The sequence below is a fragment of the Pinus tabuliformis genome, chromosome 3_1, assembly GCF_031772625.1.
Source record: "Pinus tabuliformis cultivar Carrire ecotype Pingquan chromosome 3_1, CPIR1, whole genome shotgun sequence".
Lineage (NCBI taxonomy): Eukaryota > Viridiplantae > Streptophyta > Pinopsida > Pinales > Pinaceae > Pinus > Pinus tabuliformis.
Window position 1 is genome coordinate 714549372 of NC_142301.1, and position 72089 is coordinate 714621460.

General features: G+C 32.9%; 1 protein-coding gene across 1 annotated transcript; it reads left to right on the plus strand.

Annotated features, from left to right (window-relative positions):
• Positions 1–19383: 19383 nt before the first annotated feature.
• On the plus strand, positions 19384–32632 carry LOC149189247 (UDP-glycosyltransferase 85A8-like). Its single transcript, XM_089411775.1, has 2 exons — positions 19384–20108; positions 31547–32632. The coding sequence occupies exons 1-2, from the start codon at positions 19571–19573 to the stop codon at positions 32506–32508; spliced, it is 1500 nt and encodes a 499-aa protein (XP_089267901.1). The 5' UTR covers positions 19384–19570; the 3' UTR covers positions 32509–32632.
• Positions 32633–72089: the final 39457 nt, after the last annotated feature.

A 72089-nucleotide genomic window follows, 5' to 3' on the forward strand; every position in this document is an offset into this window, starting at 1 on the left:
AGCTTGGAATACATGTCCCGTGACCTTGGTCTTATTTTGCCTTTATTATCCTTTATTACATTAACTTTTAACCTCACGCTATTACAAACCCCTCCTCCTTGGGGAAACACCATCCTCGGTGTTCAATGACACCTATGACCAGCAAAACAGCTAAAAAACAAATCATACTGCCTTTGGAGATTTATAAAATAACTTGATGTAGTATTTACAATGACATCCTGTTGAAAGAAAAACAAACATATCGCTTATTGCAGCTTTATAACACAACTCATTGTGGTATTTACAATAACAACCATACATGGATATGTACATATACCAAAACTCATTTCCTTGAACCATAAAATAATGAAGGATACATAGCCCACATTTGATCAGTCATCTCCCATGTAGCTTCTTCAGGCCCATAGTGCTTCCACTGCACTTTAACTTGATCAATTACTCTTTTCTGGAGCATGAGTTGTTTCCATTGCAATATGCACTGAGGTTTCAACTAGAATTCTCTTTCTGGATCCACCTACAATACAAACTAGTTAATCGCATGATTAAAATCCTTCACATATCTTTTAAGCAATGAAACATGGAAAACATCATGGAATTTCACTGTTTGTGGCATTGCAAGTATGTAGACCACTGGTCCAATTCTCTCGAGGATCTCAAAAGGCCCACAATACGAAGGTACCAACTTGGCACATGATCCAATCCTCAACGAGTTCCTCTTAGGCTTAATGTGCAAGTACACATTCTCCCCAACTTGAAACTCCTTTAGTACCCTATGTTGATCTGCGTAACTCTTCTACTTGTTTTGTGTTCCCTTTAGAATCTTCTTGATAACCTAGATTTCTTATTCCATCTCTACCAACATGTCTAGTCCAATCAGTACCATGTGCACTGGATCACTCTAGATGATGGGAGTTTTACAACTTTTCCCAGAAAGAGCCTCAAATGGACTCATCCTCAAGGATTCTTGATATCCATTGTTATAAGAAAACTCTACCGGTGGAAGATACTCCCATTTTCTTTGTTGATGCATGACATACATCATCAACATGTCCTCAAGAATCTTGTTGACCCTCTTTGTCTGTCCATATGTCTACGGATGATAAGTTGTATTGAAATCTATCTCTATCCCTAAACCTACAAACAACTCCTTCCAAAACCTGGAAATGGACTTGGCATCTTTATTGGATACAATCTTCCTGGGAACACCCTGCAATCTCACTATCTCCCTGATGAAAACCTGAGCTACCTCACTAGCTAGATTAGTAGACGTCACTTCAATGAAGTAAGCTACCTTGGTCAACCTGTCAACAAAAACCATGATGGAATCATGTTGTTTAGATGTCTTCGGCAAACTTGTAATGAAGTCCATGGAAGTGATCTCCCATTTCCACTCTGGAATCGGAATCGGCTGTATAAACCACCTGGATGCTTACACTCTACCTTCACCTGCTGACAGTCCAAACACCTTGCAAAGAGCTCGACCACCTCTTTCTTTAGATTTGGACAATAGTAGAACTTATTCACAACTGTTAGAGACTTTTGATATCATGGGTGACCTGAATATGTCTTAACATGAAATTCCGTCAATATAATCTTCTTGATCTCACTGTTGTTCGACACATAGATCCTATCCCTAAATCTCACCAAGCCATCTATCGTGAGATGATAATCCACATCTTGTTCACCTATACCCTGCTGCTGTAACATGTAATTACAATGTTGGTAATTGTAATCCTACTACCCCTCATGCAAGATCTGCTCTTGTAAATCTATCCCATATGAGCTCGTAGCTGATATGTTATTCACCTGTGCTCTCCTGCTAAGGGCATCTGCAAGCCTTTTCTCCTTACCCTTAATGTACCTGATTTCGAATTCAAACTCATTGAGAGTAGCCAACCATATAGATTTCCAGGAATTCATATTAGGTTGGTCAAACATGTACCTCATCTCATTGTGATCACTGATCAGAATAAATCCCCTGCCAAGAAGATAATGTCATCACATCTTTAAGGCATGAATAATCGCTGCCAACTCAAGGTTGTGAGTAACATAGTTTTGTTCGTGCTAATTCAACTTCCTTGACTCATAACATACCACTTGTCCTTCATGCATCAAGACTCCACCAAGTCCTCTCTTGCAAGCATTTGTGAAGCAACTTCTTCAACTGCTCAAAACTACCTGCAGTCCATCTAAATTTTTTCCCTTTTCTCTGCGATGATGAAATAAGATAGGTAATCTGTGTGAAGTTTCTTATGAACCTCCTGAACATAGTTACCGATCAAACAAGAAAATTACCGATTACCTATTTTTTTGAGGTAGCAAAAAAATCGTCCGATTTCGAAAAGTGGTTATTTAGAATACACCTTTCTTTTAGAGCATATTTTGGGAACTTTAAATTTTCTTATGTATCAAGTATGAACTTTTTTTTTTTTTTAATGTTATTGATTTTCATGTTGATTTTGAAAAGTGTTGATACAACATAACCCCCTTTTTTTTACGGGGTTTATTTTTGACACTTTAAATTTTTTAATGTATTAAGTGAATAAATTTTTCTTAAATGTTGATTATTTTATCATTTTTCAAGTTGTCTTATTCAACTTCTTGTTTTTCGTCCTAAGATGTTTATTTTTAAAGGGTTTTTAAAACATGTGTTTTTTGTTTTTCTTTGCAATGTTTTTTTATAATGAATTTTTTAATTTGTTTTGCAAAGTTTGAAAAAAATAATAACATTAATATTTTGAGGTTAATATTTTTTATGTATTTATATATCGTTAATTAATACTTCGATACACATAAAGTAATTGTCACTAAAAAATAACAATTTTAAACACTCGACAAAAAAACACACATTTTGCATATAGATATAAATAAAAAAATATGTATTTCAAGACTTTTTTGCTGAAAATGACATGTTAAATAAAAGATTTTTATGAAAAAATTGAATAAAAAAATTCAAAAAATAACAATTTTAATGATTTTTTTCCAAAAAAATGATTCAAATAACATTTAAAGTAAAAGTAACCAAAAATAAATAGAACATACAATTTTAGAAAACCAAAAAATTATATATATATATATATATATATATATATAATAAGCAAAAATTGAAAATTGAAAATAAAAAATAAGAAAAACTAAAAGAAAAAACATCAAAACTAATTTTTTTAAATTAACTCAACAAAAATATTAAAAATAAATAAATCATATATATATATAAACAAATTAAAAATTAAACAAAAAAATAAAAAATAATAATAATTAAAAAAACTTTTAATTTAATTTGATTTTTATTATTTTTTTAACTATTCTTCAATATATATTTGTGTCAAATTATTTTTTAAATGCTTTTTTTGGTTTAATTTGAAAAAATAAAAATTATTTTAATGGTTTTTCTTAAGTTTTTCCTATTCTTTTGTTTTGTTCTTTTTTTGGGGTTAAATTTGACTTTATTTTTATTTTTTAAAAGTTTTTATGTTTCTAATTTTTATTTTTAAGGTTATTTATTAATTTATTTTGTTTTAATTTATTTGTTTCTAAAATTGTATCTTCTATTTTTCTTTGTTAATTTCATTTGAAATTTTATCTGATTAAAAAAGATATATCTATAAAAAATAAAATAAAATATGTCATCATTTTTTAATATAAAAAAATAAAAAAAAATATGTCATCATTTTTTAATATAAAATACATAATTTTTTTTAACCTTTTTATTCAAATTTTTAATAAAAATATTTTATATAACTCGTGTTTTTTTGTGGTTTTTAGCTCTCCACCCGCTAAGGCCCGAAATTTTGATTTTTACTTTATAGTTTTATTTTTAATTTTTTTTTTCCTCTAAAATTTTTCTTTAGATTTTTTTTTTTTTAAATAAAGTTTTTAATTATTATTCATAATTTTTTAAATATTTTTAATTTTTTTTTTAATGTTTTTTATTTCTTTATTTTTATTTTACTGTTTTTCTTTTATTTTTTTTTAATGTTTTTTCTCTAAGTTTAATTTTTAAAATATTTTTTCTTTTTTAATTATTTCTTTTAAAGTTTTTTTTTAATTGGTTTTATTGTGTGTTCTTTTTTTTTTTTTTCCTAATGTTTTTGTTTGTTTGTTTGATTTTTTTAACTCGTCAATATTATTTATTTATTTATTATGTTTCTATTTTTTTTTGTCAAAATTTTAAATTCTTTTCTTAAATTATGTCTTTTTGAAATATTTTCCTTTTCGTAATTTATATTTTTGTATTGTAATTTACTTTTTGGTTTTTTTTTTTTTGTGTTTTTTTTTACACTTATATGTTTGACTTGTTTTTGTCTCTCATATATATATATATATAATGGTTTTTAATTTTTTTTTTTTATTTTAATATATACTTTTTATTTATTATTATTTTTTTAAATGTTTTGTGTTTTTTTCTTGGTTTTGTTTTTATTTTTTCAATGTTTTAACATTCTCAATATATTTGATTGGATATATATGTCAAAATAAAAAGTATGTAGAAGTAATATGTCTAGGAGAACAATTTTTTGTTGATGGTATATTTCTTTTGCGATCGATGGGTTTCTAGAAACGACAATTTTTTATTTTTTGCGTAATCTTCAATACATTTATTGGTTTCATTTTATTAAGTTCAAAAGAAATATAATTTTAATATTAAATTATTATTATATATAAAAATAAAAATAAAAAATATATATTTCTAAATAATGAAATATAGTCTTTTAAAAAACAATTTGCAAGTTTCAAAATCTTAAAATTATTTAAAAATAAAATATTTACACAAATTTCCAAAAAACAAATGTTTTAATGCAGAGAGTATAAAAAACTCCAAAATCACATATAAATTCATTTGTTTTGTAAAGTTGTTCATTCATCATAACTAAGTGTTTCCTATCGAGTGGCTTCAATACATTATATAAAATATACATTATATATAAAGTTTATTATTAATATGATAAACTTAAAATAAAAATAAATTAATATAAATTAAATGGTAATAATTTTTTAAAAGGATATTAACACCATGGTTGAAAATTGTTGGAATTATAAGGCTTTTCCTAGAGGTGATATTTTATCTTTAATGCCATGCCTGAAAATCCTTGGAATTTTAAGGCTTTTCAGAGACATGATATTTTATCTTTAATACCATGCTTGAAAATCGTTGGAATTTTAAGACTTTTTAGAAACGGGATATTTTATCTTTGATGTCGTGCCTATCATTGGAATTTTAAGTTTTTCAGAGTCATGATATTTTATTTTTAACGTCATTATTAAAAGATGTTGACAATTTACCAACAAAAAAAAAGTGTATTTTTCCAACATCAACACTTTTCGTTTTCAGGTTGTTTTTTGTACAAAAAAATGACTTTTACTTCCGTTTTTAAAAAATGTTGAAAATTAACCCTTAAAATATATGTTATTCTAGCATCAACACTTTTCTTTTTCAGGTTGTTTTTTCATGTTTTCTTGGGGCTTTTTTGGTTAGAGTTCTCGTTTTGAAGTAATAGTTCTCGTTTGATCGGTAACTTTGTTCCTGAAATAACCTCCTAGTCTCATGGATGATCTGACCTCATCCACATTAGTAGGAGTTGCCCACTCCATGATAGCTCTGATATTTTTTGGGTCTACTATATTACCTTATTTGGAAACAACATGTCCCAAGTAATGAACTTCAGTCTGAAAGAAAATACACTTGCTAAAATTGGCATACAATTGATGCTCTCTCAACAATCTCAATACTATTACTAGAGGTTTTGCATGCTCTTCCTCATTCTTAGAATATATCAACGTATCATCAATGAACACTATCACAAACTTGTCCAGATAAGAACGTAACACACTATTCATCAAACACATGAAAGTAGCCAGAGAATTAGTCAAACCAAAAGGAACCACAATAAACTCATAATGCCTATACCTGGTATGAAATTTGGTTTTGTAGATTCCCTCTTCTTTGATAGATACCTGATGATATCCTAATCTCAAGTCAATTTCGAGGACATTGTTGCTCCCTTTAACTGATCGAACAAGTTATCAATCCGCAAAAAAGGGTACCTATTCTTGATCGCCACCTTTTTCAACTGCCTATAATAAATGCATAACCTTAGAGTGTCTGCCTTCTTCTTCACAAAAAACACTGGTGCACCCCAAGGTGACACACTTGGTCTTATGTATCCCTTATCAAGCATTTCCTTAAGTTGTAATTTTAGTTCCACAAACTCTGGAGTGCTCATCCTATAAGGTGCATTTGATGTTGGTGTTGCTCCTTGTACTAACTTAATAGAAAAATCCACTTCCCTGTGAGACAATAACTTTGAAAGCTCTACTGGAAATACATCCTGAAACCGATACAAAATTGGATACCTCTTCAATATTTCAACATCCTGAACATCATTCCCTTTTTCACTGGAAACACAAACTCCAAATAATACACACCCTGTCCTACAGTTGTGCTTAGTCTGCATAGATGTAACCATTCTCATCGATGTAGGCTTCTTCTTACCTGCAAGATTCTCTTCTCTCCATCATCATCCAGGCACTCAATAGCCTTCTTGTAGTAGTCTACCTTAGTCCTGTGAATGTACAACCAATCCATATCCAAAATCATATTGTATAATCCCAATGGAAGAACCTTTAGATGTGTTGATGTATGTGTACCATTCAACACAAATGCACAATCCCCCACCTAATGATGAACTATTTTCTTGGTCTTTGTAGCCAACTGCACCAATCAAGACTCTGAATGCAATTATTTAGTCAAGCCACACTTATCCACCAAGTCAGGATTAACATAACTATAATTAAATCCACGATCAATCAAAATGGAAAAAACTCAATTACAGAGGTTACCTTCCATCTCAATAATGGATGTCTAGTGATCCATTGCTTGTTATCAAATGTTTTATAAATCTGAGGAATGCTCTAACCAACATCCCCAAATATCTGCACCTCCTCAACACTGTAGATATGAGGTCTTCCACCATGATACAATGGAAAATCCTTCTTGTGATGATCTTTGCCACAAAATCCAACACTGCAATGGCTCCCTGCCACTCCCTTTATTTTTCTTCTCGCCAATTTGAGATCCATGTCCCTTTTCTGCTACATAGACTTATAAGGAGCAACATTTTATTTCTCACCTTCTTCTGGAGGTATTTCCTGCTTCAGAGGCCATTTTCCTTTAGTCTTGTCATTACCTTTCTAGTCACGCTTAGGCTCAGTCTTCCACTTCAACTGATCATGACAGTTCTTCAATTTCACGATGACTTCCTGCAATGACCGAGGTTAATTATACTCGATTTGATCCTTGAATGCTAATGGAAATCCACTGATAAACCTTTGAACCTTCATCTTATCATCCGTAATGTAAGGCATATACCTCAACAACTCTAGAAATTTAGTTGTATACTCTTCATCTATCATAGACCCCATCTTCAATTCGTATAACTCCTTGGACTTATCATCATAGTATCTCTCTAACAAGTACTTCTTCCTGAAGAGTCTTTTGAAATCACGCCAATTCAACTCATATGTCCTTATGCCTCTAACACGCTTCACATATTCCCACCAGATGTCTTCCTTTCCTTTGAGACTAAAAATAGTTATCATGGCTTTCATGTTCTCTATATAGTCATGCATCTCAAATAACTTCTTCATCCCAAGCAACCATACTTCTTCATCTTCTAGTTTCTTCAACTCTCCATCGAATGTAGAAGGCTTTGCTTTCTTGAACTCATCTAAAAGGTATCCCCTCTCACTCCACCTGTAAGGATGATAACAATGATGATCGTGATGTTTATCCGAACGAAAACTAGAATATAACCCATAACCACTACCTCTCCTATCAGGTGTATCCATCCATCTGCCACCTATGACCGTGTCATCCTTATCTGACTTGTGCCCTGATCGAGGTTTGCTACCATATGCCCCATACGTCTTTTCCTCCTGTCCATAACTGATCTGTGGCTACCCCTATCTCTGCAAATCTAACAAACTTTGAAGAACCATTGCATTGACCAGTGGTTGCTTTTCATGTTCCCTAGAAATTATTTCATGTGATTAAATTATCCTATCATTATCTACCTTGCAACTTTTGATTTATGTCTTCAAACTTCTCAAAGTATCTACTATGTTAGGAGAGTACTCATATCTTGGCTGCTCATCTGATCTATAAGGAGAGTCATGTGAACTGTAATCCACCATTATGTTAGTCATCTTTGATCTTCTTCCTACAAACATACCATGTCAGCTAAAATAAATATAAACATAATCAAACATACCCTAGTGAAGTTTAGGGGAGGTTATCTCGTCTGCAAAATCAAACTAGATTAACACAATATGTGTATATATATATATATATACATACATACATGATCATATCAATATATAGACATCATGCATGATAATACGAACTACATACAATGAACTCATGCATGATAACAATAACCATGACAATGCATGCATAACAATATGCATCTATCCCATCTAGTCCAAGTAATTGAACCATGCTCTGATACCAATCTGTAACACCACCACCCCACATTTAACCGCTTTTGTAAGCCCTCTGGGTAAATGTGAAGTAGAGCGACACAATGACATGACCTGACCTCCAAATTCTAGTGAAGGAACCAGGGCCTTCAAACTGAAAACTTCCTCACCTTCCTCAGGGGATATAGACCACCCAGGAGCTAAACAACCATTCCAGGAGCCTAATCCCTAAGCTAGATTTCTTTTTCACTGGCCTGAGCCCACAACCGCATGCATGACAAGGATATGGTGTGGTTATAGCCCTCCAACTACATGCACATGCCTCTTTCCCTACGGTTATAACCCAAAATCTCTAGTTCAAGGGGTACAGTCTCGAGATCTGAGCCACCTTTCCAAGCTAGCCTCTAGACTACTGCATAGCACTACTTGTAACTTCTCGAAATGATAAATAACATAATGAAAAGGTTATTCATACAAAACTTGAACAAGAACTTGACCTAACCAGACCTAACCATGACATTCATTTCGTCAAACATATGGTGAACATGTGAGTTACAAGTCATGAATGTGTATATGATCATACTAGTCTAGGATTCATCTGAGAAACACCAAGAAGTCTCTATGCCCTCTATGCATAGCCGCAAAAACACTTATTAGTCCATCCATTCATCAACCAATCACTAACTAAATAATTCATGACAAGAGCCATAGATGGTACACATCATAAATCATGCTTATAACCAACATATAACCTGAATATCAACCATGACAGAAAAACTATCAAAGCAACATAACAAGAAGTAAAAGTACTCATGAATCACAATAGAAAAAAAATCTTATTAACTTATGCAAAAGGAAACAAAGTTAGGGACTTCCACGTACCACCTAACCATATATTGGGTTGTACCAAATCTTTCTTCTAGCTAATCACCCTCGTGCCATGCTCCAGGCATGAATGTGGGATCTCATGGGATAAAACAAGACACAAAAAATCAAGGGAATCCATAGGTTGAACCACCACCACCCTCAAATTACCACAATCTTGCTAAAATTGGTCAGAAGATCATAAAGTCAAAACAAGCTTAGATTCCTCAAAATTCCTTCACCATCCCTTAAGGATTTTTCCTATCTCCACCCATCTGTTAAGGGATTCCTAGAGAAAACTATCTCCACCCCCAACCCTTGGGAATTTTCTTGAGACAACCTCACCTGGTTACAAAACCTTCTGGCAATCCAATGCTCAACCAAGAAATAAATCCCATCACACCATGGCTATCCAGGAAATGGCAAGGCAAGGTTGAAACCACTGTCAAACCTGACAAAACCCATGCTAATGACAAAAAATGAACCTGTTGGTTCTAGGATTGTATTGGTAATTGTCAATACCCCAAGAAGACATTCACTGAGGACTCCAAAAATCCTTTCACCACAAGGAGTATCCCCTCGTAGTAATATTAATTAAATAAATGTTTCTTTAAAGAAAAATTATTAGGCCAGATTAATGATAATGAGTGTTTTAGAAATAAAATAAGATTTTTTGGGAAAGATAGGCAGTAGGCATATAACACATGAAACTTATAAAATCAAAATATTATTTATGACAAATATAAGGTTTCAAATTAATACATCATAACTCACACACAACATTAGGGTTAATATTTAAAATAAAAGGAAAAAGAAAGAAATTAAAGTAAACTGGCTTAAATGTATCTAATTGAAATATGAGGTTAAAATAATAAAACATCAAGTATCACTATTAGTTTACCCTGCACAAACAATTAGAAAATTTGAATTAATTATTTCTAATAATAAATATTTGAGAAAATATTAAATCAAATTAATGTGTGAAATATTTGAGAATTTGATCAAGTCTAAGTATTCTCAATCATTCACATATGCGAGTGCAGTAAATAATGAAGAAAAATAATAAAAGAAAAAGAAAAAGGGAATAAATTAAAAGGATTGGTTTTTTATGATATCCAAGTTTACTGTGAAAATAAACCCTAGATAGCATGTATCATTAGAGTTCCATTTTGCAACAAATAAACTCTAATATGATTTAAATAATCCTTAAATATCAAGTATTCAAGTATTTAAATCATTATTTCATGCAATATTACTAAATAATCATGTTATATCAATAACTTGCACAATGAACTAGTGAATAAAACCTCACATAAATAAAACACATAAAAAGAGAATGAAGAAATAAATGAATTATGATATTACTAAATTAAAATCCTCATAGTCACCATGAGAAATACCATTGTAACAAGTACATTATGGTCGCAAAATATGATAAGTCCTCATCTCCAATGCACCACCTTTAATTTGTCCCTATCCAACCCCTCAAATGAGCGTTTGGATCTTCTTTTGTATGGTTGGGAGTTACTTTCCCATTTCATTCTCGTAACTTCCAAACTAAAATTACATTAATAATAATAAATTTATCTAAATGAAATATATATTTCATGGTTTAAATGGACTTTTGCTCAAATCTCTCATATAATGAGTCTTTTTAGTAATTTTCCTGTATTAAAAAAGAAAATACATGAATTAGTTCTCAAATGTAAAATAAATAATAAATAAAATTTAAATATAAACTCACTCTTCTCCCCAAAAAATCATTTCATGTAACTTTATTAAATGAATTTGATTTTTAACTTAATAGAATCTAGTGAAATTTGTTCTAACTATAAAGAAACATTAGGTTAAAACTATATTAAATACATAAATTGACTTTATAAACATTCAATGTGAAAACAATTTCAAATTTCCATTAGTTGCTCCTCTCATGCTGCAAACGAATTTCAACCTACACAATCTCCATCCAACCATTAAAAATAGTTTAAATGAAAAAAACCCGAAATCTATACATATATTTTAATTTTTAATTATAAATTCCAAATTTCTATTTCGTCATACGATTTCAATAATATATATAAATTTAAATTTAAGTTATATATATATAACATTTTTAAACATAGTTAATAGTCCATTCGAGTCTCTTTGAGATAAAAGTATTGGTCATCGGGCCTGATGAGGAATAAGCCATCGGGTCCAAAGTTTGTTGGCAGTCGTTATTTTTAATTGGACCCGATTAGTTATGATTCAAACCCTTTTCGTTATATTAAGCTTCGTGGTAGTAAAAGACACATTAATCCTATAGTGACATTGACAAAGTTAAAATAAACTCCTCTTTATAAATGTGCATTGTTGGAACACTATGAAGAGAGGTGAGGGTTGATTATTTAAATATTTTTTTATTTTTATTTTTATTTAATTTTCTAATATTTGTTTTATTATATTCATTCATATATAATCTTGTATTTATTTTATGAATTTTGTATTTTTATGAATTTTATTTTAATTATTAGTCAATTTTATTTTTAATTTATTAAATATTATTTAATTTTAATTTTAAAATTTAATTTATTATAATAATAATTGTAATTATCAATTTAAAATTAAGATTTTAATTTTGTATTATTATAATAGTGATTTTCTTATTAATTACCATGATTATTTTTTATTTTTTATTTTATTTTATTTTATTTTTATTTTTATTTTTTTTTATTTTTTTATTATTTATTTATTTATTTTATTTTTTTCTGCGTAAAGGCTACTTCTATTAAAAAAAGAGAAAAAATATATGTACAAAGAGGTCAAGACCTCAGAGGGGGCTGAAGCCTGCCCTCAACCAGATATCCTGATACACATAAACCCCTTTGACAACCATTCCGGGATTGAGAAACCTTAAGACATATTTTTCAAATCCCTTACAGACAAAAGTGTGAACCAGAGCTGTGATTATCACTACAGTACTATCGACGACTATGGCTTTACTGATAAACATTCTGCCTTGATAGCCATATGCAAAATTAGACAAAAACAATAGCTTGTTGAGCCATGATCTGATACAATTCATAGGACTACAATGGCGAGTATCATTACTAAACCAAGAGCTGAAGCAAAACAGAGTTACCATTATCCAGAGAAGCATAACAGAAAGATGAAAAAGACCAAAAGAGAGACTGCCATCAGTGGGCATTGTACCAAATTCATCAAACATGTTTCTGAGAGTCTAGAGCATCCCTTTCCACCTGGCTAGGAGAGCCCATCCACGTGACGACCGCGTTGTCTGCATCTCCCATGTCGTCGCCACCTAGAGGAGTTTCCAAATTCAGAATGCCACCGGGAGGATGCTCCGACTCACCTGCATGCAAATTGCGCTGTGTAGAGTCCACTGGAGGCGGAGGAGCTTCAGGCGCATTACCCTCTTCCTGCATATTGTCACCATTGAACACGATGCCAGCCACCTCTCCCTGAAGAACGCTATCATCCTGAGACTGAGACGTAGTGGTATGGACAGAACTGCTAGGCTTATCCTCCTCCTCAGCAAGGATCACTGTAATACTGGCTGATAGAATGGGTTTATTGAGCCTACTGTGGAATTTGAAGTGGGTTGTTTGGAAGGAATTGTGCGGGAGGGGCCTGCTATGACCAGAAGGCGGAGAGGACGGGGAGGTTGAGGCCAGTGGAACTATATTCTGGGGAGCAGATTGAGAAGCATGGCCTCGATTGCCAGTGGTGCCTCCACGGCGAGAAACTCCACGACGTCGGACCATTTTCGAATTAACAGAGAGACCTGGGAAGGGAATTAAGCAGGACCAGATGGGATAGGGCCGAGAGTAGGCGGACCAGGCCAAAACCATATACCAAATGAGCTCCCAAGCGGCCAGAACGAAGCAGGGGTGCGGGAAAAAGAGCAGACGGATATAGAAGGAGCCGAGGAGGGCGATGGAATAAACCAGAAGCCGAGCCATGGATAAATCAACCTGCGCGGGCTCTCGAGCTGAGCACACATTTAATGTTGAATGCCTGACCATAATTTTGTACTCCATAAACTTCATTTAAATTGTTGTGGGTTTGTGGGATTTGCGCCCTAGTGCCAGGTGCAGGGACAGCTGCCGGCGGGGAGTAACTCTGACATTAATGGACCGCAATGACACCCGCATCCGGGTAATTACAATGATTATTATAACAATATACTTTATGCAAGATAAATTTGAACATTTTGTTAATAAGATTCAAGCATACATTCCTTCTTGTAGAACATAAAAGGAAGTCATATGGTGAGGGATGTACAAGGTGAAACCGATGGACATGGATAGTTTTTAAAATAGGGCTAAATCAAGAACCAATAGAACCAAATAAACAAATGCGTGTACCATGCATTTACACTTCATCTATGGAATCACACATGCAACCTGTTACCTACAAAATCCTCTTGTTGAAGCTACTTTAAACAAACCTTCCTTGTGTGTCCTTCTCCTTTCTTTCTTTCCTTGTACTTCATTTTCCTTCCTTTCTCCTATGTGAGAGTGTTGTAAGAATGCTCTAAGTGTGCAATAATGAATAAGAATTGAAACTAGAACTGACAAAAATTGTGGACTGATCCTGATAAGCCTTTCTATCATTGAGGCCTCTATTTTCTTCATTTTTCATTCAATTTCCCTCCTCATGCAAATTTGTAACCCTTCATCTCTCTTTTCTCATATTTTCCTTTATTTTCATAAATAAATGCCAATTAATGCCCTTGCCTTTGTCAATTTCCTTAACCATAATCACCAAGGGATGCCCATTATAGTGCTTGCCTAACATTCAGTTTGGAATACGTGTCTCATCGCCTTGGTCTTATTTTTCCTATATTATCCTTTATTGCATGAACTTTTAACCTGAGATTGTTATACTATTCAACAAGTATATTTTTACACCAATAAATAACGCTACAATACTTGATAGCCAAAATCAAACCCTTTCATTAAAACATTTTTGCAACACAAGTATTGTCATTAAATCAACAACTTTGGCTTCCTCACAATACTAAGTTGTGAACTCAGCAGTGTATTGAATCTCAATATTAATATCAAACTCTGTCAAGTAAATAGCTCATCAAGAAAAGAAACAGAAACCTTAGATTCCTTGGTCTTCTAGGAAATATATTACCAATCTATTTTTAATTGAAAAAACTCTAAACACATCCTCAGGAAGCCCTGTCAAACTAATTACAACCCTCAAATTAAATCACAAACCCTAATTTCATTATGAATGTAACAACAAACAAGCTTGGCAATCTTGTATCAGTAGTGCAAATTCAGATAACAAAATATATAGATATCTCACTTAGCAATAGAAATATTATCATCAACATAACCTAATCACTCTTTATCTTGACCCTTTTGTCATTAGCCACATAATCAATCATCATAGCACATATTGCTTAACATACCCTGCATCATCAATATTGATGCATCCCTTGGAAACAAATTTTTCATCCTTGTGTATACTAGCTCCACACACTCCATCCTTGTGTATTCATCATAGCACATATCGCTTAACATACATTAAATCATCAATATTCATGTAGCCCTTGGAAACAAATTTTTCATCCTTGCATATACTAGCTCCACAAACTCCATCTTTAAACCATCAACCCTATTATGAAATTAGTATACTTGAAAACAAAATTAATAAACCACTCTATCATGATTAGTAGCATAGCAGTTAAATCAAGCAGTAGTTAGAAACCTATGTTGTAATTTTGCTCAATTGTTAATCAACTTTTCCTTTCACCCAACCACACTAATCTCAACACAAATACATCAAGCTCTGCTCTAAATGAGAATCGACCCTACAATAAAGGCAGTTAGTAATTTGTGTGAAAATCTTCAACCCTGCCACCAATGGCTACGTTCTCTCATTTTAGTTTTCTGTGTTACAACAACTCTGGCACTTAAGTCATTAGTGAGAATCTTCAAGTTATGGAAATCAATCATCCATACAGTGAACAAAATACAATGATCATTTTAAGAAATATTTAGGCCTAAAAATATTCTCCAACCCTTTAATGGTCTTCTAAATACTTACCATATTAAACTATTCTAATTGCCATTCTTAGACCATCACATTTACCAAGTCAATTGCATTTCATTGTATTGGAAACATGCCCACATCGCACTGTGCTATCTGATCGATCAACAAGTTCAAAAAATTATTTTAACATTCCAAAGGAGAGTCAACACGCAAGGTCACACAAACTGATAATTACTCGTTGTATGATTGATTGATCATAGGATCGATCAATTCATGATCTCTCCTCGGAGCACATGGTCTTACCCACAGAATGCAATTTACCTTGATTGCAGATTCGTTCTCTAAGTCACACACTGACGCTAATAATAATCACATATGAGAACATAACTTTGTTACTTTGGGTTAACCCTACACTAGATAACATTGTACTAGAGTCAAATCATATCATTAGTATGCTCGACATACAATGGAAAAATCAACACCTGAATAACCAATCAATTTAGTGCATACTAGTCAGACCATCGCAAACATGATTACACAGATCCTTTCTCGTGATCGAAAGAGTAGATAATTCCAAGACTAGATCATATAATAAAACTCTTTACTTTGATCGAACAATACAATAAGAACTCATGCGATCATACTCTAGTAATTGTTATACCCCCATATCAAAATGAAAGCAGACTCATCGCCCCACATATGTACCAAAACAAGAGTACAAAAAGAAGAAAAAGGAAAAAGATCTACCTAGATCGCTCCATCGATTCACTCCATTGCACCAGATCGGAACATTGGTCACCAACAATACACTCTGCTCACTAGATCATCTATACCATATGCTAGAACACACCTTTGCTAAAAAATACAACGATGTGATCACTTCAAAACAGAGGAAAGGAATTAATTACACCAGATAAGTGATTAAACCATTATAAGCGACCAAGTTAATAATCTAATTTCCCTTAGAATTGAGTGCCCTTCAATGCCAGAATAGAAATACACTCAGATATGTGTTCATCGCACTAGAGATACACAACTACCATTAGATTTAGTCTTGCTACCATATACCTTATGACTTTCTAACTAGCACAATTGACCATTACAACTTTTAGATCCACACCATTAAACAATGTACTTAGTAGCCTCCATCGCTCCTCATCGCATTTCCACACAAGATCATAAATCACACTAATTGGAAGCTTCACACATATAGATCAATCATAGTCATGAGTTGCGTCCATGAGTGATGATAATAGGCAAATTTGGCATTTCTATTTATAGGATTTAAGCCTTAGACAAACTTAAGGCTGACCCAAAATACAATGACCATTTACAATCGAGAAGTTCAATGGTATTTGAAAGCCCATAGGGTCAACAAAGAGTTACCATGGGTAACTCCATAGAATTCAAAACCAACACAAAAACCATGAAAAACAACTAGCCAACTGACCATTAGACTTACCCTTGGTCATCACTGCACATGATTGAGTGATTAGACCAAAAATACTTCATAGGAGCACATACACGTATCACAAATATACAATCTGAGTTGTGGACGTGGATTGCAAACATGCAGTATGTGTTGCAAGTGCTATGGTTAATAGTCTGTTGCCTAACTTCAAAACTTTCGTCAAAAAATAAAAACTAAGATATGCCAATGTAGATCCATGTTGACATCAATGCCAACATAAAGAGGGAAACAGCTATGCCTGGAGAGGAGGCAGGATTGGAAATCTCCAACGAAATATACCTGGAATAAACACCACCTAGAATTGGTAATTACTATTATTGAATTTAGCATCTTTGTGTTGTGTTTATTTACTGGTCATTTCCCCTCAAATCAACCCGAGAAACCTGCTCTCTCCTCGTAGAATTTTCGGGGAAGGTTGGTAATTTCCTTATAATTGTATCTCCTCTTTTAATCTATGAGTGGGGATGGGTTTGGAGAATGAAGGAAATTTAGTCTTATTTTCTTTGGGCAAGATATTTATGCTTTGTGGTCCGTATATGTAATTGTTTTGTTGTAGCTCTTTTTTCTGAAACTAGTCTTAGATTTGAGTGTGATCTATCTGGTGAGTACATACATGATGAGATTTGGTAGATGCAGGTCTGGTTTGTACATCTGTTAAACGAGATACATAGTGCATTTCCATGAGACTCTCACGGTTGTGTTTGGTGTTTTAAACACCATCCTTTGACATGTGTTGAAAGAAGCCTCGGTCCTTTCCTTTTTAGTTCTTGGTGGACAAGGCGAGAGCTCTATGTTCTTACCCTGGGTAGATGTTAGGATTGAGGAGGGCATAACTAGTGTCTAAAGGAATTTAAAGTTAATTGGGGTTTGAATGCTGGAAAAGGCCATATTTGGGAAGTTGAGTCAGTCGATGGTTGTTATATTGAACAAGATGCCCCACTAGTGAAGTTATGAGCCATGTCTCAAGCAAGGTTTAGCCACTAGAAGGGTAGGTGGAAGTGGAGGAGAAAATATTTGTATGCATAGAACAACACATATTATAAAATCCAAAGGCTAGAGGTTGTATTCATAATGTCGAGGGAGAGAGGTCGAGTGAGAATATGGGTAGCCTACTATGAGAAGTGTGCCTACATAGGGAACTCTCATTTACATAACGTAGTAGTGGGATTTGCTGCAATATACGAAGACCGGATCCCTATGAATGTGTAGGAAGAATTGTTCATGCGTGAGGGGAAATCCTCCTCTCAATGAACTTCCCTCTAAGATTCCAAGGTGTTGGTGGAGTGGAAAGGATGAATTCCTGACACATGACATACACATGGAAAATTTATTCAGTATCTCGAGATGGTAATGCTATACTGGCAAATGAAGTTCATTTTGGGACACACGCTACTAGACAGTCAAGAGTTTAGGAGGGACTTTCTATAATCATTGGACCATATACATGGAGAAATGAAACACTATGATTGCAGATTGGAAATGATAGATCAAAGGATGACAAGGATTGAACAACACCTCACTATCCCTCCAACAATAACTAGACCCAAAGTTCACCCAATAGCCCCTATACCAGTTGCAAGATTTGACTCTTAACTACTTCATTGCGTATATGATGGGATGGACTTTATGGTTTTCTTTTTATATCTGATGAGGTATCTACCTAGGTATGTCAATATTCTACATAACCTTGTTTGAGTTTACTTATGTAAATATATGTTTGTCTCTTATGTCCCTTCGAAGGGTACAATTTTGGCTATGGTCCAGTCTCCCCTGCGAGAGACCGATATGGACTATGATAAGCTCTAATGTAATCTCTCATTTTTAAAGTCATAGAATAAATTTCATTCCACAAATAATAATAATAAAGTTATAATTTAGTTTTGTTTTGTTTGTTAGGTATGTGAGTCTTGAGATGATTAGCACACTTAACCTATGGCTTGAATATTCTACGACCTAGCAGCATCTAAACCATCGAAATCACCTAGGGATCAAACTCGGCTTGTGCTACACCAACCCTTAGCGTAATTAGGATTTTTCCCACAGAGTTTTAAATGAGTGACCTTTACATCATGAAGTGACTTAACATAACAACCCGTCATTATATTAATGTATGTTCTACATCCATAAACAAATTAATAATTTTAATATTTTCTTTTAAATATTAACCATGTAATATTTACTATAAAATAAATATATTGATATCTATCGAGTTGTAATTAACCTTCAAATGCAACCCATATAAGGAAATTTTGTTTTTAACGACGTACGGACGATTTTTTCTTTATTTGAAAAATTGCTGGCTCGAATCCGGAGCATGAGATCTCCTTCCGAATAATACAAAACTTTTCACCGCATTATTGAAAGTTTAGGAGATGACGACAAATAACAAGTGGAAGTTGAGTAGGATCCCATAACCTTCCCACCCATATTATGAATAAAGTTTTACAGATGGCGACAAAATATAAAAAGTGGAAAGCCACGAGGATCCCCATAACCCTGCAGTTAGGCACGACTCTAGTAGATTCATTGTATTTAAATGCTTCAAAATTCAAGCAATTTAATCCATACAAATCAATCTTCATGTGATGACTTAGGTAAGTGATGTGATGATGGAAGCTTAGGTAAGCGCTATAAATTTAAACCTCCTTGTGGTAGGTGCATACTTCGCAGCCCAAGTTCAGAGGAGTAAAGTGTTACAGAGGAAGAGAAAACAAAAGGAGAAACTCTGCCGATATTAATTTGAATATGATGAATGAAAACGAGCAACATGCCCCTCATGCAGTGATTGTGCCATTTCCTGCGCAGGGTCATGTTAATGCTCTCATGAATTTGGCCCAACTGCTGGCAATTCGGGGATTTTTTATCACTTTCGTTAATACCGAGTGGATACAGAAACGCACGGTGGAAGCTTCGAGAAACGCTAAATCTATTGTCTGCGGGGATGATCCGGAGTCGGAACAGCGACGAAGTAGGGTTCGAGTTCTGTGTATGCCTGACGGTTTACCGCCCGACCATGGTCGCACATCCAACATGGGCGAGTTATTTGTTGCCCTGCAAAAGTTAGGCCCCGCTTTGGAGGACCTCCTTAGAAGCGCTGAAGAGAACTCACCATCATTTCCACCCATCACGTTTATCATCACAGACCCGACCATGTCTTGCACGGAGCATGTTGCAACCAGTATCAAAGTGCCCAGGGTTATCTTCTGGCCAGTGTGCGCTGCTATCTCGATTTCTCAATGCTACGCCAACTTGCTTATGTCAGAGGGATATATTCCAGTAAATGGTATTTTTCTTCACTCCTATATCAGATCTCTTCATTTTCAGATCTCTTTCATTTCGATAGTTTCATTCAATTAATAACAGTTTTATTGGAAAACTCTATTTTCCATTTCAGTTTCGTTATGAATTTTTTATTATTATTAGTTTAGATTTATCTGAATTTAAGATTTGTTTTGAAATTTTTATTGGTTTTTAGTAGATTTGGAATTAACATGAATTTATTTTCATTTTGGCTTTTAATTTTTTAATCAGTCTTTGATAAATGTGGAGTTAAGATAGATCTAGCCTGATTTAATTATTAACTTTTAAATAAATTATATTAAAAAAAATACCATGAAAAAATAAGTTATATCAAAAATATTATAGCAAAAACTATAGATTAAAAATACCATCTCTATCCCATTTGATTTATCAATTTTATTTATTTATTTATAAATTTATTTTATTATAAAATTACAAAGGGAAATATTTTTAATATTTTTTTTCCTTTATAAAAAAATAAAATAAATAATTGCACAATTTCTTAAAACAAATAAAATAAATATTTGCACAATTTCTTAAAAACAGATCCAAACCATTTTTATTATTTTAAAATTATATGATTATTAATAATAAGTTATTTTTTATTAAACTGAAACTAACAAACTATTTATTAAATTTTTATTAAATAAGTTATATAATAATATAAAATCGATCATAAAACACATATTAAACTAAATAATTTAAATATTTTTTATTAAATGTAAAAAAAATAAAAAAATTATTAATATTTGAAGAATCCGTAACTCACTAATCTTATGTCATGACACTACATCAATTCCAATCACTATCATCAATTCCAATCACTATCACTATAATATTTAGAGATATGTATATAAACTCCTTCAACACTCCTAAACAAATCTAAATTTGGAACACTGAACGTTCCATTGAACTGCCACTCAGATCTAACAGAATAGATGTACTTTACCTGAGAATAAAAATTGAACCATCTTTCGCCTTTCCCATCGTTTTTCCCTGCTGTAATTCTCTGAAGAGGCAGTGGCTAGCCGCGACGGATAAGGGAGGCCGGACAAGGTGGGTCAGACGAGCTTGGTGAATCCCGCCATTCCACGCCATCCGGGCCCAACTGGAAATGAGGCAGTGGATAAGGGAGGCTCGACAAGGTGGGTCAGACGAGCTTCGTGAATTCCGCCATTCCACGCCATCCAGGGCCCAACGGGAAGTGGCACGCCACTATCTTCCATTCCAAACGAGACATATTTGGTACGTGCCACGATTTTACGATTGCAGTAACATTTTATGTTATCAGAACCCAATTCTCATTCACAATTACTTTATCGCCAAAGAAAATTACTGAATTCATAATTTTCTGATAAATACACAGTGATATCAAGTTTTGTCACAAGTGATTGATAACTTTTAACTAATTGCAATTAGTCTCGGAATGGATATTCAGCTATCTCTATACTTGTTTCACTGGATATTTCTATTTCCTTCCCAAAAAAGCCGTAACAATTTTGATAATTTATGATCTCCATTGGATGCTTCATTTTATATTTTTATTTTTTTTGAAAATACAATTAAAGTGCCTTTAGATATTTGTGTTGTTTTTGGGTGTTTTACTTGTCTGTTAGTTTAAAAAAAATTTGTTAGGGTGAAAATAAATTCAATACTAACAAGAATCTTTGTATAACCAAAACTTTAAAACTTAGACACCTATAACTGATAACTATAACTTCAATTTCCAAAAAAATATTAAAATTTTATCGAAATCACACTAAATTTTTTATTATTTTCTAAACAAATAATTATCTCTTCAAAATTCTTTATCAAAAATCATAAAAAATTATCCAACTAATCAAAGGCTTAGGATTAAAATCCAAATGTCCAGAAAGATTTTAAAGGCAAGTCAACACTTACATTGAAGTTGATCACATCTAGGGAATCCCAAGGGGAAAATTCCCTCGATGCTTTATAAAAAATTTCATAAGGGTTTATAGCAAAAATTAACTATAAAAATGCAATAATAAAAACTACTCTGTATAATGAAAATAAAGAACCAAGTAAAAATATACAATGAAAATTGAAACAAATGAAAAATATGAGAGGGCAAGGTTGCTCTTTATATATATGGGGTAATTTCACTTATTCCACACATAATTATATGTTTTAGTTAATTATTGCATATAAAACATGAGCTACAATATAATTACAATAGTTCTATAATATAATTAATAATTGTCCAAATAAAATTTAAGAATCATTTAGAAGTTATTTTTTAAGTTGTGTTTTTAGAATAAGTATGATATTTTTCATATGAAGTTTTATATAGTTGTGTAATAATTCTTGTATGTGAAATGTTAATTTTATTTTGAGTGTTTTAATAGTGAGAATTAAAAATGATAATGAGAAAATATTATATATGAATTATTGTTATTTATTTTTTATTTTTTATTAATCCACTATTTAAGAAGAGATAAATGTCATTATTGCTTCTCATGGCTATCACATATCATCTTCTTGTTTTGTGAAGTTTCAGTTACTTTTTATACACTAATAAGAGACCATGCATTACTTAACAATCAATAAAAACCACCCAAGCATCCATATAAGCTCTTTTTAAGCATTTTGAGGACATACTAATAGAAACCACTCAACAAACCATACAATCATTCTCTAAGCATTTTGGGGACATACACTTATAATGCTAAAGTAGGTCAATTCCTCCATGGGATCACTCTTCCTATACTATCATGTGAGTATTGGAGTTTGTTGTTTGTCTTTAGTGGAGGATTCATAATTATGCTACCAACCTAGTGGTTGAATTATTAAAACATTTCTTTAATGGATGTCTTAATAAAGCATTCACTACAACATTGAATAACTTGGATTATAAGCATGGTTGTATAATTTGGACTATAAGCATGGTTATGTTGAGGGTTTTACACTTCGTTTCATATGCTAATAATGTTCAAATAGTGTTATATTGAATAATGACCAACTCATTCATACATTAATAAATAGAGTTTAATGATATTGGAGCTTTATTTGACATGACAGAGTTTGGTTTATTGATTGAAGTTGTGTTGTCCCTTGCACTTGTTTGAGTAAATGATATCACCAACTATGCTATTTTTTTCCAATCATAAATAAGTGAATTGGTACCATGAGTCCAAATCTACAAAATATTTTCCAATTCTAAACAAAGGTAGAAATGTTGGTTTACATATTTGAAGAGAAAAGTTTAGATTAAAAGTTGCATTGTAATAGAAATGGTATTGTTATGATAGAGTGATTTGCAGAGAGCTCTGAAAATAGTTTTTTTAATCTATTTTGGACAAGGGGTTTTCTATTACCTGTAGGTATATAGTTGGCCATGCTAAATGTTGTATTCCTGCATTCTCATCTATATTTTTATTTTTTGTTGTTGCCTTAAAATATATTGTATACATAAAGTAATTCCTTTAGAAAAGTACAATTAGAACTTAATACACATAGAACTAATACAATAGATCAATGTGATCACATTGATAATTTCTATTTTAGTTGGGATATCAACATGTAAAGGAGTTTCACCAAAGACATAATTCTTAGTAATATGGTATTTGCAAAGTAATGGCTTTTATTGGCATAATTATTGTTATGTTGTTAGTTGATTATTATGTGCAAGTTACAAAAAAAAGAAAGCCATGACTTTAATCTTGAACAAGAATTGCAATCACAAGTGAACATTATATTAGGTCAAAGAGGTGTAGAAGATTACCTGTCAACCTCTTATACAATATAGAATAAGTTGTTTCCATCATCATTATGTTATTGATCAAGGTTCACAAGTATACTAATTCCCTTACACTTCATCATTTTAAATTTATAAAGTGAAATCATTGTCTATGTTCATTATGAAATAATAATACTATAATTTAAGTGAATGACCTTTGTGCCAAGTAAGTGATACATTAACCCCAAATACTACATTTTAAACTTGGTTTTCATTGTAACTCTAAACTCATTTGTCAACAAGTTACTATTTCCAATATAAATTAAGTCATGTGCATGTAAGCATGAAATCAATAATGGATTCTTATGCATGGACTTCACATAGAAGTGATTTTTAAGAAGTTAGTCATCCATTATCCCATATAAACCCCTTGGATATTTTTTAGAACCATATGCAACCTTCATCTTTTTATAAAATGTGTGTTTTGACCTACAATTTCATAACCTTAGGGATACTCCAGAAACACCTGCTCATCCAAGACACCATTCGAAAGAGTTCATTAGGCATATAAATGAAAAAGTAACTCAATCTAGAATATGGATGCTAAAACAATTCATTTAGTGTCTAGTGCTATTGGAGGAGAAAATGATTTATGTAATCTATATTAGTTGTTGTGAGTAACCTTTTTCTACGGATGTTGTCTTAAACCTTTCTAAGATCCATTCGCATGATGCTTCATTTTGGTATTACTTTGAAATCCTTCGGTAGAGAGAGATCAACCAATGCCCATGATTCATTTCTATATTCATTATTTCACACCATACTATGATATTCACTTCATTTTCATTAAAACTTTGTTCAACTTGAACCTAAGAAATTAGAAAATATTAACAATGTCATTTATTGTTAGTTTCTTGACGTTTGAATTACATTTGAAATTGATGAAATATTCTTGATCTTCAAACCTGATTACCATTATAACTTGCTTGTTTAAGAGTTTGTGGGTAAAGGAGTGATGCCATCCTTTAATGAATCTACATATATAATAACTAGTTTTTCTTTCATTACATCTTCTTTCCACCAACACTTCCCCTTTACATAAAACTTTATATTATGATTAGATATCACTTACTATGTTACAATATTATTCAATTCTAACATTTCACCTTAGAAGTGTAACCAAAAGAAAATACTTCTCACTTTTAACATCAAGCTTTTGTTCCTACTCCTTAGAAACATAAGAGTAAAAAATGTAGCTACACACCTTACCACAATTTTCTTTCCTCTTAGTTTAGAGTTACAATGAAAACCAAGTTTAAAATGTAGTATTTGGGGTTAATGTATTATTTATATAACAATTATCTCATACACTTTAGATTTTTTATATAACATATATTCAACAACTAAATAGAAATAGCTATAGTCTATTTTGATTGTGCCGAGAGGCACATTCTACAGTCTAGTACGAGGGAGATCTGTGATTTCGTCCATGCTCAATCTCAAGTACATATTTCCACTTTAAAATAAAATAAAAGTATTCTCTAAATAAATAAAATTTAATGTCGGCTATGATTAAAAAATAAAAATAAACATACATATTTAGTTAGTTTTAATTAAAAGTATTATAAAACATGAATAATCCCACCCTCACTGTGCTTGCTCCATTGTTGATATTATAACCCTATCTAAATATGTGGTAAAAATATTTCACTCTCAATTTCATCCATAAATAAAATATTTCAATGTCTATGTAAAGTAACACAATTTTATATCAACTTCAAAAAAGATAAAGTAATTTTTTACACTAAAAAAAGTGATAAAGTAATTAAAAGTAAAGGAAATATACTATTTTCAATTTTGACCATATGAAGATGTATAATTTTTATATTTTTAATTTCAAAAAATATTTTAATATATGACTTAAATAAATTATTTCAATACCAACTTTTAAAATATGTATATATAGAGTAAGAAAAAGGAATAGTATTTTAGTGTTAACCATGTTTGGAATGTGTAATCAGATATGAAAGATAAGCATGATTTTTTTATTATTCTCAAAGATGTTACATATAAATACATTGTGTGACTCTTGGATTCATCTTCCAAAGTCTCATGGACTCCTTTTGATGATTCACCTTCCACACCATAACCTTTAATGGATTAGGTGTCCAAAATTCCCCCCTTAATCTGAAGGGGTGTATATGAGTCCAAGAAGAGAGTTGCAATACAAAAATGCAAAAAAATGCATGACAACTATTCGTTGGTTGTGCTCTCTGAAATGATGGTATAAGGTGGGAGAACTTGAGGTCTCAACGAGTGGTTGTTTAAGGCTAACCACCAACACTGGAACACTTAGTACAGTCCCTGAAACAATTCCAAATATGGATAGAAGTTGAAGTCTTCTGCTAGAGGAAGCACTACATAATGTTGTGAAAAGGGGGACCATTGAGATATCAACCTAGAATGTCTGATGCAGCTCCTACAACAATTCCAAATCTAGCTAGAAGTTGAATACTTTTGCTAGAGGAAGTGTTCCCTAGTCCTTGAAAAAGGGAGACAATTGACCACCAACTCTCAAATGGTTAGTGCAGTTCTTGGAATAGTTCGAAATCTAGCTAGAAGTTGAAGACTTCTCGAGTGAATGTGCTCCTGATACCGACAGTTTAGAGATGACTATAAATTGAATCACTCTCTTAACTTTCAATTTGGTTCAGGGTTTAGGCTTTGGTTTCATTGTTGCTCCGGTTGTGGCTTAAGCTCTTCAAAAATGGTAGCTAATCATCAATTCCCCCTATCAAATACAAGGTGAGAAGATGATATCATTGTTGCTCACACTCGCTTGTACATGATTAATTGATAGGACTTCAAAACTAGAAGTCTCACTATCAATCCCCTCTTATCTCATACAATCAAATGCTAGGTGAGAAGATGATATCATTGTTACTCACGCTAGCTTGTAAATGATTAATTGATAGGACTTCAAAACTAAAAGGCTCACTATCAATCCCCTCTTATCTCATACAATGTGAGAGGATGAATATGTTAGTATTCACATGGATGAAGATAAAAAAAACCATGATCTTCCATGTAGGAAAATAAAAAAGTATTGGTTTCTACCTAAAATGCACTCATTTACAATGCAATTTCACTGATAAACTTAAAAAAATAACAACATTTGCAAGTTACCATTATTTTAATTTGAATGGCCCACAAGTACTGTGCTTCTAAAATTGAAGGATGCACAAAGCCAAAAAACTCAAATTCATGGGTGCAAGATGACGCGTACACACTCAAACTCAAACTCACGGGTGCACAGATCATGCATATCGTCATAATACATAGATAAAAGGCAGCGATGGGTACATTTCACTTGACAAATCAAAATCATTCATGTCCACACATAGATAAATCTGATACAACTCGTTCTTTTCATTACATTCAATAGCTGCAACATGTCTGTTTAAAACATTTTTCAATGCTTGGAAGATATCATTCAACATGCGCAAACTCATGGGTGCACAGATCATGCATATCGTCATAATACATAGATAAAAGGCAGCGATGGATAAATTGCAGTTGACAAATCAAAAGCATTCATGTTGACACATAGATAAATCTGATACAACTCGTTCTTTTCATTACATTCAATAGCTACAACATGTCTGTTTGTAACATTTTTCAATACTTGGAAGATATTATTCAACATGTATTTCTCCCCATCTGGACAAATATTTTTCTTATCCAACGCACCCGTAACATCGACGCTTTATTTCAGTTGGAGAGCGATAGCGAAATAAGGGTGCTGGTTAGGAATAGACTCTAAGGAAATTTCGTGTTTTTTCATTCTCGTTTCCAGAACTGCACATTATTGCATCTGGGCCAAAGCAGTGATGCCCATTCTAAGTCCATTTTATGTTTTAGATCATTGATCTGAGAAGAATGGAAGGGTGTAGCATTATTGCAGATTGGATCTGGCCATAGAACGTGGATTGAGAAATTCAATACACGAGGATAGCAACAACAAGACTCTTCCATACTGCAATAGGATCCCAACCACTACAGAACCAATTTGAAGAAATCAATTTGTCGAGCTTGTACTACCTCCAAGTTCAAGGTGTCGCAACCAAATATGAAAGAAGCGTGAATTCTTTATTATTTTCAAAGATGTTACACATAAATACATTGTGTTACTTATAGTTGAATTCTTTTTCCAAAGTTTTTTGGACTCTTCTTTGATGATTCACCTTCCACACCATAATTTTTAGCTAATTAGAATTAGGTGTGAGATTATTTGAATACAAAAACAATTAAATAATTAAAAAAAAAATTACTTCGTAATAAAAAGGAAATATAAAATTTATTTAATTTTTAATTAAAATAAATATGTGGTATTTAGAAATATTATTAATAATTAAAAAAAGTCAATGTAGATATATAAAATAATATTGATATGTATTTAAACATATATTAATAATAAAAATTATTTTAATATGAATAATATGGTTTGTAAATAAAATATTTATGTATTCAACAAATCAAATATTCATGTAATCCATATATCTATATATATATATATATATATATATATAGCCAGTGTAGAGGGATAAAATTGTTTCAAGGGAATTTTTTCCAATTTTACATTTAAAAAAAGTTTGCATTTCAAGAGATAGACACTTACTAGATCAATTTTTAAGAAGAATCTGGTAAATAGTTTGGAAGATCTTTAACCTTAATTATGGTCATACTAATTCATCTATTGGTCCATTTTTGCAATTTGACACCCTTTTCTTTGTAGAGGGATATAGCTTCTAGTTAATTGCTTCTTTTCTCCATTATCTTTGTAATAATATGGAGTTTATTCAAAGTATGTTCTCCTCTCCAATTTGAATGTGACACCTTTAAAAAAAATTATATTTTCTACAACAACCTGAAACATATTGAAAAAATAGATTTTTATTTTATTTTAGTTTTAGTATATACACACATTTTCTTATACTAAAATCATTAATAATGATAACAAAATACTAATAAAAAATGTGATTTAACTCTACATAATAATAAAAGTCATTTTTTTCTTAAAATACAATATTCACATATTTAATAATTACCATATATTTTTTATAAAATAATTTAATTACCAAATATTTTTTATAAAAAAATTAAATAGAAATTTCTTATATGCCACGACCAAGGCACATCATCAGGAACAACTTTCCAAACATGAAGAATTTCACTTAAAAGTGAAATATCAATTTGTAACTCATCAACACCTTTAAAATAATATCATGTCTACTATATTAATTTAAAAAAAATAATCCTTTAAAATAATAACATATTCTTTTTCAATTATTAACCAACATTTAACAAATTTTATTTCAAACTAAGCACATAATAAATATCAGAAATAAACTTCTTCTCACGTTTCTTTGTTTTGATGAGATGGTTCCTTTAACCATCACATGTACCACTCTAGTGTTTCAATGTTTACTTATACCACTCTATTATTTCAGTGTTTACTAATGACGTTATCAATTCATCTTTGGATAATATCATCTTATTTCTTGTCGTATGGTTTCAGTTACCACCATCTATAAACTAAGAATCTTTAGCTGCATTAAAAAAAAGAGAAAACCTATTATCAATGCGTTTATTTTATCTTACAAAATTAACTTTATGCTTATTGATTAGAAATATCTATTTCAAACATTTAGAATTATTGTGTCCATATTTTCTATAACGATGACATTCAATATGAAATTTATGATAGTAGCAATGACTTTATACACTTTATAGAATATCTCGGCATCCTTTGACATGCTTATTCCTATATTTTTAGGTAAATCAATTTATGCATGGTTTGTTAGATATAAAAGAGTGCCGATACTTATTTTTGTTGTTCTTTTTTACTTAATTTTTCATAACTACATTCATATATTGTAAATGGCTCGTCAATTAGGATGTGGTTATAACTAGATCACATAAATTTTGAAAATAGATAGCATTTTTATTTTAATACTGATGTGTAATATTACTCTTAAAATATAGAGATTTGATTAAAAATAAGAAAATTGTTAGTATTGTTGTTGGTCATAATTTTTTTTTCGAGATTTTTACTTTTTAAAACTCATCCAACTACTTTTACTATAAACAATAAAACTTGTTATGATGTTTTAATGTATTACATACAACTAAATTGATGACATTTCCCTGAAAATACCTACTAATTCCTTATGCTATATAACTTTATTATTATGATATATTATGACCAATGGAATGTTTATAGAAAAAATTCACTATAAAAAAAATAGAATAATAACCAACAAAAAATCTCACCATGCACACGATATAATTCAAACTTATGTTGTTACACCCAAATAAAGGATTCCTTTCTTTGCTTTAGTATATTATTTTTCTTCTTTGATTACGACAATATCATCTTGTTCCCTATCATTGCTATAATTCTAGGAAAATATGTTAGGCATGGATTATCTTTGTTGTTTTCTTTCCATTAGTTTTTATAACCAGCATCCATGTTTTGGAAGTGACTTGATTCATGTTTAAGGAATATAATTGCTACTAAATCCTATAAATCTAAAAAATATAATAGACTTTTCATCCAAAATGTATAATTTTACCCTTTAATCATTACGATTTGAGTTAAATGAATTATACATTCTACTTTTTAATCATTACAATTTGAGTTAAATGGATATGTAATTGCAACAAGATCTCATAAATCTCAAAAATATAATAGATTCTTCATTTTAATATTAGGAAATACATAATTTTACCCTTTAATCTTTCAGATTTGAGGTTGAATAAGGTTGATGTTTTCACAAATAGGACTCCTTAAAATGTTTTTACAACATTATCTTATTCTCTAACATGGTTGCTACAATAGTTCTCAAGGCTCTAATTGTTTTTCTTGTTTTTTCTAACCAATATTTCTTGTTAATGTATTATAAGTGACTTGGTTAATGGGCATATAGTTGTAACTAGATCTCATAAATCTCGAAAACAAAATAATATCTTTATTGTGATATTTTAAATTGCATAATTTTAACCCTTAAACACAAGAATGTAAAATTAAGATAAACTTATGTTTTCATTGATAAAAACTATAACTCTTTCAAGTTTGAAAATTGAAAATCAGATGGAGGACTATTCAATGAAAAATACCTCCTAACTCTTAATGTTTTTATAATTTTACTCGCCATTAAAATATTTATAATAAGAATTTGTTTTAAAATAATAAAATAATAAAAATAAAACGCAAAATGAAATAATTTGGATATGTTTAATTATATTAAAAAAAAACTTCCCTAACTTTCATTTATTCCCCTTCTTCTGTGCTTAAATCAAAATAAACATTTTAAAACTAAGGTTTTCATAAATAAGTTATATAGGTTCTCATTGTCGACATGTTTCTTTTTACCCTTTTCTGAAACTCCAAATATACATACGTTTAGAGACGACTCTGTTTTAATATACCTCTCGTGAAGCAAATTTCTTTGCTAACGGACATAGACCCTGGAGAGCTTTCAATGAGCCTTAGAAACATACCGATGAACGAATAATCATTCAAAAAAGCTGTCTGTAATGCTAAACGATGGTCTTCCATATTTTTCTTTCTTGCTTTGTTCCTATGGATTCTGAATTTTTTATTTCAATGATTTTTGATGGCTCTGAAACATAAAAAGTGGCGTTTGTAACTTATGCAGTGAGCGAAGCGAACAATCCAGAAAAACTCATTACTTGTCTTCCCGGCAATATCCCGCCATTGAAGCTAACCGACCTGATAACATTCTATCGCATTCAGGATTCATCAGACATTATTTTCAATGCTTTTCTGTACGAATCGCAGAAGCAAAGTAAAGGGGACTACGTACTAGTGAACACATTTGAGGAGCTGGAAGGAAGGGACGCAGTAACAGCAGTCCCTTTGAATGGCTGCCCTGCTCTGGCAATAGGACCTCTCTTTCTTCCCCATTTTTTAGAAGGGAGGGATTTCTCCAGCAGCCTGTGGGAGGAGGAGGACAGCTGCCTAACATGGCTAGATATGCAACAGCCGCGATCAGTTATATACGTTTCCTTTGGCAGCATCGCTGTGAAATCAAAGGAACAGCTGGAGCAGCTGGCACTAGGGTTAGAGAGGAGCGGACAACCTTTCTTGTGGGTTCTCCGGTTGGATATCGCAGATGGCCAAGCTGCGGTTTTACCTGACGGCTTTGAAGCACGAACAAAGGATCGGGCACACTTTGTGAAGTGGGCGCCACAGCGGAAAGTCCTTGCCCATGCTTCAGTGGGATTGTTCCTCACGCACAGTGGATGGAATTCTATGTTGGAGAGTATGAGCATGGGAGTTCCCGTAGTGGGATTCCCATATTTTGGCGATCAGTTTCTCAACTGCAGATTCGCGAAGGAGGTGTGGAAGATCGGCTTGGATTTTGAAGATGTGGATATGGATGACCAAAAGGTAGTGATGAAAGAAGAGATTGAGGATGTTGTGAGGAGAATGATGAAAACAGCGGAAGGAGAGAAGATGAGAGACAACGTTCTCAGACTCAAGGAGTGCGCAACAAAGGCCGTGCTCCCCGGAGGATCGTCTTTCCTGAATTTAAACACTTTCATTAATGACATGACGATGAATAAAGGACTCACATCCAAAAATGAAACGATGTGATTTGGATTCCAGAAGATGTAACGAAAAGGCTTCGAAAGACTTAGTGTTGTTCTATTTGTGTTTGGCTCTCATTACCACACTCTTTGTATTTTAATCATTATAGCATTCATAAATAAATGTCACATCTCATTGAGAATGAAATGAATATGGTTTCGATAATATTTTACATGTTGCATGACAGCCAAGGTAATCGGTTTTAAATTCGTTTAATTAAATTTATTTTCTTACTTTGCATGAATGGGTGGAGAAAAGAAAACGACCACTCTGAAATAACCGAACCCTATCAGCACCTTAGTTTTATGGACATGGATTATGTTCAGAAAGAAGTAAAAGGTATCATTAATATAATAAAGGAAATTTTTATTCACTGGATAATTAGTAAAAAGAGATATGTATTATGTTTTGGATAAACTGTTAATATTTATTAATTAAGTATTTTCTCTACTGAATACAGGATTAAGTATATTATGTATAACAATAAATTAAACCATACAAAAGATAAGTTGTTTTTAAAATTAAATTTAACTCTATTCAAAATTATCGATTTTTGGTAAGGATAATCTAAGGATGTGTAGATTATTGAGAGATAAAGGAATATATTATTGTATATAATAATAATATTAAAAGTATTATTACATTAAAATTTAAGCAAGAATTGTTGAGTAATAAAAATTTAGAAGGAAAAACGAAACTAAGACGTTATAAGGAAGTGAGTATTCGGAAATATTGAAAATAAAAGGTATCTATCTTGATTAGTATAAACAAAATAAACATTGCTAAAATATGAGCAAATTCTTATGAGCTCCATAGTTGGTTGAGTATATAATTCCTACTCTTATGTGTGTATGATCATATTTAATTACTAGAATTATTGGCCATAATTAGGTAAAGTTGGTCTCTATGAGGAGTGTGGTCCTAGTTTCTAAGACGTAGTTAGATTTAGTTAGTTTGAGATATTTTTTCCAATTAGTTATCATCCAGATTGGTGAGTGGTTCAGATTGTTAGATTTTGTATCCAAGATAGTTTCCATATCTTGAGACAGAGTTTATTGTATTTGTACTTATATCATTACATTTGTTCAATACATAGCATTCAACATAAGTGTGTGTCTAATAAGGTCTACTCTCTAATCTTAACATGTTATTAGAGCCAAGTCAACTCAATATGTGGGTAGTTGTTAGAATTGACTACTCTGATAGATTCCCTATGGAGTATAGAAATTTCAAAATAAAGATGCAAACAATGATGACAAAGGTGAAGACAGAGAAGGAGAAGGAAGACGATATTCCTATTATGTGTTACTAACTCTTCCTTAATGTATGTAATATCATTGCAATGATTTTTTTCATGTAAACATCCTTCCCGAGTATGCGTAATTAGCCAAAAATGAGCTCTAGCTACATATTTTTCTCCACAAATTATTTTTCCAAGTTGCAGTTGAAGTCACTTTTACATGCGCATATAAAATGTAAGACTAAGATGGATACATCCTGTATCCAAAGTACTTTCCTAGATAAAAGATGAATACAACAAATGGAAACCATGTGTCTCGATAGATGGAAGTAGGTCCATAGGATGATCAGTTATTCATATTTCATAGTCAGCTTAATGTTAGGTCCTAAAGTATAATAGCTTCTTAGTCAATTTGAGGTATCAGAGGTACAATTGGTTTCTAGCTGATACATGATGGCATTTTTTCAAGTGGATAAAGGAGCATGGACACTTCTTTGAGGTGGAAGCGAGTTGCATTATTCTCGCTTGAGAAACCAAGTGTTAATTGCAGGGAAAATATTTGGAGTGGAATGACAAGTTTGCAATAGGGAGGACAAAGAGCTCCTAGATACAACAAAGAGTTCTTTGGAGCTTGGTCCAAGAGAAGAAAGAGAAAGCTCCTAGTGTAGCATTATGGTAGCAAAGGATATTTTTTGTGGTAGCAACAAAGATTGGATGATGGTGGACAAACAAAGGTAAAATTGTGTGGTGTGTTAAATAATAATAGAATCATGAGCATATTGTCATGTGATATACACATTTTTAATAAAGTCTATATGTCATGTTTAAGTTGATGTAGTGGTCCATAAAAATGTTTAAATTTGTACTTGGTATCTCCATGAGATGGAGTGTGTTGTATGTACCTATATCTATGTATCATGTAAAGGGAATATAGATGTAAGGATTGGAGAGGCATGCATATCATTTTATCATGTGTTCCATGTGGACTTGGATATCTTTTCTAGTTTCATTTAGTAGCCTATGTTATAGATTTCTTTAATTCTTAGAGGAGTGGGCAATGTGTTGGATAGATGCTTTATGAGTGCACCATCTTGTTGGTTTTAGACTTTGGGAGGTAAAATTTTACATTTAGGGGGAATGAACCATGTAAGTTGAATGAACCATGTACATAAAGGAATATTCTAGTAGATCAAGGTTGTAGCGGTTAGGTACCCATTCTTTCTGGTAGATAATTGTCCTTTTATATGAATGTCAACAATTTGATGATGTTTGTATGATTGAGGTATGAAGTGAAACTACTAGTTTGGAATAGAGGTAGAATTTGTTGATTAGGAATTTCTTCACATGATAGTAAAATATTTGTTGCGAAGAAGAGGAAGTTGAAGAAATCCATGGATTAATATTAAGACAAGTAGTCATTAAGGGGGATTGTTGGAGTATAAAAATCCTACTTGTCTTATGTTTGTATGATCATATTTAATTTTTATGATTATGAATCATAGTTAGGTAGATTTAATCTCAACAAGAAGAATTTTATTCATAGTTTCTAAAAGGCAGTTAGATATAGTTATTTTCAAAGCTTCTCTATGATTAGTTAGAATCATAGATTGGTGTGTGGTTGATATATTTCCTCAACCATTATATTGCCTGTCCATGATAATTTTCCTATCTTGAGACAAAATTTATTCTTTGTATATTCGTGTCATTATACTTATTCAATACAAAGTTCTCAACATAATTGTGTGTGTAATAAGGTCTACTCTCCAATGTTAACAATAATGAAATTGGGAATTGGTCAATTCCCAAAACACCCTGAGATGAAAGAGTCTACACCGATGTGACTATAAGAGTGTTGAAAAGGAAAATCGCTTTCTTTTAGATTGTCTAGCTTATTCTCAAATTAGGTTTGAATTTCACAAATTTTGTCACACTACCAACCTTCTCGGCCTCTTAACTTAACAAAACTATGATGATCTTGGAATGCCTCTCTTAATGTTTTTATAGCATAGAAATACAATTCTAAACCATTTTGAATAATATCTTACCTTTTTAAGCTCAGGTAACTTCCATATTCAATCTTAATGGATGCTCTTCTTCTTCATCATCAATATATATACTCAAAGAATTTTTAAATATAACAAAAAATAATGTGTATTCATTAAATAATTATAAAAAATAGTTTTGTTAAAGAAAACAATAATTAGCGGTGAATTTTATGAAACTACTCTCTTATGTACTTTTAGTGGAGGCTTCTCATAAAGGTAGGAATTTGAAGGATGGATTTTTATTTTGGTCAAAATCTTATATCTCCATCCCCAATTTTCCCCAATCATTTTTCATAGTTACACTTAGTATTTCTTTATATATATATATATATATATATATGAATTGGAACTCTATTGTATGGTATTATTTAGTCTCAATTTCTTAAGGCTATAACAGAGAGAAACCATGTAGACAAGGCTTAAAATACGAGGAAAAGAAAAGTGTGAAAAGTGATTGTGCACTTGAACATTATTATCACACTTATGAACTCCATCAGCTCTCGCACCAATGCATATTCTTCAACTATCAATAAGTTAGGTTAACATATTTCAAGAAACATTTCACAAGGTACGTCAACTTGACGGGGGTGTCACTTTTTCATCCAACGTTTGTTTGGGGCACAAAGTAACTATTTCAAAAGAACTATTTGAGGACTACAACGTTTGGCTAGGTTTAGCACATGCCATGGAAATATCTTCCCCTCAATTTCTTAATAACCATTTTTTAGGGCCTGAAAAAGAACCTGCAAGTTTGGGACCTAGAAAACAATAGAAAACCTACCAAGAAGTTAGAGAACCATTGAGTCAGTGGAAGAGGTGGGTGGCCATCAATATCCACTTGGATCAATGGATTAGCTCTATCCTTGGATAACTTTGTTCTCTAATCTATGCCCTTTAATCCAAAAAATAATACCCAAAAATAGTACTACCTTAGCCAACAAATAGACTATAATGAACACAAATTAAGTGTTGAACCATGGCCCTTTCTTAGCAAACATAAAAACACAAATTTAAGGATATCTATTTAATTATACACTCCACCTACCAAAATCAAGTAAAATTAATCTAAAATTATGACCACAATTACATGCAAAGAGAATGATGTGCATATTACTTGCCAACATTAACACTAAAGAAGCCCTCTATAGAATGCATGGTATGAGGTGAACCAAAGAAAGTGATAAAATAGGAAACTAAACTGGAAATAAAAGTATTCCTTCATATAAAGGATTGTTATGATTCATTGTCCCAAATCATTGTTACATTGATGTACTATTACATCAATATTTTCTTTAGAATTTATTTTTCAAAAATTCATGACTTTGTGTATCTAAAAACTAATATAAAATATGGATAGTAAAACTTATTTATAAAGAAACTCTTACGGGAATGTTTTGGAATGATTTTCTCTATTGACAACCTTCTTGTATCATACTTACGTAAGAAAAAGATTCAAGGCCTAGTTTTTTTTGTTGACATGCAACTACAACAGATAAAAGTAAACTTTAGCTAGCATATATGATAAATAGAGATGTATAACATATCACATACCATTACCTTTATATTTTTCAAATTATTATTGTATGCAATGTGGAAATATTTCATTAGGAATAACATAGAGATTATGCTTAAGCTTCACAGGCTAACTATTCACATAGCATTCTAATAACATATAAGACATTGAATAAGTTGAATATATGTAAAGTATGAAGTACTAATCATTAGTAGCATAATGAATTCAACCATGAAAAATCAGTGTGTCATCAACAAATCAAACAAATGACGTGGGGATAGGCTATAATAGATCCTAATCCACATTAAGAGAATACCCCATTGTTTCTTAGGTCCCAAGAGATATCTAAGAATTATGGGTATATATCCTCATTACAACACTTCATCATCATATACCATTTTCAACAGCAATAACTCTAAGATGAATGTGTAAAGGGTGAAATTTATGAAGAAGGCTTCTAGAGGGATTTGACGGTATTACGGGGGTTTCACTCTATGAACCTTTGACAAAGCATGTGTGTGTGTGTGGCATACTAAACAATATCCTTAATTTGACTATATATTGGAAAACACCTCTTAAAAACAATTTATTTAACCCCCTACCAATACGAACCCAATACACCTTCCCACTTTAGAAAACCCTTACTTTGAGTAGATATTGTAGGTATCCATTTTTCATTAACACCTTTTATACCCCTTTATGTTTTTTCATTAACTCTGAGCTCCATTTTTTATACACAACATGAAAAACTCTTTACCGCCTATTATATGCTTAATATATTATGTCATTTTTTTCCTCAATATATATCCCCCAATATGGACACACGTGGTATGGTATTGCTCCCTTAGTGAAGCCCTCATGGACAATATACATATGGGTGGTTTGAATTCTTCGGAACTTTAGTTAACTTAAAGAGTGATGTTGAGACCAATAAGATTGTGGTATCGTAGCTTGAGTTGGGCATGGAATTTTATAGGTAGTCCCTACAATCTAGAAGTGAATCAATCAATCATCAAAATATTGGACATCTACTTTAGGCAAGACTATGTTTTATCTCGATATGAATTATTGTAATGTATATGTTATGTTATTTCATGAATTCTAATATTAATAGTTGAATTCTATATTTGAATGTATAATTATATAATTGGAAGGAATGTGAACAATAATAACACATGCAACAATATTGATTGAAGAAGTCTTCATATTACCATGTGTATGAATTAGTTTCACTAAAAACATTGATTGTATAGATATATTAATATTATGTAAAGGGAATTTTAATAGTAAACCTATTATGGTCATTGATGTGGTTTCTCTTAAGATTTATGTATATGTTAATAGTAGGTTCCACTAAAACTAAATTTACAATGTTATTTATATAAATTTTCTTTACATGTGAAATATGTTTGATGTTTGAGGGAAGCTAAGTCAAAATCATAATTATGGGATTCGAAGATAAAATGAAGAAAGAAATTTCATTGGACTACCGTAATAACTAATACAAAGCAAGTATGTTTATGATTCATCACCCATTGTTTCCTCTTTTTATTCTTCCTAGTTAATATTGGTCTCCATAGAGCTACGGTTCTTCCCTCTCATTCTCATTCTCATTCTCATCCTCCTTTGGGATGGTTTCCTTCTAATTATTAGTATTTCTATCATTTCCAATCTTCTGGATGAAAATCAAATAGGGGATCTGTCAAATTTGGTCCTTAGATGGTTCAAATCCAAAAGCTTGTGGGCTATGGGACCACTAAACCTAGATTTTCTCCCCTTAATTTTGTAGCAATGAGCTCACCCTCCATTCAGATCCCCAAACTCCAATGCTTCTTCCAATACCATTTATCAGATAGTCCATATTTCTTCTCGATGCACTCGTGATTTAGAATGATCGATGTTCCAACTCTCTCTATCCACATTTCGCTAGTCCAAGCTCAACGGTGCCACATGAGGTCAGGGGTCAGGGATTCGATTAGTCCTTTCTTCATTCTCCATGGCTGACCTTAACTACTTCGAGGCCAGACCAAGTCGACTGGATCCCACTTGAGTCGGGGATCAAGTTGGTTGACCCTTTTTCGATGTACGACTTCTTTTGTGGCTTAACTAGCCAAACCAATGTGGTCTCCTCCAAATTGTTCCCTTATTTAACATGGTTCTTCGCATGCATACTTCTTCAAACCCTTCACTCTAGAGGATTTGAAATTGCATGGCATAGGTTCATGTGATACTAAATTTTTCACTTCTTTCCCTCAACAACGAATGAAGACCACTTGTGATTATAAATAGCCCTTGAAATTCATGCACATAATAGACATTCAATAGGGTGACATAAAATAAATCACTCACATGAACATAAATCCACACTGAATACTTGGATTAAAAGAAACAACTTAGTTACACATTATGACCTCGCAAGGCCTGATGACCTCCCAGCCTGATATTCACAATGGTACTAGTTTCTGCCTCCGACATTTTGGAGGCAACCTATAAACAAAGAAAAAAAACCTAACGAGGAATCTCGTTCACCTTTAACTTGTCTTCTAAAGGCTTTTAAACAATTAACAATTACATAAACAAGAGGAAATTATGTGCTCATTCAAAGCATGCAACACCACCCTTCTGGAAGCTTAAAAAAATAGGATTTGATTTGGGGTGGTATCTATGCCCCTGCATCATACTCCCATGCTAACAAATTTTCATGTGTTTTCATTATTGCATATTTTCTTCTCCATGTTGATCTTTTTTCACCACCTGTATCATCTAGTGAGTTGCAACCAAGCCTCACTAAAACCTCACCAACCTCTCCCCTTTAGCTCAGTCTTCTGACATCACATGTTCACCTACTCTGGAACCTCTTGAGCTTCCTCTACTCCTCTAGATATTTCACATTACTCACCTCCCTTAACAATTTTATCCACAACCGCAGCTTTGCACATTAATCACCTCCCTTAAAAAATTTATCCACAACTGCAGCTCTGGAATTGCCACAAAAAATTCTACCTAATCATAGAATGAATTTGTTCTCCTTCCTCCTGCAGGAATTCTTTCCTTGTTTTGATACCACTTGATGAAAACGGAACTGGGGGTTTGTCAAATTTGATCCCTAGATGGTTCAACTCTGGAAGCTCATGGGTTATTAGCCCACTAAACCTGGTTTTTCTTACCTTACTTATGAAATACTGAGCTCATCCTCCATTCAAATCCCAAAACTCTAGTGCTTTGTCCTTTTCCCTTTCACGGTTGCTCCATATTTCTTCTCGATGCACTTTTACTTTAGTGTGATCGTCATTCCAACTTGCTCTATGTAAATTTCCCTGATTTGAGCTCGCGGGTCCCACCTAAGGTCAAGGTTCGATGCTTTGCTTGTTCCCCGCTTTCTTTCTCCTTGATTGGCCCCGACTACTTTAAGGCCTCACCAAGCAAGCTAGATCCTATTTGAGTTGGAGATCAATTTGGTCGACCCTTTTTCGATTTGTGACTTATGCTATGTCCCGACTGGCCCTACCAATATGGTCTCCTCCTAGTTTTCCCCCTCTTTAATGTGGTTCACCACATCCAGAATTCTTCGCACCCTTCACTCCAGAGGCTTCAACTTCACATGGCGTAGGTTCCTACGATATTGTCTTTTGCACTTCTTACCCGCAGTATTGACTATGTCACTTGTGATTACAAACAATGCCCCTGGTTCATGCACATGACAGATATTAGATAGGTCACATAAAAGAAAGAACTCACACAAACATAAAGCCACCTGAATACTTGAATTAAAAGAAACAACTTAGTTTCAGACTACTGTCTCATAGGGCCTGCCGACCTCTTGCTTGATTTTCACAATGTTACTCGCCCCAACCTCCGAAATTTTGTTGGTAACCTATGAACAAGGAAAACAAACCCTAATGAGGAATCTCATCCTTTGCCAACTCAACTTCTAGAGGCGTTTAGACAATTAAAAATGACATAAACCAGAGGAAATTGTGTCCTCTTTCACAGCATGCCACATCACCCTTTTGGAAGCTTCAGAAAATCAAACTTGATATGGGGTGGTGTCTATGCCCCTGCATCGCTTGTTGTCTTTTAACCTCAACATGGAAGGTAAATATTCCCTCTTTTAAGTCATTCATTTTCACTATTATAATAGGTCATTTTTAAATTCTTTTGATCTTATGGAAAAACGACATAAAATATGTAGGAGTAATTATTTTTGTCATAAGTACAAAAGAGGAAATATCTTGTGATAAGTGTGCATTAGCAATTTTGAATGTTTGATGGTTTCACACTATTACAATGTTTCTTAATGTGATCTTTAACCCTTCAACATGGCAACATTAAAATACATGTAAGTGCAGGTATTCTCTCTCATACACATATGGGCATAGAGAAATATCCATACCCACCCCAACCTCACAACAACATTCAGTACGTCTTTTTCCTACTTAATCATGTTTTAGTAAAAATTACTTTATTTCCTCACTTTTATGACCTATCTTTCATATCTTACATCAATATTTTTTTTTTATATATTTATATTCATTACTAACTTATGTATATTCATAATAATTGTTTAGTTCTCTTTAAAATGAGATAACAATGTTAACATCATCACATCCTTATTCCTTTATTATTTTAAGACACCACTGCCTTCACCATTTCCAGCTCTCTATTTCTCTCCGATATTTCAATTTTCTTATTAACGTTGGTTTGTTTTCTCTTTGATTTTTAATTATTTTATATTGTTTCTTATTTTTAATAGAAATTTGTTTATTTACTATTCCATGAATCTGAACTCTCAATATTAAAAATAAAATATTGAATAAATATAATATATGATTTTAAAGTTTTTGTTAAACATATACATAACATTTAAGATATAATCCATTTAAGATATTTTTTGATGTGTCATGCATTATCTCTATTTCGTGGAGCTTATAATGACATAAAGGTTCTAGTATTCTCTTTCGTGAAAACTAACATGTCTTAAAGCTAACCCTTTATTATGGTTTACACATTTGATTGTAATCTTTCATTTGATGTTTTTAGAACATTAAGGCTCCAATAACATATTATGTAATGTATTTTTTATTTTTATTTTATGTATATTTACTTCTGAGGAAGCCTTATAACATACTATGTAATGTATTTTTATTTTTATTTTATATATGTTTACTCCTCAAGAACCTTTTGGAAATATCATTTAGCTAGGAGATATATTGAGAATTCTATTGGAGGAAATTATATAGCCAAATTTTCCTTATTCATGAGTATTTTGTGTGTCTTTTAAATTACTAGATTATTTGTCTTGGTTTATTTATAGAAAATGGTTTACATTTACTTAAAACAAAGAGTTGTTTTTATCAAATCTTACATGTTTTTCTTCATCACCATATGTATAAATGTTTTCTTCATCACCATTATGTATAAATGGTTAAAATTTATACATTGATAATTATTCATATATTATTATTTTGGAAACGACGAGTGTAACAGATAGATACAACACGTATGCATTCAATTCTATATATCTTTGTTTTATCTAATCCTACATATTTTTCTTCATCACCATTATGTACAAATGTTTTCTTCATTTCTTCATCACCATTATGTATAAATGGTTAAAATTTATACATTGATCATTATTCATATATTATTATTTTGGAAACGACGAGTGTACAACACTTATGCATCCAACTCTATATATTTAACCATGTTTCTATTCTATATATTTATCTATATTACTTTTTATTAGATTCCCCTAATGAAAATCTAGAACATAAAACTTTGTGATATTTTTTGCCATCTTCTAATTTAGTGTTCTCCTTTCAACTTCAACAAATTTAGGACCATTTGGATTCTTCGATTTCCATGAACTCTTCATCGAACTAAGGAAAGCCATAATTGGTAATGTTCATATCAACTGTTTGGATATTCCTTTCTTGGATGGTGGAATCCTCCATGATGTGATGTGGATTGAAAGGATTTTTAAAAGATATAGGTATGGTTATTATTTAATATAATTTGGACTAATCCACTATGAACATATCTGATAAAGTTAATAAGTAACCATCGTTCAATAAATATAATCTATCTCATTAATTAATGTAAATGCCAATGTTGGTTATGCTTACAACTTTATATATAACTGTAAAAAGATGCAATATTTAAAGCATAATTTTTATATTCGAGATCCAACTCATTGAGAGGTTAACTCCTTATCCTTGCAACAAATATTATTATATTTCTTTATATTCATTTTTATCATTAAATATTATTATATTTATTTATATTCATATTTGTCATTAAAAATCATAACATTGGAGCAAATAATTGTATCATATGGTGCTTTTTTTATTTACTTATAGTCATATTATAATCAACCTTCATCCAAACCTCAAAAGGAACTTCATCATAAGATTTTGAGTTATCTAGAAATAAACTTGTGTCAATAACTCGGTCAGAAAAACACTTTATTTCATTGAACTATAGTTGTGCTTGGGTTTTAAATGCAACATAGTCTTCTTTTGTTTTAAATGTGACATATTATCACTTTATCTAGTAAAGTGGAGAGGAAGATCATGCGAACATAAATTAAATTTTTAAGTCTCTTTTACTATTTTTTTATTTATCTAATTTCAAATAATTGTGTGTAAATTAAATTTCACTAAATTATTTTTATATTAACTATAAAGATTCATCCACCTAAAAACCTTAATATCTTTTTAGAGTTTACTTTAATATTAAATCCATTAAAAAATTAATTTTATACATTAAGATTTTTTTATGAGCAAACATCCCATGCAAATAAGAATCACAAGTGGAAAAGGTCACTATTTTATTTATTGTCCCATAGAATAGAATTTTTTAACCAGCGTGGTCACAGGGTGGATTTACATCCATATAAGCTAAGGAGAAACATTCATTATTGGCTCATCGATCCATGAGGAAATAAATTCTCACTCTGTCTCTCTTATTACACAAGTGTAGTGAGAGGGGTGAAGCATTATAGTTTCACATCTGGCACCAAGAGTCTACAAAATGCTCTCTAGAAACCTCAGTTTAAGCACCCCAATTCCAATATGAAACTACAAGAAATAAAGATAATATATAGAAGGGTTGTGCGAGGAGAGTCGATCATGAGGAGATAGACTAAGAAAAGACTTCATGAGCTACATAGGGCATGCAGAAAGAGCTAGCATAGGCTATGAGCATGAGCATAGAGATTTGTTCTTTTGATATCAAAAAACTAAGGAAAAAATTAATCAAGAGTTACAGTTTAGGAAAATAAGGAGAGAGTGCATAACAAAGTTTTTCACGCATTGACAAAGAAACAGGTGCAAAACAAAAAACATGACAATTAGACAATCCTGCAGAGAAGAGAATATGAAAGTGTGACAGTCCAAAAAAGAATGAAGTAAAGTTTGGAGTTACCACTAGCTCTGGTACGACTGATGGACATTGGATAAAGGAATAACTCCAAACTTTATTGATTTTCTATCGATTCAAACATTCATACATATAATTGTTGATTTTTCTAGTATAACATAAACTAGAGCAATTTGCTTCATAGATAACAGCCTAAATGATACTTTATTATTATTAACTCCATATAGCATTTACCATCATCAAGCGGTTATACATAAGAAAATCTCAACCATTTATAATAGAGTAGTAGTAGAGATCACAGTAAAATAGTGAGGCAAGAGACACCAAATTTTTGGTCAATGACTAGGGAAAAACTCCAAAAGGGAAAACCCAACAAGTTTACTTATGAGAGAATATTCAGTTCATCAATTCATCCAATCAAAAAAAGACATAAAGATAACAGCTAACCAGAACATGATCTCCCACAAGTGTCAAGCCACCAAGCAATCCTCTCTCCTTTTCATATGATTTTCATCCTTCTCCTCCTTCTCTCTTTGTTGGAACAGAGATAATTTTCAATATTAGAATCAATGCACAAATGAGGAGGGGTTACTTATAAATAGTCTCCAAAGGAGGGTCGAATAGTTTCCCCCAAGGGGTCAGGCCAACTTATTCTCTTAGGGTTGACTTGGGCACTTGTGGGGGCATTAATTTAAATTTAAAATTTTCCTTTTCTTTTTATTAATGAAAATACCAACCACAACTCCAATTTCTCAACAACAATTACCTTTGGCTTCTCTGATGTCTCTTCCTATTATAACTCTTCAAATTTCTCCTATAAATTACAAATCATCACAATCCCTAAGGATTATGTGTAAAAAAAGTATGGAAGGTTTTCCCAAGGGTGGCCTCCTAAAATCGGGAGAGATTTTCAATTTCCAGCTATTGATCTGCATCACATCTCAAAATTGAACATTTTGTGTGAATGTCAGGTTTTTTCTCTCATCCCTTATGAATGTAATGCTTGTCAATTTCAGTTGAGCAGTTTGTCTCAAAATTTTGTAGTTATACATGCACAACTTTCTGATCATGGTATCCATGATTCCATATATCATAAACAAAACAATGAAATTTATTTCAATTTTCCTTGAAATCTATACACAGATTCCATGTGTTGGAGCTTGGTCCTCGACAAAGTCATTTGATCTTCCTACATTTGGAAAATAGTTATGGTAAAGTGCTACAACTTTCTAGTGTTTAGATTCTCCTGATGTATCTTCCCATGTCATTAGATCTATAGTATTGGAATTCTACAAGAAATTTAGCTTATATACTACTCAATAGTAGGCCAATCAAGTTGTTCCATGTCAGTCGATGCTCCATAGATTTATGCACAAACAATGATTTAAGTGTCCATTGCATATAAAATTCAACTCAAATATTCCTTGAAAGTTCAGTCACTCCAATCTGCATTCTCAAACCTTTTAGACCATCTCCACACAAGCAGAGAAAATCAACTTTTCTCTTTTCCAAACATTTTTCTATTGTAACTAGTAAGGGTTTGAACTTTGAATATTAAAAACTTCTCAAGAGACCCTAGAGAAACCAGTTGTTGTCATCAAAGTGATAGAAAAGTGATCTTCACAGAGAATATGAAGAGAATTATGCGATCCAAAGATGAAAATGAAGGAGTGAAAGTTCCAACCTTATGCTTAAATCCCTCCTCTTTTACAAATATTTCAATACTATTTGATCCTATGAATCATCCCATGTGGGCCCACAAGATGTAACATATTTCTTCTATAGAATGATGTTCAACAATTTTTCTTTGGTCCTTGAGGCTTGAAACAAACTCTTCTCAATTTGTAAATTCCATGGTATCATTATCCTAAAAATGGTGATTTTTTATGTAGCAGACATTATTATCCCTACATTTGTAATCTGGAATGCATACTTGCATAAGAAATTAATCACACTTGATGTATGCCTTCCACCTTCCTACCAATGAAAAGAACCAAAATATTCTTATCCATAACATTGTTAATTGCATTTAGCACGACTTCTTGTTTCCTTCATATGAATGCAAATAACCCAAAAATTCTTTCAACGCAACATAGTTGACAAACCTCTTTTTCCTTGTGTTGTTAGCTACCATGCTTGTATCAGTTTCCAAGACCCAATGTCACATGGATAGACCAGCAGGTCTCCATTTCAAAAACACTTCATAATAAAACTTAAACAAGGAATATATTTAACTCTATAAACAAGATACCTAGAGTAGAAAAAATGAATGAAGAGGAAACAATAGTCTCATTTCAATATACATAAATTATATGAAATTGCATTAATGTACAAATGACCAAAATGGGTCAATGGGACTCAAAAGTACAACAAGTAATAATATCAAAGACTTCTTGGAGCATCTTATCCCTAAAATGAGAGAGGGGTCACAAATGACATAGAAACCAAATGAAAGTGGGGTTGAATTGAGAATAGGTAAAATCTCAACAACAAAGGAGAGGACACCTTTGGGAGCTGATTTTGATATGTTAATCAGATCATGCACTCAAAATTTAAACCATAATTCTAGGAATCTTAAAATTTAAACACCAATAAAAACAATAAATTTTGAATGTCATAACCACCCACACATCACACTGAAATGACTAATAGCAAGTACAAAAATATGAATTATAAATCCTACATTTGTATTTTATTGACTGGAAAGAACACTAATGGTCATCTGAAAATAGAATAAATGTAATCACCCACCCTACCTTCTTTCACAGATGAATAAGAAAGGATCACAAATTTAGAAACCCTAAATTTAGAGGCAAACCCCAAAACCTGAATTTAATCTAGTATAGTGCACCCAGAATACCTGGAGGTTGTTGAGATAGAAGCCTCCGATAACTAGACTAACTATCACATAAAATCATGTGCAACCTCCTACGTATCAGTGCCCTCATAGAATATAAAAATAGGTGAAATAGAAACTATTCTAATTCTGGAAAAAAACAAAACTATTTACACAAAGGTACTTCTTTGAAAATATAAAAGCAAGTCTAGAAAAATAGAAACTGGCTAATACTGAAAAGAGCCTGAACTTTTGATTATGTCCACTCCATCACATAGAGGCTCTTATTATTATTGTTGTGCTCTCATTCTATGCACAGAACCAACATAAGTGTGATATATCAATGGAGACACAACTACCAAGCAATAGGGAAAAATCTAACACTCACTCTTTACAAGGAAGGTGTTCTCCATCAAGCCCAGTGTCTCCTTGACATCTCAAAATTCCCCTTTTCTAGGGGCTTCATCAAAATATCTGCAACTTGCAAATTTGAAGGAACACCGAGTTCATCAAATTTGAACCATGGAACTCAAATTTAGTCAAACCTTAAAAACCCATATAAAATTTTCCAAACTTCGAGATAAATTCAATAACGACAATAGGTCGTGAGCAAGGAAGGGGTATTTAACAAGCCATAAAGGAGGTTTCAAGTGTCAATTTGGGATTCATTATTATGATGCTTCTTGAAATTTGCTTCCTTAATTGTGAGAATGCATATTCCAAATTCTTGTGATCCTCGCACTATCCATACATTGTCTTGTTGCTCATGATTAATTAATAGATACAAATGCCAATAGTTTGCTCAAACATCATCATGAACTCCCACTCATTCACAATTTCCACGTGACCCTCAATTGAGTGACACACCTTTAGCAGGATGCTTCATAATGCATATAAATATGTAAGATAGGATTCTTATTATTAACATTATTATTTTAGAACCATAACTGGGGACATTTATATTAATAAAAATTGCAGTACTGCCTAAAGTGAGATTACATGACAATTTCATTACAAAACTTTCAAACCAAAAATTATTCCAATTACATGTCTCTATCTTTATACAAAATTTCCCAATATTTCTTGAAACCATATATTCTGTAATATAAACCTAGAATTCTAATAACCTGAAAATAGAGGACATGACAACTAACTGCTTCTTCCAGCCCTCTACACAGAGGGTCAAATCCTTGATTTATTATTTTCACGTCCTTGGCAAGATGAAGCAAGGTTTCATCTTACTTTGGTTCCCCTCAAGTTGAATTATTGGAAATTTTTTATTAGAAGCCCCAGATTGATTTCCCTTGCTCAAATAAGGGACTAAATTTCTAAGAAGATTGCATTCTACTTCCAAGATAACTAATTGTTTCTTCAATTCCACAAGAGCAACCATAATTGCTGCTATTTGAGAATTGACTTGGTGGTCATTTTCATGGAGTTTTGAAGTGACTGTAAATATAGAAATCCTATTGCATTAAATATGCTCCTCATGGTTTCTGAGAACTCTTCTAATTTTCTGAAGCTCTTTGTAATCCATCAGGTTTGCACAAAGACCAATATTCTCAGCTAAGTTCCAGGTTCCCAATTGAAATCCATTTGATATATGTTCCATTTGTTTTGAGCACCTATTGTTAAGATTACTCTTACTATATCTAATCTAACAAAAAACCACTGCAAAGGTTTCTCCAAAATAAATTACATGTTGCTTTACCAACAACTCAAGAAATCAGCATATGAAACAAACATTCCATGTGACTCACATTTCCACACACTCATGTCCCAAACAATGTCTATAATTATTGTGTTCTAGAAGGGAGAACGCTTCTAAACATACAATTGAAAACTGGAAGATTGCAAGCTCATTGGGGGAAGGACCAAGGAGCATCCATTCCACTAAACTCAGATTAAATGATATCTTTGGCATGAAGAGTTCCCCATTGCTGGAGCAACTCCATGGAGGGGGCTCTATTGGAAATTTAGAGCAAACAAGAAACAATAAACCAAACATAGTTTGAATTAAATTAACATGAATTCTTACATGAGACCACATAAAGTTGGGATCCTAGCTTCCCATCAGCACCTTCCAGGCAAAATGACCCTAGCCTCACCTTATAAAGTAGAGAAATTACTAGCCTCGAATTTAAATTTGTGTGGATTCATGGCTCCTAGCATGGAGATGACAATACTTACGTCTCTTCTCATAACTATCCTAATGCTCAGTATGAAGTCCAATCCTGTGAGCCACACAAAGGTTTAAATTCTAAATGCATGTCTTTCTACCCATAGATAATAATTGAGGATTGTGGTGTTGTCCAATGGTGCCATTAACATTAACAAGCTCTTGCTTTAAGGTTTCATTTCTAGTGTGTTTATATTTGAGAAATTCATACTCGTTTCCCCATATCTTGCAACTTAGGAGTAAATTATTTACTATACACATATCAATATGGCAATGAATCAGAGCAGAGTAGAAAGAAAAATAAATTACAATCAAAGAGATAATAGATTGGTGCTGGTTACTTACTGCAACAAAGCATAAAATGCATAATGTAACAGAGACATACAAGACACTGAGACCAGAAAACAAACATGAACATAGAAATTCACATACGAAGCCATACAAAAGGAAGAGGTTTTCTAGTCCAAAGATGAAAGTAGTAGTGTTCAAGCAATCACTTTCCTAGTAACCACAAAAGGAAGGGAAAAATATTTCCACTTGACTTAGTGCCAATTAATCACATTTTATAAAAGGAACACCTCTTCTCATTTAGGAATAATTCTAAAGATAAAATAACGTCCACTGACATGAACTCATTTGTACATTTAAGGTAACCATCAAAGAAAGCATCACTCAACAAATTCCAATCTTCAATAATGAGGTAGCCTTGACATTAGTTGGATTTTTAGATATTCTTGGTTGACTTATTACTTTATTGTTTGTTGTAAAAATAATAATAATAATAATAATAAATTATTTTTTTATTTTATTTTATTTTTATTTTTTTTATACTTACTTTTATTTGATTTTTATTATCAATAATATTATTTAAGTTTGACCTTTATTTAATAATTTCATTAGTTTTATTTTTAGATATTCTTAGTTGTTGACTTATTATTTTATTATCTACTATTGACTAAAAAATAAAAATAAATAAATAAATAAATAATAATTAATTAATTAAATTTATTTTCTCTAACAGTCAATTTTAACATTCTAAAATATTTTACTAATTAACTATATTTATAGAGTCAAAACTAGTTGTTATATTCTAACTGTTGTAAATTAATTGTCTCTACATTGCGCTCTCTCTATTTAATTGTATGACATGATCTGATTCTCCATCTTTTCCTGACAATGAACCACACTGCTTGGTTCGAAACGCGTCGTAAAACTTTTCCTTTGTGATTATTGCCGAAATCTTCTCAATAATTCAAGCATGGATCACAGAAGCCTAAATTCTGAAACATCAAAAAATATCAAGGATATCATGGAGAAGAATTTTGTGACATGACAAGCAAGCATGTAGTAAGAAGATGTTGGTAATGCTTGCTAGAAAGATTAAAGTAGTTCTCCATGACAAATGTGGCATACCTGCCTCTATAAAGAAATAAGGGAAATAAATGTTTGAACATGTAAAGTGCCCCATAAATATTGCCAATATAAGAGGGCAAGCATTTTACATGCAATGTCATTTAAATGTGTTGGAAAGCTTCTTTATTATATAATGATGAACTTAAGGAGGAATGTGAATAACAAAGATTCAAGTGAGAGTATTGTAATAAGAATAGTCAGACCTATATAGCCATTTTTTAAAGGATAAAAACAAGAAATGCAACTAAAAGGTAAATATAGGTTTGACAGGAGAAGATGCATAGCATGTCAGAAATGAATTGTTATTTTGTAGTGTTAACAATACCAGACAAACATTAGGAATACACGAAAAGGTAAATATCCAATGACAAAGGGAAATTTTGACTTCTCATCCAAGCTACGGATCATTTGTAGTGTTGAATCCCATATGGGAAAGCTGAAATCAACGACCCCATAATTAAGGTTCAATTTTTAATGAGGCCACAAAGCGTACTAAGAAAACTAGAAGTAGCTTTCTAGCAAGAAGTCTATAAGAGTAAAGGATAGTATTCCCATTCATTTCCTTCAAACACCTAAGCATTTTCTGAGACCAAAATATGTTTATGACTAGAATGGAAACAATGAAGAAAAAAAAAACTATCATCCAGCAAAAAGAAAAATAATTCCACAAGAAACAAATGTCAAAATCTAAAAATAGACAAAGACAACATAAGGATACGATATTACTATCACAGAATTCAAAATAAAACATTAAACAAGATTGGATGCAACCAATTTTGTTTCATTCAAAATATCAATCATTACTTTTCTATCTAAAAAAAATATTTCTAAGACTTCTCTATCTTAATTTCCTTCAACTTCTATAAATGATGTATAGTCGAAAGTAATCGTCGAAATATAATAACAGTCACTGAGAGCAAATAGATGTCAGAAACTAAAAGAAGCGATTTACAAAAGTAGTATGATTGCAAAATCAAACCTTTTGAGGTTGAGCAACCATTTTCTCATTTGAAAATCCCTCCTCGATATCGCCTTGTACATCATCCCAGTTAGGCTCAAACTCATCCTCATTCCCCACGTAGTTGATAGTTCAAAATTGTTGTTATTTTCAATAGAATCATCTGAAACAAAGGATAAAGTAGTTCTTAGTATAATGTCAAGACTGTGATTAATTAAGTTATAATAGACAAAGTACTGTAAGATTTCCATCCAAGGAAGCATAAGAAAAACAGATACTTAATGCCCAAAACTAATCACAAAAGAAAATATACAAGGACACTTACCATACACTTTTCTTCCTTTCCTCCCAATACACTGAAAACACAAAACATAATAAGACGAATGTAGAACATAAGTGTCATTGCTTTATTAGTGAAAACATAAATTTGTATCGTGGTTATGTAGCATGGAATGGGAGGATGAAAGGAAAGGTCCCCTTTTATGGGTTAAATAAATGTAAAAAACAAAGGCTCTAACATAAACTAAATACTAACAAGTTTCAACTAACTTTACAGCCTTACTCCACATGCTCACCACCGCCTGTTGTTTCAAATATACATATTTAAAAAAGTTATAAGCAAGCAACCTTAAGATTGATGCATCACCAAGTCCACATTTTTTATATGAATGAGGAAATCAATATGTTTTCTATTTTGTATTTTAATAGTATTTTATTGGTTTTATCCCCTACAACATCCCCTGTGATTTTTCCCCTCCCCTCTCCCATTGTAGAAACTCATCCCTAAGACCTCCATATCCCCATTCCCCATTTGTTGAAATTCAGTGCAACATAGCATAATGATATGCTCAATCATGAGTGCAATATACAAGACTAAAATTCAACAGTAGTACTTGTACTCCAAGGAAAATGTGTTTACAATAACAAAAGACAGTAAGAACAACTTTACAAGCCCCTCTAGTTGGTAGTGACAATCTTTTGGTAGACTAGTCTTTCTGTGGGAGCTACTCTAAGGCAATAGCAACGACTAATTATTTTTAGGTGGAGAAAAGGCAGAAACAGTGTCGGTGTCAGGATGATTCAAAAAATCAATTAAAAATGGTTTTCATTTTCTTCTCTTTAGTTTATTTTCATTTTAAGATGCTTCATTCCCAACATCTAAGCTTTGTTGTACATGTGAATAATATGGCATGCACCAACCATCAAAGACTCTTATTCAGAGAACTTGATTAAATTAGATGATGGTCGCATCCACCTTTAACTCTCCAATTCTTCTAATGATCAGGACTAGCCCAAGCATTTGATGTTGGATGGTACCCCCATCCCTAAAACAAAAGATCAATTGTTTTTTCACATAATAAAGTTTTATTGTACTCAAAATCCAATTCAACATAACCCATCTCCTGGAAATAAAACATAATTTCGATAAGGCTTTATGAACTATCAAATCATATAAAAAATACTATCCATAATACTAAAAATAGAAGTGGTGACTTAATTTATATTATTATAATGACACACAAACCTCATTGTCAGGCCACTTTGAAGTAACAACACCACCAGAAACAGAGTCCAAGATATTCAAGCCACCATCCTCAGAACTCCACCATTGTCATTGCATTCAAATTCCTATGGATTGACATCGTCAAAATCTCCATCCATTCCAACTTCTTCATCAAGGCTTTCTTGGTTATCAAGAGAAGAATCAAGTGGCTCATCTTCATTTTTCATTGTTAGAATGGCCTTAGCTGAATTTCAGTAAGGATCATCAAAAAATATTATAATTTCCTTGAGTGTTGGTGAGATCTCCCTTTTAGTTTTTAAATCCATCACTATTTTCTCAATACAATCTGCATCACAAAAGAAAGTTGGTTACCATTTACAAAATTTGGATAAGAAAAGTAAGAATTTTTCTATTGGAAGCATTGTCGGGTAGGTAGAAGCACAGGAAATACCTCTTATGAAAGAGACATTAATTGTATAAAAAATCTTTTTGTTTTGTGTAAATCTAGATTTCATGCTTTTCCCTGGAATGTCCCGGGGTTCAAACACTATCTAGTGCATCGTTGTAAACACCAAGGGTGTTGAGAAGGAGACCCTTGGCCCCTCCCTCATCAAATTGTGTAGAGGTTTGTTGATACAAATGATTTACCATAAAAGAAACTGTATAGAATAAAAGCTAATGCTATGTAAGCATTACATATGACATGCTTTCCACATAAAAGTTTCAAAACCCTAACATTATGAACAAAATAGAATGATCCATCCCTCCATGATAAGAGAATTAAAATATTACCATCAAACTTCTTTACATTCAACGAATCAAAAGGATTGGAGTTTAAGGACATGCACACTTTCCAAATATGGAAGTTGAAGCAGCTAATAACGTCAAGGCATTTCATTTGGTTCTTGTCTAAATAAGACTTACTAGTACACTCAAGACTAGTCTACAACTGATGTTACACTGCCTTGGAATCTCCACCACAGCTAGGGAACTTGAATTCTCTACATGCAGTAGTTACTTTGGTCTAATTGATCAATTAACTTGATGATAATTGAATTTAACTAAAGTCCCAATTCTTAAATCACCTTCCACTAGTTCCTCCAATAGTTAGAACTAGTTTAATTGAAAACAACCTAAGATAATTGACCTTGATTGCTAAAAATGAGAAATAACACATGACTAACTGAACTCTAACTCCTCCAACTTGAATTTACTAAGCTAACTAAGTGAAAAGATCCATGTCACCTCAATTAACTACATCCAAGTTGCCTGTTGATGTGGAAATTCAATTTTTCTCGATTTAATCAAGGCAAAATCAAATTAATAATTTATTACTGCATTTTTCAACACTCCATCTCAGCAAGAAAGGGATTATGAACCACCTTTATCCCGCACTTGTGGAACTCAAAGTTCCCTCTTGACAAAGCATTTGTCAAAATGTCAACATCTTGTTCATCTGATGGAATATATAATAGCAACATTATTTTCCTTTGCACACAGTCTTGTAAATGGTGATACTAGATATCTATATGCTTTGATCAATTATGAAATACATGATTCTCACAGAGCTTGATGCAACTATGATTTTCACAATAGATCACAGATGGATCCATTATTTGGCCAAACAGTCCCACAAGTATCTTTCTCATCTAGATCGCCTCACATCCTACTTGACTTGAAGCCATGTATTCTTCTCTTTTTAAGTTGAGAGCCACAGTTCTTTGGTTTGTGCCACACTAGAAAACAACTTCAGAACCAACACTGGAAATTCCACCAGATGTACTCTTTTATTCTAATGGACTCCCTACCCAATCTTCATCTGTGAAGCCACATATCTTCACTCCCTCTTTGCGTGCGTACCATAGTCCAAATTGGGTAGTGCCTCTGAAGTACCATAAAACATGCCTAGTTTCCTTCCAAAATAATTTTGTTGGGGTATCCATATCTTAGCTAAGCTAGTTGATTGCATATCACATATTTGGTCGTGTGTTCACAAGATACATTAGTAAACCCACTAGTTTTCGATAAATGGTAGCATCCACTTCTTCACCTAGAGTGGCATCCCCCTTCCTCCAGTTGGTTGCTAGAGGTGTCTCCATGGGTTTGCAACTCTCCATGTAGAATCTCTAAAGTATCCCATTTGCATACTTTCCTTGAGACACAAATAGTTCCCCATCACCTTGCCATACTTCTAAGCTGAGGAAGTAGTGCATGAGACTCATGTCCTTCATTTCAAATTCTCTTGCAAGGTCATCCTTTCAAGATCTGGTCAGTTACTCATCACTAGTTGAAAGTAAGTCATCAACATATAAGACAATAATAATAAATTTACCTTCTATCAAGATATGGTAGAGGTTTTCATCTGCTTCACTTTTGGTGAAGCCAAAACTAATGAGATAGTTGTCAATCATATTGTACCAAGTATGGGGTGCATGTTTGGGACCATACAATTATCGCTTGAGTCTACACACATGAGACTCCCAATCAAATGTCTCAAAACCTTCTCGTTGCTCAATGTACACCTCCTCCTAGATATCCCCATTGAGAAATGTTGTTTTTACATCCATCTAGTGGACTTTCCACCCCATCTATGCAACTAGTGCAAGAATTGATCTAATGGATGAGTACCTTGCTATAGGAAAAAAATTATTCTCACAGTCAAATCCCTCAACTTGAGAGTACCCCTTGGCCACAAATTTGATGTTATACTTCTCTATTCGTTCCTATTCTTCTTGATTTACCCTGAAGATCCATCTCGAACCCACAACTAATTTATTTGTTGGTCTTGGGACCAGTTCCCAAACATTGTTCTTTATAATGGATTCATATTCCTCCACCATTGCATCAAACCATACAAGTTTCTCTATTGCTTCCTCGAAAGAGCATGGCTCAGTCTCAACAAGCTTAGTCATTAAAGCCATGTAGCCAGTATACTGATCAGGTGATATTTTCTATCTACGCAAACTTGAAGGAGCACCCACACTCTTCCTCGCATCTTGCACAAGTATCTCCACTTCCCTGGTGCTTTTTCTGCCTTCTATGTATGGTTCTACTTGAATGGTTGTCTCCACTCTCTACTCCTCAATTTTTGGTTGCTCCACAACTTCCTGAGGCTCCTCCTTTGGAGCTAAAAGATCCTCTTCTCGTGGGATTTGAAGCTCCCTCTTAAGAGAGCACCACATTGCTTTCTCCTCATCAAATTTTACATCCCTTCTCACAGCTATCATTCTGAGGGATGAAAAGTACACATGGTAGTTGTGAGGAGTTTCGTTCTAACCCACAAATACTCCCAATTTTGTGGTCATCTCAAGCTTCATGCTTCATTCTTTGGAGACATGGTAGTAAACAGAGGCTCTAAAAATCCTGAAGTGCGACGCATCCAGATTTCTTCCTGAGAAAGCCTCCTCTGGTGTAATCATGCCCAAAATCTAATGAGGACTCTAGTTATGTAAATAGATTGTTGCGTTGCATGCCTCTACCCAAAAGTGTAGTGGTAGGCCTTAGCCATGCAACATTTCCCTCATTGCTCCCACAATGATATGGTTCTTTCTCTCAGCCACCCCATTATGTTGTGGGTTGTGGGGTGCTATCAACTCTCATTAAATGTCTTCTTTTACACAGAATTTTTGAATTCATTTGACATTTACTCACCTCCATTATTTCTCTTGAGAGCCTTCACCTTCTTGTCGGTTTCTTTCTCAACTAGTGCCTTGAATTCTACAAATTTAGAGAATGTCTCATATTTCTTACGCATGAATAAGATCCAACACTTCCTTGAGAAGTCATCAATAAAAATGAAAAAATATTTGTCTAAGAGTGGAGGCTTTCGAAAAGGGTCCATAGACATCAGAATGTATCCTTTTAAGGACTGCATGTGCTTTGTTGTCTCGATCATGGAATGCGTATTATTTGTACTTCCCCAAGGTACAACCTTTGCATACATCCTGATGCTCAATTGTTCATTTAGGAAGGATTGTGGTTATTTGTTGCATAATCTTTAGGGCTCCATGATGCAAATGGCCAAGTGTTTTGTGCCAAATTTCACCTACACGGCGATTATGCACATTCTCTGCCTTAGTGGTTAATGCAGCAGAGTGTTCCACATCTAGTTTACATAATTTCTTCACCTAAAACCTGATATGCTTAACCTTTGCCATGGCTAAATGTCTTTGGAATACCTTTCCTTTGTTGAAGATCACATCATAACCACGGTCTTCCAAAACTACAATAAGTATGATATTTTTCTTTAGGCCCAGAAGGAACATGACAACCTTGGGTTTGAGAAGGGAGCTTGGCTCCCTCTAAAAGGTGATTGTACCAACCCTGATCATGTTATACCTGTTGTTGTCCCCCATCTCAATGTGAATTTGCAAATATTTTTCTTTCAGATCACTAAAAAAATCTCTATACCCTATCATGAGGAACGATGCAGCTCAGCCCAAGTACCACACGCTCCCCATCCCTGTGCTTGTCACGCATGCAATAAGGGTAAATTAAAGCTTGAACTGTGAAGCCAAAGATTCAGCTATTGCTCCTCCTATGGTCTTATTCCTCGTCTTTTATTGTGGACAATTCATGGAATAGAGCCTGAATTCATGACAATGGAAGCATTTAATTTTGGACAAATCTTTATTCTTGTCACCTTTGTTGGATTCTGGTTTGGATTGATATTTCTTCCCTTTTCGCTTCTTTCCCTTTCAACCAATGTAAAGTTTTCGTCATCCTCACCCTTGGATGAAGTCCCATCTGTGGTATTATGCCTTATCTCCCCTATACCAAATCGCACCATAAGAATTCCCAATTCGGTATTTTCTCCCTCCCATTCATCGAATCTTGAGAGTTAGAAATCCCAGGAGTGTTAGGCTTATCCTCTTCTACAACATTAATAACAACCTTGCCAATTTCATCACGAACTTGTGTGAGCCTTCTTAGATATTATGGAATATTGTCATTCTTCTGCATATTGATATTTCGAAGTTTATCCTTAAGCACTAGCTTCCTGTGGTAACTACTATTCTCAAGCAATTCTATCAGTTTTTTCCACATTGTCAACAACGTTTCTTTTCCATGGATATTTGAGAAAAATGGATCTCATACTCCCTCCAATATTATTCTTCTCACCTTGGCTATATCTTTCTTCCACTGACCCAGGTTCCAGGCATCAAATGCTTGTAGTTTTGCAACACCTTTCTTGATGTATTTCTTGCAATCCATTGTCATCCAATACCGCCTCCATGCAATTCTTCCATGCATTGAAATTAGAGATGCATTCCAAGGCATACTCTAGCCTCATCCCATTGAAAGTCATATTCTCAACTCTTAAGAGATCTTGTTGCATTGAATTGCAAATTTGATTCTCCTGAGAAACAACTTTGAAATCCTTGCTCTAATGTGAATCCTGCTCTGATACCATGTACAAATTACGATGTAGATTTGCAACTTCTTTTGAATTTTTAATAAAAATCACAAGATGAAAACCTACTCTACTGCTCTATGGAATTTAATTCACAATTTAGAGCATCAATAAAAAACATGCAATGAAAAATAACGAACATGCACACAATGTTTTTTCTCGGGAAAGAAATTTGCTAAAAACCCCAATGTTTGCTTGCGTTAATCTCATGAATAAATATGTATTACAATTTATTTTTCTCAACTGAGCACAACCTGTGTTATCACCAAAAAATTGATCATCTAGCCTAATTTACTAGATGGATCGATGTACACCATGTAAAGCCAATTTTACCATAGTAAAATTGCTTTCACTGTGAGAAATTACTTAATAAACCACATTTGTTAAGTAATTTATAATTACTTATTCCTAGAAGATAATTAAATAGATAGTGATTTATTTAAATTAAATAAATCACTATTTATTTAATTATCTTCTAGGAATAATTAATTATAAATTACTTAACAAATGTGGCTTATTAAGTAATTTCTCACAGTGAAAGAAATTTTACTATGGTAAAATTGGCTTTACATGGTGTACTTCGATCCATCTAATAAATTAGGCTAGATGATCAATTTTTGGGTGATAAAAACTTGCAAGTGAATAACCTATCTCTCTACTCACTTAGAAGCTCTGATCTAGACTTAGTCAATTTATTCCTTTGCATGAGCCCTTTTTTCCTTGCAAAATTCCTTGAGAAATTAGGCCCATATTATTTAGGAATTTCTCCAAAATTTATTATACAATTCCCAAGGTCGATCATCTGACTATGTGCAACACCTGTACACTCAAGACTAGTCTACAACTGATGTTACACTACCTTTGAATATCCACCATAGCTAGGGATCTCAAATTCTTTGCATGCACTAGCTATTTTGGATTGATTGATAATTTAACTGAATGATCACTGAGTTCGACTGAAGTCCCACAACTTAACTGACCTTCCACTGGTTCCTCCAATAGTTAGAACTAATTTAACTGAAAACAACTTGAGATAACTCACCTTGATTTCTATAAATGAGAAATTACATGTGCTTAACTAAACTCTAACTCCTCCAACTCGAATTTACTGACCTAACTAAGAGACAAGAGCCATGTCACCTCAATTAACTACATCCAAGTTGTCTGCTAATGTAGAAATTCAAACTTTCTTAATTTAATCAAGACAAAATAAAATTGAGAATTTCTTGCTGCATTTTTCAATAGTAAGTAGCAAGTTCATAGTTCTCGATAGAAGAAATTTTAAAATAAAAGGAGACATACTCGTCCCTTTCATTGTTTTAAAATCCTAACCAATTTGGAAGAGATACTATAAGCTCTCTTTCATGTAATAAGCTCTCCATCATGAAAAATAGTTCCACGTCCATGAACATACAAGGAGAGAACGTGGACACCAACTAAATGCGAAGTTGTATTTTAGCCTGGAGTCCAACTAAATCAAAATAAAAAAGAGGCATTAGCCCTAAGCCCAACCAATTCATAATAAAAAAGAGGAAAAAAATCAATAGGATAGCTTAAATAATATTCTACTTTTATTTGAGAAGTCAATTGAAAAGAAGTAGAATAATATGAAAAGCAAAAGAGAATGCAAGCATATTTAGTACCTTGGTCCTAGAGTACAACATAAAATTATTTTTCTTAATTAACAACACATCTTCCTCAAATGTAAGAAAACGGGTTAACGGCCCAAGACCCACAGACAAATGGTAGAAGCAAAATCCTACCCCCTTACAAACTACCAATGGATTATTCCAAGTGGGGCGATTTTCCTTGAATAATGGCCATGCATCATCCTGCATTCATAGATAACAACTAGTGATGCTTGTCCCCATTATTGATTTGATAACTGAGTTATGATAGACTTTTCCCACTATTTTAAAAATATTGAGTACCTTAACCAACATTGTCATTGTTGATTAGAGGGATATTGGAATATTTGTTTGGGAGCTTCTTTTAAGGGCAGGGTAGACACCCTGAGGACCTTTTAGTACCTTTTGGGGTGTTGGATGTTCATAATTTATTGAGAATGGTTTTGTTAATTATGTTGAAATGAAATTTCAAGAGAGTAGAAATGGTAAACCCTACACACTACCCTAGGTTAAGTTTTTCTTGGCCTGATGTAACTTATTTAAAAAAAAATAGATTATATGTGTTCCCCACTCACCCCAACAACAAGAATTGGGTAAAGATGAAAGATCCCCATGACACAATAAGCTATTCATGATGCAAACTAGTTTCAAGTCCATGAACATATAAGGAGAGAATGTGGACACTCACTAAATGTGAGGGCGTATTTTAGCCTTGAGCCCAACCAACTCAAAATTAAAAATGAAAAGGCAAATAAACAAAAAATAACATAAATAAATTTCTAATTTTCTTTGAGAATTCAATTAAAAAGAAGTAGAATGATATTAAAAGCAAAAGAGATCACAATCATATTGTGTACTTTGGTCTTGGATTATAACCTAAAATGGCTAATGTTTCATTAATAACTCATCTTCCTCAAATCGAAGAAAGAATATTAACAACCCAAGACCCAAAGGCACTTGGCATACGTTAAAGGTTGCCTCCTTAGAGACCACCGACATGTTATTCCAACTAGTGTGGTTTTCCTTGAATAATGGTGATGCATCAAATTCCATTCGCATATAGAAATCAGTAATGTTTGTCCCATTATGATAAGTTTTTCCCGCTATTTTAAAAATAATGACTACCTTAACCAACATCGTCATATTTGGTTTAGAGGGATATCGGAGTATTTCTTCGAAATATTCTTTTAAGGATACAGAAGTCCTATGAGGCCCTTTTAGTGTCTTATGGTGTGTTGGATCTTCATAATTTATTGAGAATGTTTGCGTTAATTATGTTGAAATGAACTTTCAAGACAAAAGAATTTGGTAAAGCCTACACACTACCCCAGGTTTAGGTTTTCTTGGCCTAGAGTAATTAAAATTTTTTTAATTAGATTTTATGTGTTCCCACTCACCGTAGCAGCAAAAATGGGGTAAACATGAAAGACCTCGCTCCCCCCTCCAAAAAAAAGGGAAAAAAATTGCAACAAAGAGGGCATTGAGTAGATTTGGGCATACCAGCTTGACTATCTCCTTCGAGAAGCTGGTACATGCTTAATTCTATAATAAGTATTGTTCATTGCAATCCCCTGATCCTTATTCCATACCTCGCAACTTAACCCTCCCAACAAAGAAATGGCCTTTTTCACTCGCGTTTTATTCATTGAGCCACCGTTTTCGAAATTATTTCTTCCGAGATTCAAACACTTACCCTCATATGCTACCTCTCTTACTTATTTTCTTGGAATCTAACTCAGAAACCACATTTTTTATGATAATTGTATTTTTTTTTTCATTCTTTGTTTTCTTCTGGGCTTTAATACTATGTGAGCTTGGCGAAGAATTCATGGTTTCTCTTGGTGTCTCAGAAATTGCAGAGTAACCAGGCTCCATCTTCAAATTATTATTATCACTATTGGACACTACATCGTGCTCCAAAATCCTAGATAATCTTCTTCGTTCTTCAATGCCTACCTTCTCTTAAGTGTTGGCATTTTTTTTATTTGTGTAGTGCATCCTCTTAGCCTTTTTCCTGACTTGGATTTGGAGTGATCAACATCTGCCATGATAGATTAAGCGAACTTGGAATAGGGAATAATGTCCAACAGAACAATTATTTTGAATTACCACACATGATATCTCTAGGGATATTTGGGTTCTAAGGGGATTTTTGTCACCATTGTTATGGTTTCCATGATAAGAATGGGTGTGGGGAATGTACTAGTTCCAAAGAAGAGAAAAAATGCCTTAGGCTCTAAATAAAGTTATTAGAGTTTAAGGAACATGAAGTAACCCTCAAAAAACCGCATAGATATCCTCTAAAGGATATAGGGATTTCAACTTGGATGTAGGAACCATGGCATGTTATTCTACACAAAGAGCAACAAGAATGGTGAGTATGTATGGTTTTCTAATAATAGTGTGTGCGCATTCTAAGAATGTGAATGCGCTATTAGAATTTGTGCACATTTGTATAATGCATGTACCTATAGAATTATTTATAGAATAATATGGTTTAACAATAATCTAGATTTATATTAATTGACCAAGTTAAATCAACATACTTTGAATTCAAATTAATAAAATTATTGTCTCTATGAAACAAGTGCAACAATCAACCATGGTATGTAACAACACCACAAAATCCCCACAGCAAATAGTGTGCTGTCTCTCTAAGATGTGAAGAACAAATTCATATTAAAATTTCAAACTCTTTCTTGTCCCTTCTTCAAAGAGAGTATAAAACTATTATATATTGTAAATTTATACTCAATATTGTATAAAATTGTTATAATTTTAACATTATAGATGGATTGAAATACCCCCTTGATGGAGATCTATGAATCCATCTACCTAAATTTTAACATTGAAAGCAAATTTAGAAGGGGTCTCTAAATTTTAACACTGTGAATGGATTCAAAGGACTCCTTAAGGCGGTCACTAAATCCATCTGCAATGTTAAAATTTAGTGAAATGTAACACTTCAGTATCAAAATTGCAATTTTCCATTTCCAAAGTAACACAATTAAAAATGACTAGCATAAATGACTAATTCATATACTTGTTGTACTTGTTAGTTGGTCATATTTTTATTCTTGGACTATAGTAGTTGTTTACGTTAATCATTTTTAATTTTGTCACTTATTATCTAGTCATATATTTAAGTCTTGGACTAAATTAATCATTTAAGCTAATCGCTTTTGGATATAAAAAAAAATACATATTCACTCAGTTTATGACATGTGAAACAATTAAACAAAGACTGAGGTCTGTCAAGGATAGCATCGATCAACAACAACTTAAGAGAGTTTATAAGATTGATTGTTCTTGCAACAGAAGTTATATTGGAGAGACATGGTGCTCTTTAAAAACAAGACTTAAAGAGCACAAGTAGATATCAAGAATGGGAGATCGTGGACTTCATCCCTTGCAGAGCACTCCTTGAAAACCAAGCATCATGTTTGTCTAGGGAATTCCAAAATTATCGCTAGGGAAGTTCATTATCAAAAAAGAAAAATTAGAGAGGCACTTGAGATTATGAAATATCCGCATAACCTCAACAAGGATGGTGGGAATGAGATAAGTGGAAATTGGCTTCCCTGATTAGGCATATCATCTTTTCAAGATCTTCTGAGATCTAATATCCCAGGTACAACCATCTCTCCTTACCTTGAACCTCTTAAAAAATATATGAACTATATATAAGCATTTTTAACAAACATTTGTATTAATTCATTAATTAGTTATTCTATTTAATGAATTGATTAAATTATTAATTATTAATACTTAAATAATTTCTTATTAATGATTATTTATTCATAATAATTATTATTTATTTATTTATTAAGAATAGATAATTAATTATTAAATAACTGAATAAATAGTAGTTAAATTTATTAATTTAATTAATTAATGATATTAAAAATTCTTTGTTTATTTATTACAAATAAATAGAAATTTTATTATTATTACTCATTAAAGAGAATTAGGTCTTAAGCATTTTTCAAATAAAAAAATTATTAATTTAATTAATTAATGATATTAAAAATTATTTAATTATCTATTACGAATAAATAGAAATTTTTTTATTATTACTCATTAAAGAGAATTAGGTCTTAAGAATTTTTCCAATAAAAAAAATTATAATTTTTTTTTTATTAATTTTATTAAAGGAATGAGGTTTCAAGCAATCTTCATAAAAATTTATAAATCGTATTATTAGAATTATTTATAAATAAAAATAATTATTGCATCCATTAAAATTGTTAATTATTTATAAAAATTAAAATATTTTAATTAATTATTATTTATTTTATATTCATTTTATTAATGCAAGTTTAGTTTTATTTTGAAATTAGTTAGATTTTTAATTTTTGTTTATTTATTGGGGTACTTATCTGTTTTGGTCAGATAAGTCTTCAATCTATCACTCAAATTTATGTCATGAAGATGGATCTCCTTTGGGATTCAAAACGTCAACAAGATGTGCATAATATTGTGGATGATCTGAATCACATTTTTCCAAAAGAAGGCCACAAAAGCTTAAAATCTAATACTTATTATCTAGTCATTGTTTTTTTTAAGAAACAGATAGCATTTTCATTATATAAACTGGAAAAGGGCTAGGTCTCATACAATCTTGGAGAGCAAGCTCTCAGAAATATTCATCGATTTAAACTGAAGAAGGACCTTATTGCGACCAACCTTATTAACATATGAGCTTTGTACATAGACTATACTGTAAACTTTCCAAAAAACCCCGCAATATTCTATAGATCGACAAAACATAATTCTAACACAAACGAAGAAAATCCCCACTGCTACCAGGGTCAATTTTTCCCGAAGCTTCTTCCGCAATCGTAAACATTTTCTTCAGCACCGTCAACTCCAAGTTCCGGGTGCCAACCAACAGCAACATCTACATCACCAACAACATTAGGGACCAGACCGTCTCCACTTTAAATTTAATGTTCTCCACCTTTTCTTGTAGACTTATCACATTAATGCAAAGAGTCTCCATGGTCTTTTGCAGTAGTTCCATGTATTTTTCAAGTTCTAACAACTAGACGTACAAAACCACCATGTTTTCATTATCTCCTTAACACTTTCGTTTGCCACCTGCTTTCATGAACTGTCAACCATAACTTCTATATTCCGAGAGCATCCCGACCTAGTTTTTCCACCACTGTCGTTTCTTGCAGAAGCCATCTTCCTAGCAATTCTACCCTATATTGACAAAATCCTTTGAATTACGATTTCCAGCCAACTGTTATAAATAATGGCCTGGTTAATTATGAAATTCCTTCCCATCTTTTCCTTCAAAAATATGAGGCAATTCAACATCATGGCGTAGCATCTACCCTCCATCTCCTCCACTGCCAAAACTAGCCTGGAGAAAAATGCAATGGTACCTTCCTCCCCCACGAATGTAACTACATTAAAGAACCAGGTAAATAACACGTACGCATCATCCACTTGTCACCACACATGACCTTCGATATATGGTTGCCACACATATTCCATAACTACTTACCAACCACTTGAGCTACCAACACACTTCAAAGGCCCATTAGGCATATAACCTTATTAACTGCCAATTTGATATGTTGCAGACTCGTACCCCATTTGTACCACGCTGACCTAGATAATTTAATATGAATCAATGAATGTGACATATTTTAATGGAGTGATTGAAACTTAAGAATCCTTGCTCCAAGGCCACCCCGACGTTGACTTGCGCATCTGCCATCTAGTTGTTAGCCCAAAACACATGGAGCATATCAACCTTTTCAATTTTTTTTAATAAATAATTTATTCTCATAATTATTGAGGACGATTCAACTTCGACGAGGTTCTATCTCTTAAAACATTTTTGAATTACCTTCATAGAGTCACCAATGATAATCAAGTTTTTGATACCATTAGCCATGCTAATGTTCAAACCCTGCCAAAGAGAGAGAGCTTCAGCTTGATTGTTCATCATGGTGCCTCGTCCCCATGCACACTTTATTTATGTTTTTCTTCGAGGTTTACTATTACTACTCTCGCTTCAACCTACTCGTATGTAAAAAGAACCTCGACATCGCACCACAACGTCTAATTTTTTTTTCTTTGATCTAGCTAATGATAATACATAGACTAATAGTACTTAAGCTCAACATTGTTCAACATGTATGCCTCTTTTTCAACATACCTGTATAAAATATATTTGTTTTATTTTTATGAAACTCACCTTATCTACTTAACCTAGCACATTATATATATTTTTTTACCTCTAACTTCATTATAATTAAATCCACCTACTTAACTCTTCATAGTTTAGTTTATCGTTTACACCCTTTAACATTTAATTCCTTATTACAAGGACTGAGCACCAATTGACATGTGGAGGGTGATGACATTGATTCATATACGGTTATGTGAGGGGACAACCTATCTGCTTCACCTGACACTCCTTATACTCGACAATTGTGCTATGGTTAGCATAGACCCAATAAACTATCTCCTTGTCACCCCAGCCCATGTGAACAGGGTACGGGAGGGCACAGATCTTTATGGTTATTTGTTCGAGGGAAATCTATGGTTGAGTATCACCTATTCACTTGGCACTCCTTATACTCGACAATTGTGCTATGGTTAGCTCAGACCCAATAAACTACCTTCATGTCACCCCGACCCATGTGAACAAGGTATGAGAGGGTATGGGTCTTTATGGTTATTTTTTCGAGGGAAATCTATGGCTGAGTATCACCTATTCTAAATCAATGCCCCCGATGTTTTATGGTTAACCCTAACCTTTCCCCGGCTTCCTATATCATTCATACTCTCATTTGCTCTGCTCTCTTCCTTTTTCCACAAAGGATGTTATCCCTTCACATTTCTCTATGCCCATTTCGTAACCGTACCTGGCTCCAGATTAATTCTGTCTGGTTTGGGTAGTTTCACCACCTGAACTTCGTCCTGCTCTGTTCCTCACACATAGACTTGTTTTCCCTCGGGGTTTGATAGTCACAATTTTCATTACTAGTTTTCTCGGCGAGCTCCAACCCTTCTGGGACAAGCTCTACGCACCGACATGGGGGCAATGAAGACTTGGTTTCTGGCTATGCCATCATTCAACCTGGTCCAAGGTAAATTCGTTAATTTATTTTTCTAATTGATTCTCCTTCGAAATCCTGTACCTTTCACCTTAAGGGTTTGATTTCAGTTTGGGTTACTTCTCGTACAAGGTGTAGTGGTGACCCAGGGCGTCGTTCTAGCCAACGACTTCACCTCACTTGGGCTTTCCATTTCCAACACCTAGGTTATCTTATTTATTAAGATTATAAGGGTTTATTATTTATTTTAATCAATTTCCCTTCATTTCTTCTGATTTTACTAGTGAAGCCCTCCCCTGAATCCAGGTGGGTTGCCCACAACAGGATTCAACAAGTTTCTCGAGGTTAGGGTTTTTGGTTTTTGTTATTTGCATGCTATAGTTCTCATTTGATGGATATTCCTACATGCACCAGTTCACATTTAAATGACATGTTTTTGTTTTTCCATCACAGGTATGCTTTACACTGGGATTTGGACTGGCGATTTCTCGCCCGACTTGGCTCACTTTCCACTAATTATCACTTGCATGATTCCAGGTTGGTTCCCATCCGGTTTCGACCCATTCCACTCCCTGGAATTTGGTTCAGTCCTCAAGAATACCTTTTCATCATTGTTTCTCTAATAAGTTTCACCCTATGTGGAAAGCCTTATAGTATACTAGCTGATATCATCATTGCGTCTGTATAGTTTTCTGAGAAATACCTTTGGGTGCCCTCTAATGTTTGGTTTAGATGTTTGTCTTTTCCAGCTAACCCAAGCTGATTTCCGCTTGGGGTATAATCTCGAACATGATGAGTTAATTTCTTTGCTGATTCTATTTATCTATATATATATGGGTTCCAAGACTCTGGTTGGAAGCTTCATGGCGTATTGACTTCCCACTAGTTTTGAAAAAATATTGGTATGCATTCTCTTTTGGTTTTACGCTCTATAGAGCCGGGTCGTAGGCTCGGGATATACTGTAATAAGATATCGAACAAATTTTTAAGTTATTCCTTCAATTGGGTCTTTTAGTATTTCTTCTGTCTCGTAGAGCACTGGTCTAGAAATGCTTAATGTTTCTTTTATTGGAATCCCCAAATGGTTATCCCACTATTTCAGATAGTTATACACAAGGCTGGTTTCGAAATTTGGTAATATATATATATATATATATATATATAGTTAATTTCAGTATGTTGACTCTTTGTTGTTCTACGAATTTTGAGCTTTTGGATTGGTAATGTGTAGTTGGACCTATTATGATTCCGCTTGGCGGAAAGAGTCTTGTAGACATAGATCACGGTTGCAAACATTTTATAGTTGAAGTATGTTAATACATGTTTCGTTATGTAGTGTATACATGGGTTGGTCATTTAATTTATAATAGGAATAAACCAGTTCTTCTAATTTGCTTAACATTTCTACTGTAGTAGTCTACTGCATGTTAGCTGCATGGATAGCATGCAACCCCTCTCGATATTTTCTCCTAGCCCAGTGTATACACTTGCCTGTATGTGTGATACCACAGTCAAATTACCTGTCTAAATGCATTAAAGTATTCTCACAATATTAATGCGCAATGCTCTAATTCTGTTAGCTTACGAGTTTGTATGGTATACATCTATATGTTTTCATTTACTTTACTATAAATGACCACTACTAGTATGCATTTCACTACAAATACTCAATTTTTCAATGTAGTCTTTACCTCTTATTTCACTATAGATTATACTGCTTTCATGCACAAATTAACATATTCAAATGTGAGGCATACTTTCTTCATGCATATAATTTAAGACATGTAAAAGTGATTACACTATCTCTGCTTTTCTTCACATTCGACCAGTACGACATGCATTAGAATTACTCATTTACTTTACTGTAGTTCCTAGCAGCATGCATGCATTCAATTAAAGACATTCATTGTATGTGCACAGTTTTTGTTTCCTTTAATATCTAACTGCTATGAAATGCATGCTCTCTACTCATTTAATTCATTGTGCATGTTATCTACCTGCATACATTCACTTAAGAAATATTCAAATTATAAAGCCACAACTAGATACCAAGCATATTGCATACAACCAACCAAATATCACGAATTTCACCAATATATCAACAATGAATTCTACAGCTTATATCTAACATCCAACATTTAACCTACACATACTACAACCACTATATACAATAACCATTATAACTAACCTACATAATTACTTTTCATCAAAACCACATAATTATCACCACTATTAAATTAGCAATGGGTACAGGATCCTCTGACCAGAACTCCAATGCTTGAAATCTATGGGTTGTAACACTGATCCACCCAACCTTGAATCACCTCTGATTCCCCCTGAGCTATGATAACCTTTCTAGATCTCAGTAACCCCTACTGAGCCTTGATAATGTTTATTTAGCATTATCTTTCTCACATATTTTTCCTTGGCAACATCTTGCCTTCTAGGAATCTGTATCCCCTTAGCCTAGGCTTTTTAGTTCTTTTTCCTAAAAGAAAAATCCTGCTTTTCTCCTTCTAGTTATTTTATCTTTGGCCTTTATCTCCCACCGAGGTGTAATATATATCCATATATTTTAATTTAGGAAATTCAATTTGAATTTGATTCTTCTCAGATTCTGGCAAGTATAATTTACTTTAGTGTTAGCCATTATGATTTCCAACAATGGAAACAACAACTTTATTTATTAATTTAAAAATTATTTTCCAACCATAGTCAATTTGTCTCAATCCTAGTTAAACCACTAGTAATAATAACCAATAAACAACTAATTGTTGTGGGTGTTACATCTTTCACCCCTTAAAACTAACACTGTCCTCGGTGCTTATTATTCCCGTTGGAAGAATCTCGGATATGATGTCTTTATGACATATTATTTTTCCCAGGTTGCCTCCTCATGCATAAAGTGTCGCCACTGCACCGTAATCTAAGCGATGACACGATTCCATAGTATGGTTTGCTTGCGCTCCAAAATGCGGTGTGGTTCAGGCAGAAAGTCTCCTTCGAGCTCCACCTGTAACAGATTCCAGTCAATTATATGGGAGATTGCATGCGCATATTTTTCTTAATAATGACACATGAAATGCATTATATACTTTTACATGAGTAGGTAAAGCCAATTGGTATTTTACTGGACCTATTTAGTCCAACACCTCAAACGACTTGTAAAATCGTGGTGCTAGCTTAACACAACTACCAGTACTCAAGGTGCTTTTCTGAGGTTTGACCCTCAAATACACATGTTCCCCAATCTGGAACTCTTTAGGAATCATTTGTTTATCTGCATAGCTCTTTTGAAGGTCCTGAGAGGTTTTAATGTTCTGCTGAATTTTCCGCACTGTTTCCTCCATTTCATGCAACACATCTGGCCCAAGGACCAGTCTATCCTCTCGTTGACTCCAACTGAGAAGGGTATTGCATTTTTTTCCATAAATAGCTTCAAAAGAGCTCATTTTAATGGATGTCTGATAGTTATTGTTGTAGGCAAACTCGGCTAGATGTAGAAAGTCTTCCCATTTTGCGGGTCTATCCATTACATACATTCGAAGCAGATCCTCCAGAATATGATTCGTTCTCTTAGTTTTCCCATATGTTTGTGGATGATAGGCAGTACCGAAGTTCAGTTTAGTACCAAAATTCCCGAATAGTGCCTTCCAGAAATTGGAGGTAAATTTCACATCCCTATCTGATATTATCATTTTTGGTATGCCATGTAGTCTAAAAATATCTTTCATGAAAATGTTTGCAATTTTTGCAGTACCAAAAGTAGATTGTACAAGAATAAAGTGTGTTGCCTTAGTCAGTGCTTCTACTACTGCCATAATGGAGTCATGTTGGTACTTAGTCCTCGGCAATCTGATTATGAAGTCCATAGAAATCACTTCTCATTTCCATTCTGGAATGGGTAATGGATTTAATAGTCTCGTCGGATGTTGATGTTCCACTTTCACCTACTAACATTCCATGAACTTTTCTAAATAGTTAGCTACTTCTTTTTTTCATTCCAGGCTAGAAAAAATTGTTTTCGAAGAGAGGTTATCATCTTCTGGTATCTTGGGTGGCCAGCATATGGTTTCTTATGTTGCTCGTCTAAAATCATTTGTTTTAGTATAGTCACATTGGGAATAACCCATCTGTTTTGGTAGGTGACCAATCCTTGATGATTGAAACCATACCCAGGTTTTACTCCCTGCTGTATTTTATTTTGTAACTCTTGATATTGTGGGTCTTACTGTCCTGCCATCCTCACCCGTTCTTCCAAATATTTCCTTGTACTTGTTCATGTATATGCGACCAGAGAATGAGCATGCTGACTTAAAGAATCAACAATCTTATTCTCTTTCCCCTTAATATGTTTGATTTCAAATTCAAATTCACTAAGAAAGGCTAACCATCTAGC

What these genes read in the sequence shown, in the direction of transcription:
- LOC149189247 (XM_089411775.1), top strand. Translation starts at nt 19,571, where the DNA reads ATGATGAATGAAAACGAGCAACATGCCCCTCATGCAGTGATTGTGCCA. An exon ending in GGGATATATTCCAGTAAATG is followed by an intron (nt 20,109 to 31,546) that starts GTATTTTTCTTC and finishes TAACTTATGCAG; the next exon opens with TGAGCGAAGCGAACAATCCA.